We start from the raw sequence: 72,089 nt of genomic DNA on the forward strand, positions 1-72,089 counted from the left end.
TTACACACCTTGTACATAGAACTCCTAGCACAGGCAGTTCGGGAAAAAAAAAGAAATCAAAGGAATAGAAATTAAAAACACAAATCATAAAATAGGAGTTTTTGCAGATGACATTATCTGCTTTCTTCAACGACCGAGTCAATCAATTCCTGCACCAATGGAACTTATGGAGATGTATGGAAAATTCTCAGGATATAAAATAAACGTCAAAAAAACACAAATACTGACACTTAATTATTTACCACCCAAAAATATGCAGATTAAATATAAATTCAATTGGAATTGCAAGGCAATAAAATATTTGGGAGTGATGGTTACAAAAAACTTAAACACGGTTTGTGAAATAAACTACGTCACTATCGAAATCCAAAAAGATGTAGAAAGATGGAACACACTGTCTTTACACTAAAGCCCAAAAATGGACATTGTAAAGATGAACATCTTACCAAGGCTCCTTTATCTCTTCCAATCATTCCCAATAAAGATACCCCGAGCACAGTTTTTATCCTGGGACAAGAAAATATCTAGATTTATATGGGGAGGGTAAAGACCCAGAGTTAAGTACACAACTCTCCAACTCCCTAAAGATAAAGGGGGATTGGCTCTCCCCAACCTAGATTATTATTATTTATCAGCACAATTGAGGTAAATCTACTGCTGGTGTATTCCCAATTATGTAGGAAGGTGGAAAGACACGGTCATATACAATATTCCAATATAAACTATGATTGGGGATAGAGAATAATACAATAAACGGAAAAGTGGTTTAAATGCAATAACAATTTCACTGTGGAGATATGGTAGAAAATCACCAAAAAATATGATCAGAAAAGTATCAATACCTTGAAATGGATAGCATGAGACACAAATTTTAAACCTGCAATACAAGAAGTGGGATTTAACCAAAGGCTACCAAAAGGAATTACAACATGGAAAATGCTGGAAAAGGAGGGGAGATTCAAGAGTTTTGAGGAGGTGAAGGATGAATTCCATCTCGACAAGTATGACTTCTTTCTTTATCTTCAAGTGAGAGAATATTACAATAAAGACATCAGGAGAACTCCCTCCATGGGAGAGAACACAGTGATCAAATTGATAAATGAAGCATGTAAAGGAAAGTCGACGAGACTCGTATCTAAGTTGTATTATTCACTTTTAGAGAAGACCAAACACTCAACAGTGTTTAGTCTTCTCATAAAGTCAAAAAGGGAAACAGAACTGAATACAGAAATATCAAGTATGGAGTGGCAAAACATGTGGAAGAACCACCAAACAACCACTGGATCCCACCAATGGAGGGAGTTGTCATGGAAAAACCTGATTTGCTTTTTTATCACCCCTGAAGTTAAAAGTAAATAAACGAATCAGCTTCTCCCATGTTGGCGAAACTGTGAATCAGTAAATGTTAATCACAGCCATCTATTCTGGAAGTGCCCGAAAAAAAGTAACTACTGGAAAAATATAAATAAAGAAATAATAAAAATATTGGGGTACAATGTGACATTGAATGCTATTTTATTGTACCTGTGCAATTTTCCAGCTGAACAAGTACATTGTAAAGATAAATATCTGTTGAAGATTTGAACAGTGGCTTGTAAAAAAACTATAACAAGGAAACGGTACCAAGTTGACCCCCCAACTATGGAACAATGGATCCAAACTATTGAAGAGATTCATCTAATGGAGAGTCTGACCCTCAGGATGAGACTCCAGCGACCCCAGTTGGAAGTTAAATGGAGGAAATGGAATACATACAGAAATGGGAACAGCGACATTATGAACTGAGAAGAGACATGATCAAAAGGACACTTGTGACCATGTGTGATTTGAAATAATTTCCCTTTAATTATAATTTTGTTTTTTTTATGTTCTTGTTCTCTTTTTCTTTTTCAAAATGTAATAAAAATAAAGTTATAAAAAAAAGAAAAATCGGAGATCATCTTCTGGAATCCTTCATCCTCCCCCATGGACAGTGGGTCAGTGGGACAATCATGTTCAGAACGCTGTCCGTGAACTCAGTAGCTTGCGCAGTTGAACATGATGGAGCCCTCTGTACGAAGCTGTCCAAAGTACCACTCTGCGATTTACTGGAAAAAAAAGTTGTAGAATATAATTAATTTTGTTATTTATTCATTGTTTACTAGGCCTAAATTAGTGGCTAGTGCACATATTATTGTGGGATCTACAACTGATGACCCTACTCTGCAATACAATTAAAATGAATGAACTCAATACTATATAATGTCATTAAAATAATATACCTAAACAAATAAATAACAGACAACAACCAGGTCTGACAAGCTCTGGTGTGTGTGTGTGTGTGTGTGTGTGTGTGTGTGTGTGTGTGTGTGTGTGTGTGTGTGTGTGTGTGTGTGTGTGTGTGTGTGTGTGAGGGACAAGTGAGGGGTGCTTGTGTGTGTGGCACAATCATTATAATGACGTGAATGAAGCGTAAAGTAACTGTAGCATTTCATTTTCTGTGTAATTTTCTAACAACACTTCACAAATACACTTTTTCACATAATGCCTCACCATGAGGCCACTACAATTCTTTCTCCTGTTAATCAGCCAATATTCAGCTACGTGTATCTTTACCTGCCGTAATCTACACCAGCAATCACTGAATTAAATACTTTTGTGAACGTGACATTAACATTAGCCCTACCCATGTTGTTTTCTTTGCTTTTCCTGTTGCTGGTCTCCGTCGGTCTCCTCCATTTTGCATTCCGCGCTTTGCATGACGGCATCAAAAGCGAAGTGGCTTAAACGAAGCATCGAGTCAGAGAATTTTGCCTCGAGGCATTTTGGTCATCGAATTACTCGAGGAATCATTTCAGCCCTATCTCCTGCAAAACAGCATTAGGAGAGGTCATTTGCCATAACTGCTTCGGCGTGGGACATATCCACAAGTAGTGCCCTTCTCCACGCTGCCCCCAGCAAAGACCAGAGAGTTTCATTCCTGACCCATTTCCTGACACAAGCGTGGTGATTGTGTACAGTAACAGACGAGAAGAAGAGATGTGTGTTCAGATAATGATACATGGACTAAGACTTTATGCATTGTTGGATCCCAGAGCCAGACTGAACGTATTACCCCTACACCATGTCAACTCTCCCAATCCAATCCAGGCCGCCTATTCAGCCCTCCATGGACAAGGGTCTCCAGGGGTTGAGGCCTGAAGGTTTAGCTGTTCTGGGAGAAGTTGTTTTGCCTGTCCTGGTGGGGACCAAAAAGACTGAAGTAAACTTCATCATGGCTGACACTGCCCATAGCACTGAAGTCATCCTGGGACATCCCTTTCTGCGTCAGTCCAAAGCATGTTTGGACCACGGACGCCGTGAGATATCCCTTTTCGATGTAAAGGTCCCACAGTATAACTCCAACAACCAGTCTGCTGCCGCCCATGTCGCCCGGGTCGCCTGCACCACCATCCTGGAGCCGAGTTGTGAGTACCTGGTGCCAGGGTCCTCCAGCCTCCACTCCGCCACCGACTGGGATATGCTGCTGAGTCCAACCAAGAAATGTATCGAGAAATACTGCGTCCTTGTTGCTCACGTTGTCGTCACACCACAAAAGTCAGCCGGCATCCCCATCAGAGTCTTCAATCCTGGGGCTACACCTGTCACCTTGAACAGAGGAACTGTGGTCGGAGTTCTGCAGCCTGCTGAAGTGGTGGGCGCCCTGGAGCAGCTGCCTGCTGTGTCCCCCTCCAAGCCAGGGCCAGTTAACCCTGTTTCTGTTCCTTCCCACTTGGATGTGTTGTACAGTGAAAGCTGCTCCATATTGTCAGAGGGCGACTGCCACAAACCCGCCCGCCTGTTGCAGACTTAACATGATGTCTTCTCTACCGGTCCTGCTGATCTTGGCCGCACCAGCATTGTGCAGCATGACATCCAGACAATGCCAGGGCCTCCAGTGAAGCAGCCTCCTCGCAGAATGGCTGCCGACAAGCAGCTCCAGCAGAGTCTCGACACGGGTGTGGCGAAGCCAAGCAACAGCAGCTGGGCGTCGCCCATCGTTGTGGTGAGAAAGAAGGACGGATCTCCCAGGCTGTGTGTAGACAATAGATTGCTGAATGGAAGCACCATCAAGGACGCGTCTCCACTGCCGCGTATCCAGGACACTCTCGACACGGTGTCTGCTGCCAGGTGCATTAGCACACTTGACTTATCTTCAGGGTACTGGCAGGTAGAGATGACACCTGAGCTCGTAAGGCTGCAGCCTTTTGTACACGCAAGGGGCTTTTTGAGAGGAACGTAATGCTGTTTGGGCGTTGTAACGCCTCGGCCATGTTCCAAAGGCTGATGGACCGGGTGTTAGCTTGGTTGCAGTGGCAGACCTGTCTAGCGGATTCAGATGACATTGTGGTTCTGAGGAAGGACAATTCACAAATGCTCGCGCGACTGGAACAAGTTTTTAGCAGACTGCGACAGGCCCACCTCAAACTTAAGCAGTCCAAACTACTAACTGCTGTACAACACACAGAGACCTACTTGCAGTTGTAGACTTTACTTCCCACTTCAGACAGTACTTACTGGGCCGCCCTTTCACTGTCCGCACCGATCACAGCAGCCTATGCTGGCTAACTAAACTGAGAGATCCTGAGGCCAGTTAGCACATTTGTTAGAAAAGCTGGCAGAGTATGACCTTACCGTTGTCCACCGCCCAGCCAAGGTCCACCAGAATGCGGACGCGCTGTCCAGACGGTCATGCCAGGCATCCTGTCCTTGTACTATACAAAACTCAGAGCTTAGTGATCGTTACAAAGACAAGGCAGTGCGACCTTCTTGACCACTGTAACTCAGCTGGGCCTTACACTTCCACCCCAGAGCAGACAATAGTGGGGGTAAGTGTTCCTGAGCCTGAGCTTCCTGTAGTGGGAGTGGGTAACATGCCCGACAGCAGTGACCAGCGTTATCCTAGTGTTCACAGAGTGAATGAGCCACCACAGACTTTGTTTAAAGGCTGGACATTAGATCAGCTCACCACAGCTCAAAAGACTGATCCAGACATTGCGCCAGTATGGCAGTGGGTAGACAGTGGGGGTAGCCGTCCACCATGGTCCAACATAGTCCCTTACAGCCCAGCCACAAAAGCCTACTGGTCACAGTGGAAAAGACTTGCCACGATGGGTGGAGTATTAATGAGAAAGGTTTTCTGTCCCGAAGGTCAAACATTTTACCCTCAGGTCCTCCTGCCCCACACTTCACGTCAGGCTGTTATGGAGCAGATGCACAATGGTCCAGAAGGGGGCCATTTTGGGGAGGAAAGGACTCTGGCTTGGGTCAAGACTATGTACTTTTGGTATAACATGAGAGACGATGTGACATTGTGGTGCCGCACATGCACCATCTACGCCGCTAAGGCCCACTCTAAAATGACGCCACAGGCCGCTATGGACACCATGCGGGTTGAAACACCTATGGAGAGAGTCGCAGCCGATCTCATGGGGCCATTAAATGAGACTGAAAGACACAATTGCTTTATTGTTGTTTTGCAGGACTATTTTAGTAAATGGGTTGAGGCTTATCCAATTCCCAATGAGCAGGCACTGACAGTAGTTGAAAATATTGTCTGAGTGGGTGTGCCCCGTACACCTTACACAGCGACAAAGGAACCAATTTTCAGACAGCTGTTTTCCAGGGCATGTGTGAGCTGTTGGGCATTGAAAAGACGCGTACAACACCTTTCCACCAGCAGTCAGACAGTCAGGTGGAACACTTTAACGCAACTCTGCAGAGAACGCTCGCATCTACCGCAGAAAGGTGTCATTGGGACTGGGATTTAATGCTCCCCTACGCGGTCATGGCTTATCGGGCCACCAAACACAGCTCCACCGGACTTCCCCGAACATGATGTTGTTTGGCAGGGAAATCACTGAGCCTATCGACCTGGTTGCTGGACTTCCCCCAAATGACACAAGTTCTTGTTCACAACCAGACTATGTCGTAAAACTCAGAGAGCAACAGGAGCTCTTTCACCAGCTCGCACAGGGGCCCCTGGGAAAGGCCTCTGAACGAGCAAAGAGGCAGTATGACAAGAACATTTGCCAAACCCAATTCCCTATTGGTGAGACTGTGTGGCACCCGGTCAAAGGCACTAAACGAGTGAGACACAAGGTGCGCAAGTTCTCGCCATCCTACGAGAGCCCATATTTTATTGTTGGCCAGCTGGACAACTTGGTGTACCAGATACAGAAGGGACCAAGAACAAAGATTAAGGTTGTGCACCACGACAAGCTTAAACCTTTCCATGCCAGAACTCCACTTGACAACAGCTGGGTTTTCCAGAGAAGCAACACCTCAACACCACTGGAGGTGTCACCCCCTGCTTCGGATATCGATTCAGAGACAGATATTGTTCCTCTTCAGCTGTGGGACTCCGACACTGTGGACATTCCTGCAGACTCCAGGGAGGGAGCTGGGTCTTCATCCTCTGCTCTACAACCACTCGACTCTAGTCTGCCTCCTGCCAGCTTTGCACAGCCTCAGTCGGATGAGGTTGGCGCCCCACACCCTGCGTGGAGTGTGAGACGGCTTCTCTCTTCGATCTCCACCCCTCTGCCCAGGCCGCAGAGAACTCGGAGAGCACCTGATAAGTTTGGTGACTGGCTTAGTCACTAGACCCCGCAACTAGGCAGGCATACCTGAGTCAGGGTGTAGGCCGATCGCTGCCCTACTCAGAGGTTAAAAAAAAAGACAGTTCAGTTTAAGTTTGTTACAGGTCGTTTGTTATGTACATGCCAATTTGCACTATTGTTTATTGGTGCCCATTGTGTTTTATAAGTGCCTTACTGGTTAAAGGAGTAGTGACTGTTAAAATGTGGAGCTTTATGAGCTCAGTGAAGGTGAGACATTCCTTCAGACTTTTGCTATGAACTTATCCATGCCTACCTTTCCTAGGCGTCCTCCAGGCACTATACCTTGGTCATTGGGTCTTATGTGACATGCATAAGACTGTACTTATGTTGTGAGTCTTGTTTTGGTGAGGGTGGTGGGTGTAAGGACCCCGAACGTCCACCAGGTGGAGGCAGACGTCGGCGGGTCAATGTGGTGACCATGACGACCACTAGGGGCGTGCGCACAGAGGGAGAGCACAATGACTTGATGTGTCCACCAGGTGGACGTCAAGAGGGATTGCGATGACCCACGTGACCACTAGAGGCGTTTGACTCGCTCTTTCTGGGGACGCGGCGGTTGCTTAGCGACCAGATAAACAAGACGTCCGTCGAGCGCACATGCACGAGGGCGGTCTCGGAGCGAGGCGGTCTACCGAGGGCGTAATGAATGGTCGGTTCCGTTGGCCCGGTTCTGAGCGTCGGAGTTCTAAGTGGATGTCGGGACATGCAGTTAGAACTCTGGTGATGGAGGCAGATGTGGTCTTGCAACAGATAACAGTTGGTTGCTACATGCAGCTGTGTGTGTCTGTGAGCTTATCTGATCAGATAAGGGGGGCGCAGGGCTGCGGGCAGATCCATGTTAGTGGAGGAAGGGGGGGAATGAGAGAGGGGGAAGACAAGAGAAAGGGTGAACGCGCGTACACAAACATATGATATGCTGCAGCCTTCTCAGCGTCCTGAATTCAGAGGCCTGGCTTCAGCTGCAGGAGTGGACAGCGAGGCAGATGAAGGAGGAGCGGAGACGCTGGCTCGGGTCTCCAGAATCCCCCAAAAAAGGAAAAAGGAAACAGAAGTAGTCCAAACTAGGTCCCGCTCATCCAGCGGGCTGGCGTTGGTTCTGTCCTTTGGACCTACTTGGTGCTCTCTTTACCGTGCCGAGGAAAGCAGAGACGTGTGTCCCTCTCGGCGGTCGGGTTGAGAAGCAGAGAGAGTTGGTAGGAAAAGCTTTACCAAGCTTGAATTTCGGACCCCTGTGGTGTTCGGGTCGGGTTCGACCATTATCATTGGTTGTCAACCTGGGGGGTTGGAAAACGTCCGGGGGTCTCTGGCTTCTCCCCTGCTTTTTTATGGCCTGTTCATTGTCCTTGGTGATTCTCCTCTGTGGGAGAATCTTCAGCCCAACAAAAGCCTCAAACATAGAGTGAAACTTTGTGTTCAAAACCACCGCGATGAATTCCTGTGAGGTCAGTACTCTCCAGCAGAGCAGCAGCCGACGGTTCAACTACTAAAAGAGTTAGTAAAACTCTGCCCCCCCTTCTTTTATTCAGGGCAGCCCTGTCGTTTGCCACGTTGAGGCTCAAAAAACAGTGATACCTTATTGTTTGAACGTACGGCGGCCAGAGGACTCGAGGAAAGTACTTTAATCCACAATATGAATTTATGTCAGAATCCAAAGTTTTGGAGGGAGCAGGATTCACATTTCACATGATCAAATGCCTTTTCTGCATTAAGTAAGATTAATATTATATCTTGAGATTCATTTGAGGACCGGCTGTAAATTACATCCAGTAAACATCTAAAGTTGGAAAAACAATGTCCGGTGGAATGATGGAAGGTAGTACTTTCTCCAGGCGACACTTTTGCAAGAATCTTTGTGTTTAGCAGGAGATTGGACTGTCGGTGACGCTTTTCTTTTTTCACTTGTCGCATTGTTGGAGGTCATGATTGGCTCCAAAGTGACTCTTCTAAAACAGCCACTAAAAAAAAAGACAAATTTGATCAGAAAGTGTTTTGAAGAACTCCGAGTGGAACTGGTCAAGGCCGGGGGATTTTCCTGCCTTGTACTATGAATTCTGGATTTAACGTCAATAATAGAAACCAGCTCTTCCAGCCTGGTCGCTGCATCAGAGCTTAACGTGGGAACGTCAATATTTAGAAAAGATTCTCCAGTCTTATGAGATTTATAAGAGCTGTACAGTGTCTGGTAGTATTTCAGAAAGATTAGAACAATGTCTAGATCGTCAATACATTTTAAGTCCAGGGGTCTCATTTATAAAGTCACTGAAGCACAAAACAGGTCCTGAAAGATACGTACGCCACGTCGAACACAAAGTTTGTGATCTATAAAAATAAACTTAGCTGGAGAATGTTGGTACCGGTACGACAACTTAGAACCTTGAGCAGCACATTCTGGAGACGAGGAACCTGGTGGTGCTGATGGTGAGGTGGAGAATTGAACCAGATTCATCTCATAACGTTTATTATCTTCAAATATCAGACTTATTGATCCATGTAATCATAAACAGCCGAGCTGCAGAGTTCTAGATGTTTCTTTAGTGGAACGTTACTGCTGAATCAGCAGAACCATGTTCATTTGTCAAACCTTCATCTTCAAATGATCCAGAGGACAGAACTGATTGATTATCAATGATCCAGAGGGTAGAACTGATTGATTATCAATGGTGACAAAGTGAGTAACAATCACTCTAATTCCAGAGTAAACACATAAATAGTGCGGTGACAGTCGTGAGTAAAGCTGCAGTGTGGATGTTCTGCTGTTGTGTAAAAACTGGTTCCCGTCCTCTGGAGCTCACTGATTGAGTGTCTCCAGTCTCTGGGGACGTCTGTTCTTTTATTAGGATTTACAGCTATAAGGTACAAATTTAATAAACTATGTACACGGTAACAACTACAGTGAGTCTCTGGGAAAGTCTCATGCTAAAAAAACTGCAATTGAGATGATTTACCAACGAGTTACATGTAAAATAAAGAAATGATAGATTTTATATTTCTTATTCTATTATTATACAGACGTGATCGGTGATACAGTTTAGGATATTTTTACATTATGGCTGTAAATCCTGATAAAAGCTGCTCACGGTACGGTCATGCACTCTGGACGCTCTGCTGCTGCAGACGACCTCCACCCTCCTCCTCCACCCTCCTCCTCCACCTCTAATGATTGAAGATAAAACACAAAGTCCACTGAGTCTTTTCACCGTCCCCGTTCAAATATTTAATTTATACATTTAATAAACAGATAAAACTGAACTTCATCAGTCGGCTGTCTCCAACAAAATGTCTCCTTCCTCTCCGACACTCTGACACACGGTGGAGTCACTACCATGATGTCACTCTCCTCCATGATGTCACTCTCCTCCATGATGTCACTCTTCTCTATGATGTCACTGTCCTCCATGATGTCACTCTCCTCCATGATGTCACTCTCCTCCATGATGTCACTCTCCTCCATGATGTCACTCTCCCCATGATTTCATTCTCCCCCTCCCCATGATGTCACTCTCTTCCAAGATGTCACTCTCCCCCATGATGTCACTCTCTTCCATGATGTCACTCTCCCCATGATGTCACTCTCCTCCATGATGTCACTCTCCCCCATGATGTCACTCTCCTCTATGATGTCACTCTCCTCCATGATGTCACTCTCCCCATGATGTCACTCTCCTCCATGATGTCACCCTCCCCCATGATGTCACTCTCCCCTTCGCCATGATGTCACTCTCTTCCTTGATGTCACTCTCCCCATGATGTCACTCCCCCCTATGAAGTCACTCTCCTTTATGATGTCACTCTCCTCCATGATGTCACTCTCCTTCATGATGTCACTCTCCTCTATGATGTCACTCTCCTTCATGATGTCACTCTCCTTCATGATGTCACTCTCCTCTATGATGTCACTCTCCCCTATGATGTCACTCTCCTCTCTGATGTCACTCTCCTCCATGATTCAATTCAATTTGATTTGTAAAGCGCTAAATCACATCAACAAACATCTCAGAACCTCTTACAATGATAGAGAACAACAGAACCCAACTAAACCTTCCAGAGCAGCAGATGGAACAAGCAACAGTGGAAACCAGGAAGAACTCCCTCTCAGGAAGAACAGTTCATAAGAAGTCCCTCTTCAGGAAGAAAGCGTGGGGCGGACCCTAGACTCTGGAAGGGGGAGGGGCATCCGCCTTGACCGGTTGGGGGGAGAAGTACATGGGATAGGACAGAGAGAGAGAGGAATAGAAGAGGGAGAGAGAGGAATAGAAGAGAGAGAGAGAGAGGAATAGAAGAGGGAGAGAGAGAGAGTGGCAGACAGGCCAGAGAAGTACAAATACTAAGAAAAGTCTATGATGAGCGTTGGTCTGATGATGAACCAATCTCAGTCTGGAGTTTAAGGGCCGTGCCGTTGCGGTGGGGTCCCGGTGCTGTGGGGGGGTCCCGGTGCTGTGGGGGGGTCGGGTAGTAGGACCGTGGTAAGTCCACTCTGGGAGTCTTGGGTCTGATCCCCTGGATCCTGCTCCCCTCCTGTCAGGATCTGGTGGCTCCAGTAATGTTGTTACACAGAGAGAAAGAAAGAAAGACAAGAAACAGAAGCTCCAAATGTAGAGTTCCTCCCTTTAACGGGAGAGAGGAAATCCCCTCAGCAGTCTAGGCCTAGAGCAGCTCAACTTAGTGCTCCTATTTTATTCCTAATGAGAAGCTCTATCAAAGAGGAAGCTTTTTAGTCTCCTCTTAAATAAACTAATGGTGTCGGCCCTTCGGACCGAGGCTGCTAGTTGATTCCAGAGTAAAGGAGCCATATGGCTGAAACTCCTGCCTCCTCTTTTACTTTGAAGGACTTTAGGGATTACCAACAGTCCTGCATCCTCAGAGCCAAGGGCTCGTGGAGGGTGAGACACTTCTAGAAGTTTCTCCACGTAGGACGGAGCCTGGTGATGAAGAGTTTTAGATGTGATCAGAAGGATGTTGAATTCTATTCTAGATTTGATGTGAAGCCAGTGTAAGGATGCTAAGACTGGGGAGATGTGCTCTCTTCTTCCAGTTCTGGTTAGTAAACCTGCAGCAGCGTTCTGCTCTAGCTGGAACATCCTAACAGAGGAGTTTGGACATCCTGACATTAGGGAGTTACAATCATCTCATCTTGAAGTCACAAAGGCAGGAAGCATTTGTTCTGCATCTTTGAAGGACAAGAAGTTTCTCATTTTTTCAATATTCCTTAGATGGAAGAAGGCTGTCCTGGAGACATGTTTAACATGGGACATAAAGGACAGATCCTGATCAGAAATAACACCCAGGTTCCTAATATCACTGTTAGAGGTTAAGGTAATATTATCTAAGGTAATCAGACTATCTGAAAAGTAATCCCTGAGCTTTTTAGGACCTAGGATTAGAACCTCAGTCTTGGATGTGTTGAGCATTAAGAAGTTGATAGACATCCAGGACTTAACGTCCCTGAGGCAGGACTCTAGTTTAACAAGTTGGTCGGCCTGATTGGCTTTAATTGATAAATAGAGCTGAGTATCATCTGCATAACAATGAAAGTTAATGTTGTGTTTCCTAATAATATTTCCGAGTGGTAACATCTAGAGATTAAACAATATGGGTCCGAGGACGGAGCCTTGTGGTACTCCACACAGGACCCGTTCATGTATTGAAGATTTGTTATTTACATGAACAAACTGAAACCGGTCAGATAAATATGATTTAAACCAGTTTAAGGCTAAGTTTTTAATGCCGATGGCATCTTCTAATCTCCTTAAGAGTATATTATGATGGACAGTATCAAATGCAGTACTAAGGTCCAGAAGAACTAAAACAGATAGAAGAGCTCTATCTGAGGCCATTAGAAGGTCATTAGTAACTTTTAGCAGAGCAGTCTCTGTACTGTGGTTCATTCTGAAGCTGGACTGAAGGTCCTCTAACAGATTATTCTCCTGCTGATAATCCTGGAGTTGTTTAGCCACTACTTGCTCCAGAACCTTTGACAGGAAAGGAAGGTTGGAGATGGGCCTGTAGTTTGAGAGAAGGCTTGTGTCTAAGTTTGGCTTCTTAATGAGAGGTTTAATAACTGCTAGTTTAAAGGATTGTGGCACATAGCCTATTGTTAGAGACTGGTTAATAATTGCCAGTATAGAATTATTGATTAGTGGCAGTGCCTCTTTCAGAATTCTAGTAGGAATTGGGTCCAACAGGCTAGTAGTTGGTTTAGCAGAAGAAATAAGGGAGTTTAGTTGGACTAGTTGTATTTGCTGAAAGCATTCCAGATGACTGTTAGGTTTAACCAGTTCCTCTGTTATGGGGCTAACGGACGGTAGGGTTTGATGGATGTTATCCCTAAGCCTTGTCATTTTATTTTGAAAGAACTTCATGAAGTCCTCACTACATATATTGATAGGAATGGTGGGCTCAACACTATTTTGGTTCTTGGTCAGTTTGGCTACAGTACTGAAAAGAAAGCGAGGCTTGTTTTTGTTTTCCTCTATTAAGGATGAGTAGTAATTAGTTCTACTTCTACTCAGAGCTTTCTTATAAGTTTTGAAGCTATCCTTCCAGGCTATATAATCTAGGTCTGTTTTTGTTGAACGCCAAGTTCTTTCTAATCTACGGGAGCGTTGTTTAAGCTGGCGGGTTGATGAGTTAAACCATGGGGAGGACTTTTCCTGTTTTTTCAGTTTCATTTTTTGAGGAGCTATGTCGTCTAGCGTTGTTTTTAGCATATCTGTCAGACTGTTTGTTAGGTATTCAATGTCTGAGCTAGCAACAGTATACGGGTCAGGAAGATTCACTACTGATTCTATAGCAGAGGGAATTCTTTCCTTGAATTTAGTTACTATGTTATCAGAGAGAGACCTGGTTAACACGGCTTTAACCGGAGGGTTAGAACTATTTAGAACAAAGTCAAAGGTTATTAAGAAGTGATCTGACAGGAAATCATAGTGAGGAGAGATGGTCAGATGCTCTATATTCAAACCATAAGTTAGAATAAGGTCTAGGGTGTGGAGATGTTAGGACTGTTAGGTTTAACCAGTTCCTCTGTTATGGGGCTAACGGACGGTAGGGTTTGATGGATGTTATCCCTAAGCCTTGTCATTTTATTTTGAAAGAACTTCATGAAGTCCTCACTACATATATTGATAGGAATGGTGGGCTCCACGCTATTATTGTTTTCAATATGTTCATTTTGAAATAAATGAATGAATTCAAAAAAAATATATATATATTAATCGTTTTTTATTCTGCTTTATTCATCATTGATTTTGATTTTTATCACGTTCATTTGAACAACCTTTTTTTTCTTCTGTCGTGTCCGTCATATTTTTAATGATTGAATAGTTTGTTTCTGGTCATATAAACACATATAATATACAAACACTGATAAATGCTGTTAATAATAAATAGGCTGAGGCCAGTGGCTTATGTATGGCTATTTTATAAATTCTATGGAATAACCTTGAATATGTGCAACTTACAACAAAAACCCAAGACAACAAAACCAACAACAACCAAATCATAAACAAACAAAATGATCTGAAAAACAACAATACCATAGTTAATGATATTGATTTACTCTCATGATCAGCCGAAACTGTAAACCTTGATTATTCCATATGTTCTACATGTAAGTGCATCACTGACAGTATAACTTAAAGCACAGAAACACATCGAGAGTTTTTATAAGTTCTCACTTTACGTTACACAAAAATGAACTTAATAAATACAGCACAAAATGATGCTGCGTTGTTGTTGTCGTCGCTGTTGTTAATTGCAACATCCAGTAGAGGGCAGTAATGCTCCGATAATCTGAATTGTGAAAAAGTCAGACATGCAAGGATTATGTTCAATTTCTCAAAATCTCAAGTGTACATTACTGATGTTAAAGCACATTTGCTTAAGAATTTTTAGATCCATTTTGCAATCAAGATAAGATGTTTTGTTCATGAAAAGTGGTCAAATTCTGTCATATTAAATTTATCTTAAGAAACACAACTAAAACACAACTAAAACACAACTGAGACATTGAATCCTATAAAGGGTTAAGTGTATTTCTGGGGTAATTTCATCATCTTTTTTGTGTAGTCATTGTTTTATCTAAGAAATGTATACTATGGAAAAAGTACCCCAACACAGTCGAGGCTTTTATTGCCCCTTTAGTGGAAAACTGGTGGACAATTACTTAGTTATTCTTGCTGGACATACACAACAACAAGCCTTCACTTTAAGATAATTAAAGATGATTTGGCAAGTACAAATCATTTTGAATCTACCCACTACATTTTTTTTTTTTAATCCATTGCTTGAAGAGTATGTCATTAGGATTAGATGTAATAGAAGATTTCTTTTGGACTGATGTTCTATCATTGTTTTTAAGATCCTCTTGAAATAATGAAAAATGCCGAGACACACCAGCATCCATCCATCTTTTCTACACATTCATCATATTATGGAATGTTGTGAACACTTCCGGAGTTCATCGAAGAGCGAACTCAGAGAAACAAACAATTACTCACATTCACACTGTAGGCCAGCTTAGAGGCACCAATTACTGCAACAAGCATGTCTTTGGCTTGTGGCAGGCAGTACACGGAGAAAACTGTTTAGTTGTAATCAAAAATATTGCAATCACTTCAAATTAATATCAATTGGTGAGCTGTGTCTCCTGAAAAATAGCATTCTTTAACAAAATCAGGCTTTTTAAAATCAAGAACAACTACTGCACTTGGTTGTTTATATGACCGTACATGTGTGTACTGTGTTCCAGATTTGCATCGGTGCTGATTCTACACCAAGACTAAATACTGAGCTTCACCACAGAACAGCTCTGCGCCAAATAAAAATGACAGCATTAATACTGGTCTCATAAATGTCAAACCTTCCACAGCAGGATAAATGGTGCTATTAGCACGTGTTGATGGATGCACAATGACTGTGCATGATGACGTACAGTATTATAGGGAGGAATATAGTTCAGTGTTCTGAAATGTGGTCATTCTTTTTTTTTTTTTTTTATAAAATCACAAAAACAAGTTCAAGAATCTTGACAGATTTTTGTTTCTCTACGCAAAAATCGTACACCCATGATGAGGAGAAGACAGAAAAAGACTTTTTTTCCTCATTAAAAGCAGTTTCAGTTCCTGAATGGGACAACAAAGACACAAGTCTTGGTAACGACTGGGAAACCATGGAGCATCACAAATCAGAATCAATAGTGGCAGAGATAAACTGTGATGACGTCAAAGTTATTCAGGCAGTTTTAAAAAAAAATGTGTTGGCTTTCCACGAACTCGGACTTTTGGCTTCACTGGCATTTCTTTTTTTTATGGCCCCGTTTACACGACAAGTTTCATGTGACAACACCTACTCCGTTAAAAAAAGAAAAGGGAGTGTGTTTACACTGCAGCAGCACACACTGACAACGATGTAGTTAGTATGCCCTGCCACGGGAGGGAGCTGTTGCTTAATTTTGTAATGAAAGCACGCAGACGTGTGCAGCGAACAAGAAGCAATAAACTTGAAGAAAAGGGAGAGAACCTGAGATGTACTGACGACGCATCAGGGGTGAGTCTCAACTATAAAACTACTGATATGGACGATAAAACTACAATATTAAGCACCTTGTGACTCGCGTCTGAGAAAGGTGCTATAGAAATAAAGTTCTATTCTATTCTAGTCATACCACTACGGTCCGCCATGTTTGTTTACAAGTGGACTAATGAAGGGGACGGAAGCTTACGGTGAGAAACAACGAATGACGATGGAACGGGTAAGATGTTTAACTTTGCCTTCAAACCACAGTTTTTTTTTACATTATCAAGTCGATGAATTCTGTGGCTTTGTGGCATATAACATGCAATTCTATCATTTGAATTATAGTACGATGCAACGCCACAGAACTGCAAAATGTTGTCGGTTGGCTCCTCAGAAAGCAGATCCAGCAGCACCAAGCAGGGAGGACAGATCTCAGGACAGGTCATATTATTATATTCAATATAATGAAGAGTATGATGGAGACTTGCTCCATATGAGAAATGTCCTGAGATGCTAATGATTCAGCTCTACATTAATGAAACTGAGCTGAACTTTGTATAAAGGTGAGATTTGTGCCGAGAATTGAGATCCTTTTTAAAAAGTGATTTAGCGTGAGAAGCAGAGCCAGTGGTGATGAGGGGATTGATCCCGTCACTATGGAAGAAACAGGTGAGCTGTTGTAACAGTGTGTGAACAATCAAGCAGTACTTCCAGTATATGAGATGTTTCTCAACAGTACATTTCATTTCAAACAGACTCAGGAGCACTTTGACCCAGAAGAAACTTGAGGCATTCATGCTCATGAGCCCTGAGGATGAAATCCTCATGTTTTTGCAAAATGATATTGTCTTAAACAAAGTGGCAGAGACCAGTGCACTGCTCAGGGTTTATTAACGTTTTAGGGTCGGTAATGTTTCTTTGAAAAGCATATGATAGTGTTATAAGAAAGTACATTTTTTTGATTCTATATTATGAATCTAATATTTATGTTTTTGTTTCATTTTTAAGGTTTGGATATCTTTTAGCACTTATTTGAAATATAGATTCTGAAATGAGGCCCGACTGAAAGCTACTGAGCAAATGAAAAGGATAATCAGCTGAGGTTAAAACTAGCGACTAAATAATTCAGTCAGCTGGCAAATAATAACAATAATGGATGAAGATTGGGCACAAAAATAAATGTCATTAAAGCAGTAAGTGGTTTGAAATCAGGAGATAAAAATAGTGGATTGTAAAAGCAGTTAAAGGTTGAAAACTGTTCCCTAAAATACCCTTTCCCTCTTTATGTCGGACAAAAAGAATTTCTGTCTAATGAAAGTGATTAGTAGTGACGGGTAGCTAATGAAGAAAGCTGAACTCACTAATTTGCTGATTGTCGATGGGTATTGGTGGATTAGGCGGTGTGAGATTACAACTTACATTTTTGATCAATGTTTAACAGAAAAAAACCAACAACTTCAATTTATGATCAAAAGCTCCATTGAAAATAATGGATAAGTGTATATAAATATATGAGAAGAAAGAAAAACTGTTTTTGAAGAAGAGCTTGTTGCATTAAATGGGCAGTAGTCATGTTTGTCTTGCTGGACACAGCGACTGTGGCTCGGCTGGAGAAGCGGGTGACGGAAGGGCTGCTGCGGGACGCCGGGCTTGTCACCATGGAGGAAACTCTGGAGCCAGCAGGAGGACTGCTGGAGGTGGGGGAAGAGGAGAAGGTAGCAGGTGGGCGACGGAGGGCTGGACTGAGGATGTGGAGATGAGCCTGGCTCTGAGTGTGGGCCTGACCCTTTCCATAGAATACTTCCTTGATCTCCTGATGGTTCTCCTGAATGTCATCCAGGTGGTTCTTGTGGTTCTGACTGCCGCTGTGATTGTTGTTCAACAGGGACCCTGTCGGGTGAGAGTCTCCAGCCGACTCCTGGGCCGTCGGTTCTCCTGCTGGAGCTGAGCCACGTCTCGCCCGAGGGCTCAGGTTGGCCGTCTCCTCCAGGCGACGCTCCATGCGCACCTTGGAAGAGCTGACGTCGAGGTGGACCTCCCCGATGGCGTCCCACAGAGTGTTCTCGTAGCAGGTCAGAGCTGCACACACGGTCTCCCCCTCCGGAGAGGAAGTTCAGGGGTGACACAGGTCTCCCATCTCAGCCAGGGTTGTGAGGGGAAAGTTTACAGGATGGTTGTGGGGGGGTCTGGTTTAGCGTGATCCTCACACTTTGAGCTCTGTCCTGAGATAGGACCGTTTTTGAGTCCTCTTGAGCTGCTCTCGAGGTCTCAATGCCTCACTTCTGCCTGAAAACACAAATCAAACAAATTTGTCAAAGTCTTAAAAGGTTTCTGCTGAGGACTGAGGTCAGAAAGACAATCCTGAATCCAAACATGGAACAAAATTACAATCAACACAGAGATGCAGGTCTGTTTCAGTCGTACCTCAGCCTCACGCCCCGGTTCGGCTCCTCAGCACTGAACTCTGTGTGTGTGTGTGTGTGTGTGTGTGTGTGTGTGTGTGTGTGTGTGTGTGTGTGTGTGTGTGTGTGTGTGTGTTTAAACTTTAGGTTGATCACTCCTCCACCCTGGCCCGGAGGAGGGAGGAGAAAAGGGAGGGTTCCTCCTCCTTTATATCATCGGCGTGTCTTTCTCTTGGTGTCTTACAATTTAAGGAAGATGAGACGACAAAAACCAATTTGGAAGTCTATTATCAAAGCAGATCATTCCAAAAGTAACAATTTGGCTTCTCATAAAACTCACTGGAATAAAAAGAACAAAAGATTGCGCTTCATTTTCACAATGCTGAATTTCTCTTTCAGGTATCATCCTCTAATTTACCAGAAGGGACTTTTCACTGTAATGAAGAGCTGAAAATGATTTATTCAGTGCACAAGACAACAAACAAAGTGTTTTTGATTGCCCAGACTAAGTTGAGGACTGTGCACTTTTTTCTTTTTTAAACTTAATTTTTATTTACATTTTTTCAGTTTTCACAGTTACAGTGTCAGGGCAAAACAAATATACAAAATCTATCCATCTTTCATCAACCAAAGTCTCTATTGTCCAGTGGTGGCGGTGTCCTCTTCTGTCCTCCTGAAGTCAGTCCATTTTCCCCACTTTTCTTCAAAATGAGACTCCTGTAATCTTAGTTTGTGAGTGAGTCTCTCCATTACAAATATTTCTTCAACAACACGTAACCACCGCTCCCGGGTCGGCGGCTCCACTTTGTACCACAATCTGGTAATCACTTTCTTGCTTGCTGTTAGTAATATCTTAAACAGATATACGTCTTCTCTTTGTATCACATGAGTTATGTTTCCCAAATACAGCATCTTACAAGTTTTGGGGAACTGATATCCTATTACTTTTTGTAAACTCTGCCATATTTGTTCCCAATACACCTGTCATTTGTGACAGGACCAAAATATGTGTGTGTGATCTGCATCAACGTGTCCGCACAATCTCCAACATGGCTGTTGTGCCGACACCACTTTTGTCCTTATTTTTGGAGTTATGAAAAATCTAACAATATTTTTCCAGCTAAATTCCGGCCAAACCCTGGAGCTGGTGGCCGTGCACTGTGATTTACACATAACAAACCATTCCTCTTCTGTTATTTGTTCATTTAGCTCTCTTTCCCATTTTTCTTTAATATATAGAGAGGAATCGTCCCTGTTCGACACCAGGTTTTGGTATAAAGCTGAGATCACTCTACACTTTTTCCCTTCATAAGCTTTCTGGAATATCTCCACTATTCCATCATCTCTGTCAATCTTAATCTCCTTCTCGAAATAGTGTTTTAGTTGTAGATATCGATAGCGTTCATTTTCCTTTAGTCCAAATTTTTCCTTGAGTCTCTCCAAACCCTGCAGCTTCCCCCGTTCCATTATGGTGCATATTGCTGTGATTCCTTTGTTTGCCCATTGCTCAAATCCTCGATCAATCGTCCCTGGTTTAAACCTGTGGTCAAATGCAAACCAACTCGGCGTCTTTATCTCCTCCTCCAATTTATACTTTTCCACCACTACATTCCAAATTTCTACTGTAGTTTTAGTTATTATATCCAGTCTATTATCCAGTTTTCTCAACAGTCCTTTGTCTGCTATTAAGTTCCGTACCTCTGTGTCCATTGTGCCCAGTTCTATATCTTTCCATCTTGCGACAAAAGCATTGTTGCACCAAAACACCAGAGGTCGGATTTGTGCTGCATAGAAATATTCTTTCAGGTTTGGCAAAGCAAGACCTCCTTTCTCTTTAGGCAGCTGCAGGGTTTTATAAGGAATCCTAGGTTTCTTCCATCCCCATATGAACCTTGATATCCACTTATCCCATTCCATGAACTGTTTTTGTGGGATTTTCACCGGCAGAGATTGAAACAGGTACAGAAGTCTTGGTAAAATGTTAAACTTAATTATCTCTATTCTTGAGCTGAAATCCAAACAAATAGCCGACCATATGTCCAGGTCCCTCCTAATATCATGGTTCACTTTTGTGTAATTTGCTTCATATAGCTTGTCTATTCTGTTCGTAATGTTGACTCCCAGGTATTTTATTATTTTAGCATCCCATTTGAGCTTATATACATCCTTTAGTTCTTGCGATGCCGAGTAATTTATCGTCAAAATCTGTGTTTTTTTAACATTAATTTTGAATCCTGAATATCCACCATAACATTCCAATAGTCTCATTGCTTTCGGAAAACTTTTGTCAGGGTGCTTTAAGAAAAACAATATATCGTCGGCAAACAATCCTATTTTAAGTTCTACCCCTCCTAATCTCACTCCTTCTACTCCGTCCTCCTGCCTGATCATCTGGGCCAGTGGCTCCATAAACAGTGCAAAAAGAGTGTGAGAGAGACTACATCCCTGTCTAGTCCCCCTCTCTAATCTGAATTGTTTTCTCAGGCTTCCATTTATTTTGACCCTTGCTTTAGGCTGCTGATATAGTGATTTATTACAATTGACTGATTGTTCATTGAATCCAAATTTTGCCAGTACCGTATATAAAAATTCCCAATCTACACTATCAAAAGCCTTTTCGGCATCAATACTAACCAAAATTGCATTTTCCCCCTTTCTTTGGACATAATCCACAATATGCAGAACCCTTCTGATATTATCTTGTGTTTGCCTTTCTTTGATAAACCCACATTGGTCTTCATCGATCAGGTCCTGCATAAATGTCTCTAATCTTTTGGCTATAATGGAGGTGTACAGCTTATAATCCACATTTAAGAGTGATATGGGTCTGTAGTTACTGCAGCATTCTCTATCCTTGCCCTCCTTTGGGATTATGGAGATGATGGTCTCCTTCCATGAGGGAGGGATCTTATCTGACCTGAGGGTACAGTTGAATGAGTCACATAAATATTGACTTAACTCCCCCTTGAAGGTTTTATAAAATGAGGCCCCAAATCCATCTGCTCCAGGTCATTTCCCCGGTTTTGCCCGGCTAATTGCTTCTTCTATCTCTTTTAGTGTGATTTCTGAGGTCAGCATCTTATTTTGTTTTGCGCCTATAGATGACAAATCCAATCCTTCTAAGAACTCTGTCAGATGTTCTCCTCCTACAGAAGCACGCCGTGAATACAGTTTACTATAATATTCCTCAAAAGCCTTCTCTATTTCTTCCGGTTTATATAGAGTTATATTTGTGATGGGATCCCTTATTTTATGTACGTTTGTTGAGGCTTGCTGTTTCCTTATACGTCTGGCAATGTTTTTTGTGGCTCTTGCTCCTCCCTCATAGTATGTTTGTTTACAAAATCTTGACTTCCTTTCCACCTCTTCTAACAATATATCATCTATTTCTTTCCTTACTTCCTGAATCTGAGTATATACCTCTGAGTCCTTTGACTGTTTATGTTGCTGTTCCAATTCTTTTAATTTACCAATTTGCTTTTGATACGTCTCCAATCTGATTTTTTTGGCAAAAGCTGTGTATGATATCAGCTTCCCTCTCATCACGGCCTTCGGGGCATCCCATAAAATTGTCAGATCTACTTCCCCATTATCATTTTCTTCTCTGTATCTCATAATTTCTCCCTTCAATTCTGTAATCAGCCCCTTATACAATATCAAAAAACACAGCCCTGAGAACACAAAGAGGTCAAACACAGAACCAGAACTCCACAGCAAACAGGGGCCGCTCACAACACCGACCCCATCTCCCCGTTGGTAGGAGTGGGGGATAACCTTCTGGAAACAAAAAAGGGCCCCCCCTAGTGTTCGGGGGAAGACCTGATGTAGGTCTTCCCATGTCACCAGATAAGTCCAACAGTTATTAATTTAGTAACTCTCTCTGTCGATTATTGTCCAAAACACAAAAGGTTCAGTGAATAAAACACAAACAAGAGAAAAGAAACCAAACCTTTTCTCTGTTAACCAGGTAGATATCACTGCTTTATCTTTTAAACTCTTGTAGTCTTTCCTTTGCTCGGTTTCCCGCGTCCTGACTCAGATCCTCTAATGCTGCAGCGGATCCGCTCTGACCCCGTTTCTCTCCGACGCGTCGCCATTGAAGCGCCTTCTGCAGGCGCTCCTCGAGCGGCGCTCCTCGAGATGGCGCTCCTCGAGATGGCGCTCCTCGAGATGGCGCTCCTCGAGCGGCGCTCCTCGAGATGGCGCTCCTCGAGATGGCGCTCCTCGAGATGGCGCTCCTCCAGCGGCGCTCCGGTGTTTGGCGCGCCATCACGTCTTTCAGGTGTCTCCATCCCTCGCTTCCTCATGTCTTGTAGCACGTCCTCGGCGTTGTTATATGTCTTTGGTCCTTCAGGCCAGTGGACCCTCATCTTGTCCAGCGGTGTTTGGAAGCGGATCTTCTTTCCGTGGAGGATCTTTTTAATCGCTGTGTATGATTTGCGTTTCTTCATCACCTCCGTCGGATAATCGTGATCAAAAAATATGCGTCTCCCGTCGATTTCAATATTCTTTTTCCATGCTTTGGCCAGAATATCCTCTTTTGTCTCGTATTTCAGGAAATTGACCACAATAGATCTCGGAGACGTCCCAGCTGGTGGTTTTTTGCCAAAGCTTCTGTGCGCTCGTTGAATTTGTAACTCGGAACTTTCCGGTAACTCGAGTTCCTGGTGAAGGAGCGCGTCAACCAGCCCAGGCACGGATTCACCGTCCCTTTCAGCGACATTATAAATCCTCAAGTTGCAGCGTCTTCCGTGTCCCTCCACCTCGGTCAACTTTTCCTGTAGTTTCTTTTGTTGTTGTAATAACGTGAGGATTGCACATTTCGCCTCCACGCTCCACTCTTCCAACTCAATCACCCGCTCCTGCATCTCGTCAATATCCTTCCGCTGCTGTTTAATTTCTTCGGCGTTTCGTTTAATTTTTTTATTAATTTCCTCTTTGAACCCGGCGAATTCTCGTCTGACTTCTGCTTTGAAGTCATCTCCGAATTTCGTAAGGTCCTCTTTCAGCTCTTTCTTCAAGTTTCGTATTTCTGTTGTAATAACACAGAGACTCTCCATTAATAAATGAGGCTGTTCGACACTCACATTTTCTTCTGGGTCATTGGACATGGTTTTCTTCCTTGAACCTTTCTTTCCTCGTCCCCCGCTCATTTCACGTTGATCAAATATTCGTGTTTTTCAAGTTTTTTCTAAGTTTTGGGGGATAATTCACCTAATCGACTTGGGAGCTCCGCTCTATGCTGCCATCTTGGTATGCGCCCCTAGTGGCCCTCTATCCACGTCTTCTTGAGTTGGAATATTCTCTTTACTCACTGGGATAACCCTTTGTGTAAAAACCTCTTTGAGCTCGATTAAGTCATTGCCTTCTAGGCTGCTCACTTCTAAGTCTGGTACGGCATTGCAGGATACTGTCTTTTCTTCTCCCATAGTGGTGAGTAGGATGTTTACTTTTTTTCCTTGCAGGTGAAGGTCGTTCGCCAGCTTGTTAGTGCAGAAGGAAGCGTTACTCCCTGGATCCAGGAATGCATAACAAGTCAGCACCTTGTTGCCTTTCTTTGCCTTTACTTTGACAGGAACGATGGCGAGGATACTATCTGTGCCCCCGGCCCCAGTCTGAGTGCTTGTGTCCCCTGCGCCTACGAACCCGCTGACCACGGTTTGCTCTTCCTTCAGAGACTCCTCCTTCGGCTCCTCTTTTAAAGCCTCTTCCTTTGATGAGTCTTTGGGTTTCTGTTTTATATGTAGGAGTGTAGGGTGTGTTGCTGAACAAATCTGACAGCTCTTCTTTTCTTCACAGGCCTTACTCATGTGTCCTGCTGTAAAACAGCTGAAGCAAAGTCCTTTGCTCTTGAGGAACTCCAATTTTTCCTTGTGCAACATTCTTTGAATTTTCTTACATTGTTCCATCATATGGTCTCCATGACAGAAGATGCAAGGTTTCTTGAAGGCCTTGTTCACATTGGTTCCCTTCTCCTGAGTTTTCTTGTTTTCAGCAGCAGCACCTTTCTCAGCGTTCTGTGCTTTTACTTCGGTGGCCAGTGTTGTGATATTTCTCTTTCCACTTGACCTTTCTGTATTACTGTCTGTTTGGCGTTTTGTTTGTCCCGGGATTTCACCGAACACAGGGTGTGATGCCATTTCAGCCTGTGTGTTGACGAACACTACTACATCTTTGAACTTCGTCCGGCGATCTTGCTTTTTCTGAATGTCTATTGCGACACTCCTGAATCTCTCTCTCAGCCTGTAAGGAAGCTTTGCGATGATCGTGCGCATGTTCGCAGCATTTTCCATCTCATCCAAGTACTCAAGGTCTGACATTGCATTACTGCAGCTTGTGAGAAAGAGGGCGTATGATTCGAGTGCTTTGGTGTCATCTGGTTTCATGGTGGGCCAGTTTAAAGCTTTGTCAAGGAAGGCCATGGATATCTTATATTTATCACCACAGCGTTCTTTCAGAAGTCTCTTTGCTTCAGGATAGCCCTGTTCTGAGTCCATGTGAAAGCAACTGCGCACCAAGTCATTAGGCTGTCCATTTGTGTGTTGTTCTAAATAGTAAAGACGATCCTTGTTATTTTCAGTCTTACTCTCTACGCCATGTTCAAACGCTCTCATGAAGAGACGATATTCTATTGGATCTCCCCTGAAAACAGGAATATTCTGTGGTGGTAATGCAGAGAGCTTCTGTTGCTTTATTAGACTTTCGGTGATGTCATTTTGGCGTTGCATGACCGTAATTAGACTGTCATCCATTGAGTATACAGCATCTTGTGTAGCATTGCCGCCTGCATTTCTTCTTATTGTGTGGCTTTGTTGACTCCCACTGTTGGCCACGCCACTCTCACTGCAAATGACATCTTGCTTCACTGAAGTAGACGTTAAAACATCCACTCTACTTCCTTTGGTTCTGCCTGACACTTCTGAACCTTCATATTTTCTTAACACAGCCAATTGCGCATCAGCTGTGGCGAGTCCAGCTTGTAGCTCTAACTCTTCTCTTTCAGCCTTAAGCTGTAGTTCATGTTCTTCTAAAGCAACGGTTTTCTTACTAAATGTAGAGGCTTGAAATGACTTGAGAATTTGCAATGGCTTACTCCTTCGTCAACTGTCAGTTAGAAATTATATTCCACAAGCAGTGTCAGTAGCTAGCCCAGCTACACACTTCACAAAAGTCCACTCCAGAAACGTTGTTGTATTAAAGAAAAAATTTAAAAATCTCTGTTTAATTACTCAGTTCCGAAGTTATAATTCCACTCACTGACAAAGGAATGTAGCTGGCTAAAACACTTGAAATTACGAACTAACAATGACAAAAAGAAGAGGTAAGAAAACCGTTTGCTCCTGTAGCTCTCAAGCACTGTCTCCCCCTTTCCAGAAATCAACAGCACCCCTCACGCACGTATGCGGTCTTAAAGGGGCAGTACCCTCTTTCATCAACATGCACCAAATCATATAAAAACATGAATTCTAGTGTGCTTTTAACGTTTTTAACTATCATATGAACTTTCAATTTAAACTATGCATCTTTTTAACACATTTTAATCATGTTAACTGTATTCAAAACTATGAACTGTTCTTTGGCCTCTACATCGCTTTCAGGTAGCATCCTCTAATTTACCAGAAGGGACTTTTCACTGTAATGAAGAGCTGAAAATGATTTATTCAGTGCACAAGACAACAAACAAAGTGTTTTTGATTGCCCAGACTAAGTTGAGGACTGTGCACTTTTAATGGGTTTGTGTCACTTTTGCCACAGGCAGTGATATTTAGGCCTCATGTACACAACAACATTAGAGGTGAAAATGCATCACTTTAGTTTTTTCGTTTTAGAAAATGTTCTCTTCATAAAATTAATTGTTGGTGTTTTTCACAAAATGTGAAATGGGTTAAACGTTAAGAGTTTCAGAATGGTCCTTTCTTTTCATGGCTGGCTTCTGTTACACAACCTGCTGGGCCCTATTTTAATTCTACTGTATAACATGTCCAAGTCCAGTTTTGTTCTTTCAACAGCAGAAAATCAGTGCATAAAGTCTGATGGGTGGTTCAAAGGGGATGTGTTTTGATGGGAAATCTAATAAATCAGTCACATTATCATCTCCCACTCTCTGAGAATTGAATTCAATATTGTATATTATAGTTATAGTTATATATATCAATATTATAGTCAATATTGTGCAGCAGGTGTAATCCTGACAGTGCAATTTGTGGCCAAGCCACAGTGACAGTGGGAGCAGGAGCTCAGGATGATTAGAGCATCTCTGTGGGAAATTGGAATGTTTTGGGTGTGTAACAGTTCTTTTGATTAATAGCAGGGAAAGTACACAAAATCATCTTAATTATAATACTGACCAATTTCGCCCTCAAAAGCTGAAATCTCAAGTCACTATGTTTCCATTGTCGATTGTGTAAATGTTTACAGTTCTGCTCAGGACACCAAAACACTGCTCTGACTGCACTTTTATCAGCTCCTAAGGACGTCTTTAAAACAACCTTCTTTAAACTGTAAAACCACAATATTACCAGCCTTTAATTTTAAACCGTCATTGGCTGGAAATATTCTTTTAGTTCTTAGTATTGTTGACTCATTCACTCAGACTATCATATTTCAGTGGTGTATGGTGGATATAGTCCAGTTCAACCTAGAGTATTTAAAAGAAAAAAGTTCAACCTCACCATCAATAATAATTTGCAGTCTTTGATAAAGTACAGTTTTATCTGTTTATTAAATGTATAAAATAAATATTTGAACAGAGACTTGTGAAAAGTGCTCAGTGGACTTTGTGTTTTATCCCCAGTCACTGGAGTTGGAAGCGGAGACGAGGAGGTTGTCTGTCTCCAGCACCGGTGCACTCCACACCCACAGTGCAGCATTACGCACGGCGGTCTGCTGTGGTCTCCAACAAAATGTCTCCTTCCCTCTCCGACACTCTGACACACACTCTGGGATGGGGGCTGTTTTGGTGTCCAGCGGTGTGCTCGGGTGCTGGATCCCATGATGTCTCTGTCCTCTGGCCTCCACCTTCAGATTAGATTCTTCTTCTCCACCCCTACAGCCACAGATCTCTCCGTGGTTCTCACTCTATTTACAGTGGATGATTTGTTTTTTTCTTTTATTAGTGAAGCCACGACTCTGACCACCAAATAAGATCATTTTCCTGACCTCCGCCTCCACCATGACTATTTCACTCTCCGTGAAATTCCTTTTCTTCATCTTTTCAATCAAGATTTATAGTTAAATGCCGGCGATCAACAGGCTGGTTGTGATGCAAAAATATTGACGAGGCACTTTGCATTGACCATTTATGGTAGAAAGTGGGCGTGTTGACGGCGAGATGTGAATTGCGCTACCTTCCAGGTGGATTGGGATCTATAAAAGGAAAGTGCGTGCAGGTGTGCGTACGCAGTTTTACCCATCCAAATTTTTTGGGGCACATGTCATTTTCAGCTTTGGTCGCACGTACATTTTTAGTAGGAGTCCCACACAACGTTTTATAGATGAGGCCCCTGCTCTTCAGTGTCAGGTGCTGTGTCAGTGTCAGGTGCCAGCTCCGTGGCAATAGACACAGCTGCACCTAATCTGCCTGGAAACACAACACTGCTCCTTTAATAATTCTCGATTAAGGCTTGACGTGCGGAATTTAGACCCACGGAATCAGCATAAGAATGTGTGCCATTTATATTACACGCAGTTCCAGCTCCCAAAGTGCAGTGCATCGCAAACACAGTTCCACCACAGGGTATCCTGCAAGTGGAGAGTGGAGCAGAGCATACAACTATTGTTTCAAATGAAGTTTTCGCTCTGTTGAAGTCTGACACTGAAGCAAATTGGCATCTATGAGTCAAATCTGTGCAGTCTTTAAAACCAAGTCTCCAGTCCTCCTCCTCAGGTCCGACTTTTTTTCCGAACATCTCTGTCTGTGTAGTCAGAAAAATTTTTAGGTGCAAAAAAAAGACAGAATTCCACCCACTCTACACAATATTGATATTTTATTCATTTATATTATATTTACTATCATTCTGCCACCGTGCTATATCTCCTGCAATCTTTAACCGATTTGAACAGTTCAAAGAACAAAACGTGCAGCCTTTTGCCATGAGATGAATGCTGTGTTGTATGCTTTTTGTATCTTTAACCGTTTCTGAATAAATCCCAAAAAACTACGAAGAAATGTCCCTTGCAAAGCGGATGGAAGAGGCACCTCTGAAGATCAAAGTCAAAGAAACATCATCAAATTGACACCAAAGCAAGGAGAACAAAGGAAGGAGAACAAAGCAAGGAGAACAAAGCAACATCAAAGCAAGTTGGGAAGATACTGAGAGTGTAACTCATTTCGGCTCAGTTCGTGTCACTACACATTGCGTTTCAGGTGCTTTCATATTTTTGGAGGTTATTTGCTCGTGATTGACTCAGAGACACTGTTCTACACTGCCATTTTGCTTTTGCTTGGACATCAATAATCTTGTGGTCTTTCAAAGTATAAACAGGAGGAATAGCCCTAGTTGTTAATATTTTGTGGAGTCCACAGTTCCTGTTATGTTTTTTTTTCCACTGATGTCACTGAAAATGAACCCAACACAACAGCCCCAGCAGGTAGGTCCAGGTAATTTCCTTGTTTCCATTTTGTTTTGTCCTTTTTAACCCTCTTGTATTTTCTCTCTTTGACTTCCTTCCTCGCAGCCATTCTACAACCAGGCCCATCTGCCTCCGAGCAGCGGGCCACAGGGTGTCCCACCCAACCACGGTCCCCAGCCGGAGACATCCACCCAGGTCGACCAGGCAGGCCCTGGATCTCAAATCCTTCAACAGTTACCCTTCGCCATCTTACCACTGGGTGTTGCGCTGGGTGTTCCGCTGGGTGTTCCGCTACTGGGTGCTCCACCCAGCAGCAACCCGCAGGGTGTTCCAACCAGCAGCGGGCCACAGGGTGTCACACCCAGCAGAGGTCCCCAGCCGGAGACATCCACCCATGTCGACCAGGCAGGCCCTGGATCTCAAATCCCTCAACCGTTACCCTTCGCCACCTTACCACTGGTTGCTCCGCTGGGTGTTCTGCTGGGTGTTCCGCTACTGGGTGCTCCACCCAGCAGCAACCCGCAGGGTGTTCCAACCAGCAGCGGGCCACAGGGTGTCCCACCCAACCACGGCCCCCAGCCGGAGACATCCACCCACACCGACCAGGCAGGCCCTGGATCTCAAATCCCTCAACAGTTACCCTTCGCCATCTTACCACTGGGTGCTCCGCTGGGTTTTTCACTGGGTGTTCCATTGGGTGTCCCACCCAGCAACAACCCGCAGGGTGTTCCACCCAGCAGCGGGACACAGGGTGTCCCACCCAGCAGCGGTCCCCAGCCGGAGACATCCACCCACGTCGACCAGGCAGGTGCTGGATCTCAAATGGTGATGATCGCCCAGCAGTTACCCTTCGTCATCTTACAACTGGGACCCACCTACTTCATGCCGGGACAGGTAAGAGTTTTGTGGTGATTTTGCTTCTTCAAGCTTACACAAATTACATTATTTGAATATGTTTTTGAAAACGCTCCGTCTCTATGGAAATGGGGAAAACGAAATTTTCTGAAAGACTGCTACTGCACCACGGCCATCGTAAATAGTTCTATAGATATATATATATATATATATATATATATATATATATATATATATATATATATATATATATATATATATATATATAGATGTTGATGGTTTTACAGACAAAGACGTTGAAATGTTTGAGGTCCTCTTTGATCTTTCATTGCAATACAGTAGTTTCTTCAACTGTCGACTCATCATTGAGGGTCAAAGTAAGCTCATATAGATTATGAATCTTCCAAAGCATTTTTTTTTTTCAATTGTAGGGACCCGGATCCCCTTTGCAGGGTTCTAGAGATCAAGGTCCATTTACACAGCACTGTTTTCAGGTGAAAACAGAAAACGTTTGGAGCATTTTGTGTGTCCGTTTACATGACAACTCTGCTCAGAGTGAAACGGAGGAAAACTTTTCTCAAACACTGCTCCTGCGCGTGCACACCACGACCGTGGTAAACGGTTGTCTCTTGCCTCACAGCGAGAATGGTTCAAATACAGCCCACACACTTTATAAGACCTGAATCATATCTGTGTACTCACAGTGAAAAAGCTCAAGTTAAGAAGAACTATTTCACCAGATAAGGACTAATGTTAACATATTTCTCCCTTGTTTCGAAAAACATGAAGTATCAGTATTGGCATCACAGTGAAGATTTAAAATGTGGTTCCTCAGATGATATTTGTGTTAACGTGCATTTCCAACATTGTTTCCTGGCCTAGGAGCAGGTGGTGGTCCCACAAGAGCCTGAGCCCGCCCCAGCCCCGGAGCCTCAGTGCCCTGCCGCCTCTCCTCCTGCCCCAGAGGAGGCAGAGCTGACCAAGGAGGACAAGGAAGACAAGGAGGACAAGCTGGATGCAGAGAACATCCAGCCAGAATCCCCTCAGACGTCCACCACCGTCGACCCAGAGGAGACGAAGAAATACGACAGCGAGATTCTTCTGAGTCTGCCGGCCATCAGTGATGTCATCCTAGATAAGGTGCAAACACCACATACATCAGACACGGACATCATAGAAGGACTAATGTCAATATTTTTATCCCTTGTTTTGGAAAACATGAAGTATCAGTATTGGCATCACAGCGAAGATTCAAAATGTTGGTTCCTCAGATGATATTTGTGTTAACTTGCATTTCCAACATTGTTTCCTGGCCTAGGAGCAGGTGGTGGTCCCACAAGAGCCTGAGCCCCCCCTAGCCCCGGAGCCTCAGTGTCCTTCCGCCTCTCCTCCTACCCCAGAGGAGGCAGAGCTGACCAAGGAGGACAAGGAGGACAAGCTGGATGCAGAGAACATCCAGCCAGACGTTCCCCAGACGAGAAAGATCATAATCAGTTTGTCCCTCAATAACGACATTGAGCTCAACAAGGCAGAGAAGGCCTGGAAGCCCTGCAATGTAAAGGGGATAACGCACAAACATGTGGCGACGGCGGTGGTGGTGGACATGGACCCGGAGAATCTGAAGACCCAGGAAATGTTCAGACAGGTCTGCAGTATCCTTAACAAGCTGACCCCGCAGATGTTCCAAAACTTGATGAAAAGGATGACGGCGCTCACCATTGACACCGAGGAGAGATTGAACGGAGTCATCGACCTCATCTTTGAGAAGGCCATCTCAGAGCCAAGCTTCTCGGAGGCCTACGCCAACATGTGCCACGGCCTTACCGGGGTGAGGGACGCCTTAGCCATCACAGATATGGTTCATCAGATTGAAATTCAATATTTTGGATCAAATCAGTGTTGAGTTTGACACTTGGCATTAATTAATTGAGTATCTTATACGGTGTAGTTGGGCTCCAGTGATGGCCTCGAGTTAGAGCCACGTGTCTGTGCCACTGATGGAAGTGATGGGATGAGGACCTGAGGAGTTTCTTTGACCCAAATAAACTTTGCTCCCTTTTTTGTCTTTTTAGTTTCTCACATACGTTTTCTCTGCTCGTTCCAGCTTAAAGTCAAAGCCGCGGATAAGTCGGGAGCCAATGTGAATTTCCGCACGCTGCTACTGAACAGATGCCAGAAGGAGTTCCAGGAGGACAAGGATGATATTGAGATCATTGAGAAGAAGCAGAAAGAGCTGGAAGCTGCTTCAGGGGTAAAGTTCTGAGTCATAAAATGTTGAATCCTGTACGATGACATGAAAGTACAATTATTTAAACTTGTGAGTTCAGAAAACACATTTTTACTCAGGTTACAGATCCAGGTTGTGATGTTGGACTTGTAAACCTCCAGCAGCGTTTCTCATCCTCCCTCTTTCTTGTGTAATTTCCCCCGGCAGGATGAAGAGAAGCAGCTGCTCCGTAAGGCACTGACAGACGCTAAAGACAAGGCCCGGAGACGCTCGCTGGGAAACATGAAGTTCATCGGCGAGCTGTTCAAGGTCCAGATGCTCACAGAGGGCATCATGCACGACTGTGTTGTGAAGCTGCTGAAAAACCATGACGAGGAATCCCTGGAGTGCCTCTGTAGACTGCTGTCCACTGTCGGGAAAGACCTCGACAACAAGAAGGCCAAAGTACGTCACGCTTGCACAGTCACAGTCCCCATGTAGACAATACCCTGGAGGACTGGTAAACTCCATAGTGGGATGTCAACGCTGTAATGTGTATATTGCACATGTTGATATTGTGCAGCTCTAACTTGTTTTTTAGGGGTTTTTTGGATCACCATCTAGAGCAGGGGTGTTAAACATAGAGACAATAGACTAGTAAAATAGTACCACAATAATCTTAGAATTAAAACTTTGAAGTTTTTCTTTGTTGTAGTACAGAGTATACGGGATGAAAATGACGTTATTTTCACAAAACCAAACAATTCTTACCAAAAATAACTACAATATCAACATAAAGCCAATTTTATTGAAACTTTCTGGTGCAAAATACATTGAAATGTCCTGAAAACCACTCTTATAGTTGTTGCCTTATGCATGTTTTTACAAACTCACCGATTAATGAAGTGGATTATTTGGGACTATGGAGGATGGTCACGGATGTGTGCTGAGTCCAGAGCTCTAAAACTGTTATTTTCCCCTTTCACATTGGAATTCTGATCATCCTCAGTATCCAGTCTTTTTCACTTGGTAATCGGACCTTATTTGTACTGCAGGGTTTGTGCCAAACAACTGCTCCACAGTTAACCTTTTTCAGAAACACGTCTTTCATGCTTTCACAGACTTTGTACTGAGTGATTCTGACATCCTTCATGTGATATTTTCAGCCTCGTATGGACCAGTATTTCCACCACATGGAGAAGGTTATCAAGGAGAAGAAGACCTCGTCCAGGATCTTCTTCATGCTGCAAGATGTTCTGGAGCTGCGGCAGGTAAATCCACTGACAAACAGAAGCATCTTACTTTACGGGACTTTTCAAGTGTCATTGTGTAGACTTTAGGACCAAAAGGTGTTGATCTGAAAAAGCCTGCCAGTTCACAGACCGGGAAAAAAACCCCAAAGTTCTGGATGATTCCCTTTTGGTGCCGGATGCTGAAAATGGTTGACCCGGCAGTTCTTGATAATATCAGATCATTTTCTTTTGATTTGCTTGAACTGTGAGGCTGTTTGATGAATATGAGACACTGAAATCGTCAGCAAAATTTCACATATCCATTGACAATCCATATTGTTCAGATAACTGTGTTTTGGTTTTTTTATAAACTAGATTTCCTTGAAAAGCAATTTAACACCCACCCTTTCAATGTACTTTGTAATATATTGACTTACTCCGTACTACTGCATTATTTGTTTCATTTTACCAATATTAAAATACATTTTAGATTTTTTTATGAAAACAAAGAAAGTGAAAATCAAACAGGAGTACTAATATAGGAGTACAAATAGGAGTACTAATATTAATAATATCGATAAAACTTTAAATCTTAATATCCAAACATCAAAAGGCAAGGCAATTCTGCATTTTCTTGTTATCTGGATTTTATGTTTTCTTGTTGTGATCTCATTGCTCACCTTCTCCACCCCACCTCAGAACAACTGGGTTCCCCGGAGAGCCGACCAGGGTCCAAAAACAATCGACCAGATCCACAAAGAGGCTGAGCTGGAGGACCACAGGGAGCAGATGATGGTCCAGCAGGCCTTCATGTCCAACATGGAGCATGGTAGAGGACCTGGCTGGATGGGCCAGGGAGGACCTGGAGGTCGTAGGGGTCCGTACAACCAGGACCAGGGTTACTCTTCCCAGGACGAAGGACCCCTGCAACCTGGAGGTCGCAGAGGTCCGTACAACCAGGACCGGGGTTACTCTACCCAGGACAAAAGCTGGAACAGAGTGCCCATCTCCAGGAACCGACCCATCAATGCCGATCGCCCTAGCAAAACCACCAAGGTAGGAGAGGAATACAGTTTCTAACTGGGTCTATTGTTGATCACAGCATCAAATCTTAAAAATGTAAGAACCGTCTTTTGTTTTTAGGCTCCACATCTTGACTCCAATAATCAGCTGCTGGTCTCCGGAGGTAAAGGTACGTGGGGTAGCTGGGGTAAGGGCAGCAGCGGTGGCACCAGTGCCAAACCAGCAGATTCTGCTAGGCTGTTCTCCTCTCATGATTTTCTTCACAAAATCTAAATGTGATTGTGTGAAACTCATCTTGTCATAATGTTTTTTCCCCCTCAGTCTCTGATTCAGGCAGCCGTCAAGCCACCAGCACTCAGAACCGATTCTCAGCCTTGCAGCAGTCGCCGACCTCGCAGAGTTCTTGGATGCACTCAGACAGAACAGTTCCTCAGAGGTGAGCGACAGCCAACTCCCGTTGACACCAACCGAACCAACACAGTCCTTGTTTTTTAAATGATTTTCCTTTCTAACCCCGCGCTGCTGCTGTTTTGACTCCAGAAACAGCTGGAATCAGCACTGTGACCGAGGCGAGCGCGCTGAGCGACAGGTTGGCTGGGACGGAAACCGGCTCAAGGTCACCAACTCCAATTTCAGCCGGAGGAATGCGGAGCGGAACCGTGAGAGAGAGGAGCGCGGTGCGGCCAATCCCACCCACCGGGTGGCGAGAATGACCGACGACCGTGGCCGCGGAGAGTGGGCCAGGAGCAAAGAGAATGGTAGGTGAAGAGCAGAGAGAAATCTGAATTATTCATGTCTAGTTTCTTAGTATAAGTGAGTATCCACTGAAGCAAAATATCCCACACAAGATAGTATTTATTTTGATATTAACGATGGCGAGTACACAGAAAATCCAAGTTGCAATTGTAGTTCTTGTCAATCTACTCGTTCAAGTGTAGAAGAACTACTTACTACGGCTGTAGTTTGCATGCGCAGTTGCAGCATTTCAGGAAAGTTGAGTGTGTGCAAAGTGCAAAGTCACAATTAAAGACAAAGTAAAACCCACAAAACACAGAATCTAGTTCAGTCCCAATCAGTAATTTGTAACAGAAATGAGTTTGTTGCCGGCCATGTCCTTCTTTTAATTTCCACTGAACGTTTGTTTTCTTTCTGTTTGAACAGTGAAGCGGGAGACGCCATCCACGCCTCCACCTCCCCCCACACCCACTCCCACCCCGACTCCCACCACCCCCACCCCCACCAAGCCGGCCTTGTCCGAAGAGGCGTTGGTGAAGAAGTCCAAAGCCATCATCGACGAGTACCTCCACCTCAACGACATGAAGGTACACGATGGCCTCAAACCACCTCTAAACCAGCCGCTGTCTGTTGTCTGAGCCGCGTAATCACTCCCAGAACTGAGACACTGTGTACAGATGGTTGATGCTTCATGACCGTGTGTTTTGGTGTGGTTCCCTTAACAGGAGGCTCTGCAGTGCGTTCAGGAGCTGAACAGCACGGAGCTGCTCTTCGTGTTTGTACGGGAGGGGCTGGAGTTGACTCTGGAGCGCAGGGCCATCGCCCGGGAGCGCATGGGCCTGCTGCTGCACCAGCTCCTCAAGACCGGCATCCTGCCCACAGAGCAGTACTACAAAGGGTCAGTGCAGAGCCCCGGCTCCACCTCCTATTTCACACACACACACGTCTTCTCTGGAACTACTGAGAATTTGGATCACAACACTGCCGCCTGACATGTCTGTATATTTACATCTTCATTTTGAAGGCAGCTGAATTTACATTTCAGGTCTGTGTTTGTGATCTGAACATTAGCACTGCAACAGCAAAGTTCAATTACATCACTAACATTTCTAATATATTCCTATACATTTCACATTTTATTCCGGTATTGTTAATGAGTTTTTGGTTTCACAAACGTGTACTTACATGCAGAGTAATTCTACAGACTAAGGCTTCTTCTTGTTTCTGTGTTCAGGCTTCAGGTGATCCTGGAGGTGGCTGAAGACATGGCCATAGACATCCCCCAATTCTGGCTCTACCTTGCAGAGCAGACCACGCCCATGCTGCAAGAGGGGGGCATCCCAATGGGTGATCTATTCAGGTCAGGTCCTCACAGTGCAGTAAAACACACACACACACACACACATGCACACGCAGGTTTGAAGGAGACTTTTAGGTTGGTTTGGGGTTGAACTCATGTGAGCTCTTTGGTCTGCAGGGAGATTTCAAAGCCTTTAATCCCTCTGGGCAAAGCCGGAGTCCTGCTGGCCCACATCCTCAATGTACTCTGCAAAGGAATGGTGAGCGCTGCTTTTAGAAATGATAATCTGATGTTCCAAGGAGAATTGAACCTGTTCATGATGTACAGTCCCTTCAGTCATCCCTTTGTCTCGCCAAACAGAGCCATGAAAAGGCGGGGACTGTGTGGAGAGAGGCGGGCCTCCAGTGGAAAGACTTCCTCCCGGAGGACGTTGACGTCAGCACGTTTGTGAAGGAACAGGTGAGTAGAAAGTGTTTGGATGTTACTGCCGGAGTCTCGGACTCATTTCACTGCCAGCTCACTTTGACCTCATCAAATTATAGCAAAATAACTCACAGCGCCGCGTTTTTCACTTTATATTTACCCGGTTAAGTATGAGTGCATTCTTATAATGTTGACATTTATTCAACCTGAAATTTCTTTGACAAAAGTGTCATCTGAAACCTTCTTTGACACAATGAGATGGCAGCAGTTAAAATACTTTGAACAAATCTCTGGTTAAAAGTCACATCATCTCCCAAATCAAACTCATTATTTGCTACTACCAGGGCGTGAATGTTTTATCCAGTTCATTATAGCACAACAAGTTTCCTCAGGGTCCAGAAATCGATCTAAAAGTGATGGTGCTGCTGCTGCTCTGTTTGTGCAGAAGGTGGAATTCACGCTGTGCGACGAGTCGGAGAAGAGTCCAGCGAAGGAGCTGAGCGCCGCAGAGCTGAGAGAACAGCTGGAGACACTCCTCCAGGACAAGACCGACAACCTGAAGATCATCGACTGGGTGGAGGTTCGTTTCAGTGCGATTTAGATCACGAGTATTCCCGGAGTTATCCACTTTTCTAAAGCATTCGTTAGCTTGTCATGCTCTCTCATGTGCTGTTCAATGGAGTCTCTAAACTTAATTAACAGTCCGATGACGGATTTGCTCTTCAAACTCTACTGATGTTACCTTAGTCAATAGTTGGTGCCCACATTTTGATCGGTTTGAGTTGATCAGACTTTATTGAAATCAGATATATAAAATGGCTCCTGACCTCAACTGCAAACCTAAACTTTGCAGTTTTCTGTGTATAAATTCTATCACCTCTGAAGAGCCAGAGCCACTGAAAACACCACTGAATGATGAGTTCTAAACAACTAAATGCTGAATTAGGAACATTCACGGACTGTTTAGTTTAGTTTAGTTTGGTTTCAGTTTAGTTTAGTTTAGTTTAGTTTAGTTTAGTTTAGTTTAGTTTAGTTTGGACATGCAACAAAACACAAAATTAAATAACACAAAGAAACAACAAACATAACAGAGCAACTCAAGCAAAACAAAACAAAAAAACCTAACGAAGAACTGTGTGTGTGTGTGTGTGTGTGTGTGTGTGTGTGTGTGTGTGTGTGTGTGTGTGTGTGTGTGTGTGTGTGTGTGTGTGTGTGTGTGTGTGTGTGTGTGTGTGTGTGTGTGTGTGTGTGTGTGTGTGTGTGTGTGTGCGTGTGTGCAGGCCAACCTGCATGAGCAGCAGACCTCCAACATGTTCGTCAGAGTGCTGATGACCTGCGTCTGCCAGGCCGCCATCACCTGTGAGTCACCTCCCCACCAAGATGATTTTGATTTAGAAAAATTCCCTCCTACTGATCTCAGAGAACAAACTCTTCCCTGGCAGGCAAGAAGCCGTACAAGCTGGACACGTCTATGATGGTGCGAAGAGCCGGACTGCTGAGGAGATACCTGCAGGACGAGCAGAAGGAGCTGCAGGCTCTCTTCGCCCTGCAGGCCCTCATGGTGGAGCTGAAGTCGCGTGCCAGTAAGCAGAACACATTTCACTATTTCTGTCCTTTCTGTGTGAACAGACATGGTTTTCAAAATGTTGTCATGTAAAGGTGAAACTTTTATGAAAGGAAAACATGATGCATTTTCACCTTAAACTGATGTCGTCTAAACTCAGTATTAGACTGGGAATAAAGTTCATGTTGGCTTAGCCAGTGTTGCTCGCGGCTACATGTTAGAGTTTGAGGTGATTTCAAAGACTTGAATTACTGAGTGGGATCGAAGCGTCGATTTCAGCAGTTATTCAAACCCAAATTTCCCAGTCGCTGGGCCAAACAACACATTTGCATCCGTTTCATCATCACATCTGTTGCTACTGTCTCCAGACGGTTTGCTCTGACCTGAAATGAACTTTCTCGGGTGCAGTGAGGAACGATCCAATAAAATGGGTTGTTTTTTCCCCTGTAATTTAGGAAACCAAATGAATGTCATTTAAGCTATTTGACTAAAGACGAGACAGATATTAGACTCACTAATTCGACAATATTTCTGAAGAGTTTCTAAAATCATACATGACGTACTTTGAAGTTTCTTTGTTTTGTCGATATCTTTTTAAATGTTTGTATCAGTGATCGACTGAGTGATGGTAAAGTAATCTTTACTGTGATTCGCTCCACATGGGAACAGCAGCTGACTGTTTCTCGCAAATATATTCCAGATGAGTTCCATCACAACGTCACAGCAGCTGAATTCAAGCTGTGTTTCGATGTTTCCACGTTGTTGCATTACGATTAGACCGTCTCTACAACATGTAACCTCGGAGGTGTCTCTCCTGGCGTTTCAGACCTGCTGCGGATATTATTCCATTGTCTCTACGACGAGGACGTCGTCACAGAAGAGGCCTTCTTCAAGTGGGAGGCCAGCAAAGACGCCGCCGAGTATCAGGGCAAGGTCGTGGCCCTGAAGTCTGTCGCAACCTTCTTCATCCGGCTCCGCAAGTCGAAGAACAGCAGATAACAGCAGCACGCTCGATTCAGATGAAATCTGAGTCAGCAAATTCCTTCAGCATAAACAGAAAAAAATAAAAATGTCCAAAAAAAATATTCTTCAACTGGGAGAGTTTGAATTTTGGATCCAACGCTCCATCACTTTTTGTTTTTATTTAGCTTTTCCTGCAAAACTGAATACTCCTGAGAATGGATTTAAGAGCGAGGACTCCGAGCCGATGGAGACGCCGTTAATGCTGTTTCCCTCAGTATTCTCTTTTCAGACGGCTTTTTTCCCCCCATCTCACCACGGCAACACTATTCAAGACGTTCAAACGAGCGACCTGTAGAAAAAGAAAACAAACTGTTCACATCTATATTTTTATATTTTTATAACCTCAGGGGGATGATTGTGCTGGATTCAGGAAATGACCCTTGAATGAGGAGTGCAATGGTATTTGATTAGGGATAATAAAAAATAAAAATAAAAGACTTGAGCTGCGTTATGAGGACTTTTCCTCAGAAAACTAAATCCCCAAAAAGTTTTAGATTTTTTTAAAATTGACTTTCAGAGAAAACATTCGATTGAAGTACGTTATGATTGCATCTGGGATAGAAAACTTTTCTATCAGTCCCTCACGGACAGATTGTGACCAAGAGTTTCTACTACATGGACTTTTTCAGAATTATAGCTGCTAACTTAAGGTTTTAGTTTTTTTACACGAACACCTTTTGTGTTTACCCAGTTGAGTTCTGGGACAGGCTGGGTCAAACACGCCGCTCGCTTTTAAAAGGTTGCCTCAGAGTGCCTCCAGGGGAATTTTGGTACTGTACAGTGCAAGTAACTGCTCCAGTTGGTGCCCCAGCTGCCTCACATACTCACTGATAGTCCTGTTCATTGTGTGTGAACGGTACAACGGAAACGTTCCATCAGGAAACTTTGAGTAGCATATCCGAGTCATTGGGGCCCTTTCTGACGGCCCTCAGTGGGAAAGTTTCTTCATTCTTTGTGTTGGTCTTGATCTTTTCCACCACAGTGTCATTCATCATTGGTCTTTTGGCCAATTATTCTTTAATGGCTATAATCAGTAAATTGATCAGTCAAACCCTAATCATAATAATCCTTTTTTGTAAATTAATCCCGCTTTTCTTTCATATTTAAATTCTGTCATTTTGAATTTGCAGAGTGTTAATGCACGTCTCTGACGTTAGTTTATTATATTATATTCAATTCAGTTCAATTCAATTCAATTTTATTTGTAAAGCGCTAAATCACATCAACAAACATCTCAGAGCCTCTTACAATGATAGAGAACAACAGAACCCAACTAAACCTTCCAGAGCAGCAGAAGGAACAAGCAACAGTGGAAACCAGGAAAAACTCCCTCACATGGAGAGAAGTTCATAAGAAGTCCCTCTTCAGGAAGAAAGCGTGGGGCGGAGCCTAGACTCTGGAAGGGGGGGGGGGGGGGGGGGGCATCCGCCTTGACCGGTTGGGGGGAGAAGTACATGGGATAGGACAGGGAGAGAGAGGAATAGAAGAGGGAGAGAGAGGAATAGAAGAGGGAGAGAGAGAGGAATAGAAGAGGGAGAGAGAGAGGAATAGAAGAGGGAGAGAGAGGAATAGAAGAGGGAGAGAGAGAGGAATAGAAGAGGGAGAGAGAGGAATAGAAGAGGGAGAGAGAGAGGAATAGAAGAGGGAGAGAGAGAGGAATAGAAGAGAGAGAGAGAGAGTGGCAGACAGGCCAGAGAAGTACAAATACTAAGAAAAGTCTATGATGAGCGTTGGTCTGATGATGAACCAATCTCAGTCTGGAGTTTAAGGGCCGTGCCGTTGCGGTGGGGTCCCGGTGCTGTGGGGGGGTCCCGGTGCTGTGGGGGGGTCCCGGTGCTGTGGGGGGGTCCCGGTGCTGTGGGGGGGTCCCGGTGCTGTGGTGGGGTCGGGTAGTAGGACCGTGGTAAGTCCACTCTGGGAGTCTTGGGTCTGATCCCCTGGATCCTGCTCCCCTCCTGTCAGGATCTGGTGGCTCCAGTAATGTTGTTACACAGAGAGAAAGAAAGAAAGACAAGAAACAGAAGCTCCAAATGTAGAGTTCCTCCCTTTAACGGGAGAGAGGAAATCCCCTCAGCAGTCTAGGCCTAGAGCAGCTCAACTTAGTGCTCCTATTTTATTCCTAATGAGAAGCTCTATCAAAGAGGAAGGTTTTTAGTCTCCTCTTAAATAAACTAATGGTGTGGGCCCTTCGGACCGAGGCTGCTAGTTGATTCCAGAGTAAAGGAGCCATATGGCTGAAACTCCTGCCTCCTCTTTTACTTTGAAGGACTTTAGGGATTACCAACAGTCCTGCATCCTCAGAGCCAAGGGCTCGTGGAGGGTGAGACACTTCTAGAAGTTTCTCCATATAGGACGGAGCCTGGTGATGAAGAGTTTTAGATGTGATCAGAAGGATGTTGAATTCTATTCTAGATTTGATGTGAAGCCAGTGTAAGGATGCTAAGACTGGGGAGATGTGCTCTCTTCTTCCAGTTCTGGTTAGTAAACCTGCAGCAGCGTTCTGCTCTAGCTGGAAGATCCTAACAGAGGAGTTTGGACATCCTGACATTAGGGAGTTACAATCATCTCATCTTGAAGTCACAAAGGCAGGAAGCATTTGTTCTGCATCTTTGAAGGACGAGAAGTTTCTAATTTTTGCAATATTCCTTAGATGGAAGAAGGCTGTCCTGGAGACATGTTTAACATGGGACATAAAGGACAGATCCTGATCAAAAATAACACCCAGGTTCCTAATATCACTGTTAGAGGTTAAGGTAATATTATCTAAGGTAATCAGACTATCTGAAAAGTAATCCCTGAGCTTTTTAGGACCTAGGATTAGAACCTCAGTCTTGGATGTGTTGAGCATTAAGAAGTTGATAGACATCCAGGACTTAACGTCCCTGAGGCAGGACTCTAGTTTAACAAGTTGGTCGGCCTGATTGGCTTTAACTGATAAATAGAGCTGAGTATCATCTGCATAACAATGAAAGTTAATGTTGTGTTTCCTAATTATATTTCCGAGTGGTAACATCTAGAGATTAAACAATATGGGTCCGAGGACGGAGCCTTGTGGTACTCCACACAGGACCCCTTCATGCATTGAAGATTTGTTATTTACATGAACAAATTGAAAGCGGTCAGATAGATATGATTTAAACCAGTTTAAGGCTAAGTTTTTAATGCCGACGGCATCTTCTAATCTCCTTAAGAGTATATTATGATGGACAGTATCAAATGCGGCACTAAGGTCCAGAAGAACTAAAACAGATAGAAGAGCTCTATCTGAGGCCGTTAGAAGGTCATTAGTAACTTTTAGCAGAGCAGTCTCTGTACTGTGGTTCATTCTGAAGCTGGACTGAAGGTCCTCTAACAGATTATTCTCCTGCTGATAATCCTGGAGTTGTTTAGCCACTACTTGCTCCAGAACCTTTGACAGGAAAGGAAGGTTGGAGATGGGCCTGTAGTTTGAGAGAAGGCTTGTGTCTAAGTTTGGCTTCTTAATGAGAGGTTTAATAACTGCTAGTTTAAAGGATTGTGGCACATAGCCTATTGTTAGAGACTGGTTAAGTATAGAGTATAGAATTATTGATTAATGGCAGTGCCTCTTTCAGAATTCTAGTAGGAATTGGGTCCAACAGGCTAGTAGTTGGTTTAGCAGAAGAAATAAGGGAGTTTAGTTGGACTAGTTGTATTTGCTGAAAGCATTCCAGATGACTGTTAGGTTTAACCAGTTCATCTGTTATGGGGCTAACGGACGGTAGGGTTTGATGGATGTTATCCCTAAGCCTTGTAATTTTATTTTGAAAGAACTTCATGAAGTCCTCACTACATATATTGATAGGAATGGTGGGCTCAACACTATTTTGGTTCTTGGTCAGTTTGGCTACAGTACTGAAAAGAAACCGAGGCTTGTTTTTGTTTTCCTCTATTAAGGATGAGTAGTAATTAGTTCTACTTCTACTCAGAGCTTTCTTATAAGTTTTGAAGCTATCCTTCCAGGCTATATAATCTAGGTCTGTTTTTGTTGAACGCCAAGTTCTTTCTAATCTACGGGAGCGTTGTTTAAGCTGGCGGGTTGATGAGTTAAACCATGGGGAGGACTTTTCCTGTTTTTTCAGTTTCATTTTTTGAGGAGCTATGTCGTCTAGCGTTGTTTTTAGCATATCTGTCAGACTGTTTGTTAGGTATTCAATGTCTGAGCTAGCAACAGTATACGGGTCAGGAAGATCCACTACTGATTCTATAGCAGAGGGAATTCTTTCCTTGAATTTAGTTACTATGTTATCAGAGAGAGACCTGGTTAACACGGCTTTAACCGGAGGGTTAGAACTATTTAGAACAAAGTCAAAGGTTATTAAGAAGTGATCTGACAGGAAATCATAGTGAGGAGAGATGGTCAGATGCTCTATATTCAAACCATAAGTTAGAATAAGGTCTAGGGTGTGGAGATGTTTATGGGTTGGCCCGTCTACTACCTGAGAGAAACCTAGAGAGTCAAGTGTCGATCTAAAGCTGCACTGAAACTATCATTTTCTACGTCAACATGAACATTGAAGTCTCCTACCATGATAACCTTATCTTCCGTCTGCAATGACTGTTAAACTTTTGTTAATTTTGTTTATGTTGGTTGACGTCATTGCTCATTTGAGCAAAGCCAAGCTTGTTGATTACCGTTGTACCCGACAAGAATCAGTTAGAAATGTAAAGTTTGTTCAAATATCTGCAGAGAATTGTGGGATAGACCAATATTTTAAGGAAAATCTATATTTTCTGTTAATATGTGATTTACTCTTCTATTTTCTTGTTATGTTGGATTATTTCTTTTAGGTGGAGGACTCTCGGAGTCTGAACGAGCCGCCGCTGCCAGACAGACCGGCGGTCATTAGTGGTGGACAGGAAACCTCTGCAGAGACGAAGCCTGAGGCGTGCGGTGAACCTTCACCCACCGACCTCCAGCAGGAAACCTTCCCAGGACTGACGCTGACGCCGCCACCTGTTTCTACGACCAACTGGAAAAGTCCGGCTCGAGGAGTGTCCTTCTGTCCATCCTGCCTGGACACAGCGACAGTTTCGTCCCCAGGAGTGTCCTCCATGATTTCCCCCCATCCCTGAACCAACTGTACGACCCAAAGTTCCTGGAGCTGTCGCCCACCGAGCTGCTGCAGCAGCAGAGTACCGCGACATTCCTGCAGCTTCACCTGGGACCAGATCAGGTGTGGAGAAACACCTGATATCAGTTTATATTTATTCTGATCTGAAAGTTCTGTTGCATTTCACAGTATATATCAGTGGTGGAGCCCCCGGCGAGCTCAGTTGGTAGAGCATGGGACCCACAATCTCAAGGTAGAGGGATCATGTCCCACGCCGGGCACCAACTTCCTGTGTGCTCTCCACCTGCAGGAAGGTTCTTAATCAGTGCAATGTGATCTGGGTGACGGTGCTCAGACTGACACCCCCACCACCCGGAAACGGATGAACAGGAGAAGATGGATGTCAGTGGCGGAGCGTCAGGGCCTGAAGGCTTCTCTGCAGGCCTCAGAAAAAGATCTGACTCATATTTTGTTCATGAATACTTCTTAAATAATCCCAAACTGTCTGTCTGCTTCCTCTCAGAGCTTCTCTCCTGGCTGCGCTGCTTCCAGACTGAACTTCCATATTAAAGCTTTTAACCAATCACAGTTCAGCCATCACCTGTTGCCGGGTAAAGAAATCTGCCTGAGGCCTTCACTTTCAGTTCTGCAGGCGTCTGCAGTGTAAAACAAGCGTTGGTCACGCTGCTGCTTCAACCAATCACATTTTGATATTGACGACTCAGGACCTTCTAGAAGGCCTAGGGTGACGTCAGCATATTCAAGCCCTCTGATTGGCTCGTCAGAGAGTTCACTCTCCAGCTAGCTGACTGCATCTGGAGCAGCTGCATGAACAACAATATAGTTGGTTGATTTAATAGAGGTTTAGTCAACCTACAATGGCTGTGGGAGACGATAAAGAGATTTGGTTGCAGATTTATTGTCAAAACCATTTTCAAGAGGGACTTTTCCAAGAGGTCATTGAACGCACCGCAGCACTCCAATTGCACGGAGGTCCGGTACAATTTACTTGTACTCACTACAACTTCCTTGGCAGGATTCAGGATTATGTTATTTGCCATTATATTTTCAAGACCATGAAAGGTTAGGTTTGTCTCCCTCCTCAACCCCCACAAGTTTTGGGAAAAGCAGCCGCTATTCTATGCAGCTGCAGCAGAAGGAGAGACTGAACTGGGATTTTTTTTCATTCATAAAGGTATTTATTCTGGCTACACGAGTATCTATCTGTGATGCAACGGCTCTTTATACTGCATCTCTGCATGATAACTTGGTTTTTGTAACCATAAAGAAGTTATTGAGGGGTGGATGGAGTCAGACCAGCACTAGTGAAGGCTGAGGTCTGAAATGCGGCCGCCACTGGTATATATGTATATATTTATAAATACATGGACAAAATTAACAAAAGTTTAATATTCATTGCAGACAGAAAAACAACACGATATTTATTCATGTCAGAAAACCTACATTATGTTTTGGTCACTGTAATAATCATAGTTTGGCATCTCACATTGAGCTGGAAACCAGGAGGCAGGTGAAGTCGAAGCTTTGGTTTCAGATTCACCTGGCCAATCCCATCAATCCCGTCATCTCCCTCATCCAGCAGATTCTCCTCTGCTGCTGCTGGGTGTGTAAAATACTCTATATGATTTATTGTTAACAGATTTGTTTTGTTTCTCTGTTAAAAGACCCAGACTGTGTTGTATGTGATGCTTTCTAAATATAGTTGAATTGAATTGAATTGAACAGTACTGGTCCATCTGTACCCTCATGACTATTCCCACAAACATGCACTGGGGGTATCTGAGCAAGACCCTCAACCCTCCCAGCTCCCCTTGAGCACTGCTCTGTGTGGCTGCTCCCGATGGGCCAATCAGTAGGAATTTCCCCACTCGGATTAATACAGTCATATAAAGAAAATCTATATATTATATATCATACCCGACCTTTGCTGTAAATCTTGCCTTCTCTCTCTCTCTCTCTCTCTCTCTCTCTCTCTCTCTCTCTCTCTCCCGTCCGCTTTCCCACCACAGTAACTGTTTTTTCCATTTAAGAATAAAAAATAAATAAAATACAATTCCTTAGTGAAATTCATGTCATTACAACGTGAACACCTGCAGCCTAAAGACAAGTGCAGCCTGTATATGTACTTTTTCTTTTTTCTTTTTAAATTTGGTGTGAAATTCAGGTGCGCTCAATAGTCTGGAAATGATGGTACTTAAACTGCATTTTATGACAATTAAGTGACTGCCTTATTTTTAATCTACGTGATGGAAAGAGGGGACTTGCGATGGAAATACACGGATATATGCCTGTCCTGTTCTTCATGTGCGTACACTTTGTAGTATCGGAGAAATTTGGCTTCGGCTTATATTCAGTTGTGCTGAATAGTCCGGGAAATTACGGTACTGATAATCACAGGCTACATCATAGTTAAAAGGCTTTTTCTTTTTTCCAAAAAGAAGTGTAGTGCTTACAGAGCAGATCCCAGCAGTAGTAGATACCAAGAACCAGAGATCATATATTCTTCTTGTATTTTGTCAGATATAGCCAGAAAGCTTTATGAAGCACAAGCTGCCAAGCAACACACAGACCTCACAGTTAAGGATTCCGCCTTTCACATCCACCCGGACTACACCTCAGTGCTTCTCCCGACGGGCTGCTGCACTGCTCGTGTTGTGGGCTGGGAATCCTGGAAGTCCAGTGTCCCTCCTGCAAGAGGACCTCGGCCCTGGCAGAGTCATCCAGCGACGGGGAGTTCTGCCTGGAGCGGTCCGGAGGCCTGCTGTCTTTAAAGAAGGACCACGCTTACTACGACCAAGTTCAGGCGATCGTGGCTCAGTGGTAGAGTCGGTCGTCCAATAACCGGAGGGTTGGTGGTTTGAATCCCACTCTATCAAAAAGTCATTGTGTCCTACTTTACCCACATTGCCTCATATGAATGGAGGTGGTCGGAGGGGCTGTTGGTGCAAAATGGCAGCCAGGCCTCTGTAAGCAGCCCCGGGGCAGCTGTGGCTACAACGTAGCTTAGCATCCCTGGAGGGACCGTTGTGAATGAATCATGGTCTCTGTTCATTCAAAGGCTCCTGTCTTTTTTCACTGTTGAGGTAACAGTGTTCTTTAGAGTTGGCATCCTTCCAGAGTTGTTGGGTAAATGGTATACCTGTTCCAGTCATGGAGGTGTTTCTGACGGAGTGACGCCCAGCACCTCCTCCTCCTCCCACCTGGCTACTGGGAACAGCCTGAAGGTGACATCATCAGTCGGGGTTTTGTGACATTCTCTCCTTTCATGTGAAATGTTTGGGACTGAAAACCCCCTCCCAAGAAGAAAGTCTGGCTTTGTCCCAATTGTCAAAAAGTCTCGTGTGCCCCCAAGAAGCCAGTGGGTTAGGATTTTTTACATGAATCAAACATGTCTGTCGCAGGATCGTGTAAACAGCCATACGGCCCGGCGGCCTGACCGGACCTCACAGTGTCACTACAAGATCCTGAATCAAATGAAGATTTTCTTTTCTTTTGGATTTATTCAGCTAAATGTTTCTTTTTCTGTTTGTATGTTCGGAATAAAGATTCATAGACGTAAAGTGTAAAATGGTAACCCACCAGCTGCGGATCACCTCGAAACACCCACCTAATTTTCTGACTTATAAACAATATTACATGGGTTCTATGATTGATATTCCAACAGCTGTGGGATCAATTCCTCACTGGATCTCTTAAAAACATTGTGAAGTCTTGTGTCCACATCCCAGAACTGCTGGAGGAAAACCTTCGACTATGAAATATGATGCTTTAACGTTTGAAGTGTCACTGACTTCTTCTGGGAGAACAAACTCTAGGATGTCCGTGTTCTCCCAGTGTTATTGTTTAGATCTCGTTGTTCTCTGCTGTGTGTGTGTGTGTGTGTGTGTGTGTGTGTGTGTGTGTGTGTGTGTGTGTGTGTGTGTGTGTGTGTGTGTGTGTGTGTGTGTGTGTGTGTGTGTGTGTGTGTGTGTGTGTGTGTGTGTGTGTGTGTGTGTGTGTGTGTGTGCTTTCAGTACTAAAAATAACAACAGCACCAGCTAGTGGACCAACATGTATACTACATAGTTTTCAGTCTCTCTGCCGTTGCCGTGGAAACGGACATCGTTTAGAAAAGGTTGTTGAGTCAACAGAGTCTGATTCACACCTCAGTGCTGCAGTCGACACGACCGGCTGAAAATCTTCTAACAGGTTCAGTTCCCCTCCTCCTCCCTCTTCCCCTCTCCTCACCCTCCCCCTTTCCTCCTCCCTTCTTCCTCACCCCCTCCCTCTCCCTCTCTCCTCCCCCTTCTGCCATGCCTTTTCTCTCTCCCCCTCTCCTTCTTCTCCCACTCTCCTCCCCCTTCTCTCTCACCTCCTCCCCCTTCTCCCTCTCTTCCTCCCTCTCCCCTTCTCCCTGTCCCCTTCTCCTCCCCCTTCTCTCTCACCTCCTCCCCCTTCTCCCTCTCCCCCTCTCCTCCTCTCTCTCCCCTTCTCCTCCCCCTTCTCCTCCCCCTTCTCCCTCTCCTCCTCCCTCTCCCTCGTGTTCTCCCTCTGCCCCTCTCCTCCTCCCTCTCCCCTTCTCCTCCTCCCTCTCCCTCGCCTCCTCCCTTCCTTCCTCTCCTCCCTACTTTTATTGCCCACTCCTGATGTTGGACTGGGTGTCGTCATGGCGACAGGGTAAACAGATGATAACAAGGCTTGAGCCTCAGAGCTTATTTGAACAGCAGGAGTAACAGAAGGAGGAACTGAAGGAGGAACTAGAGGAGTACAGGAGAAGTAACAGAAAGTGACGGGAGGAGTAACTGAAGGAGAAACCAAAAGTTTTATAGGTGAGACTTTTACATTTATTCTTAATGCAACATTTTTATTGTTTGTGTCACACACACACACACACACACACACACACACACACACACACACACACACACACACACACACACACACACACACACACACACACACACACACACACACACACACACACACACACACACACACACACACACACACACACACACACATTTTTATAAAAGATTATCTTTGGTTAATCTTTGCAGTGTCTGATCAGCAACATTGAGCTGCCAATTTGTTTGTTTGTTTTTTAACTTTGTTTTAATGTAAAGCCTCTGATCACAGCAGCATGTAAAATCAAACGTCTCATCACAACATCTCATCACAACATCTCATCATGTAGTTTTCTGAGCCTCCATGTTTTTCTTTGACAAAAGCTTCAGATGATTCCTGGTTTAGATTTCAGTTTTTCCTTCTGTTACTGTACAGCTTTTGTGATGAGATGAGAGGTGATGAGATGTGATGAGACCTCATGCTGCGGTGTGATGAGATGTGATGAAACCTCCTGCCGTGATGAGACGAGAGGAGGTGTGATCTGATGAGATGAGAGGTGATGTGATGAGATGAGGTGAGACCTCCTGCTGTGATGAGATGAGAGGAGATGTGATGTGATGAGAGGTGATGCGATGAGAGGTGACGAGATGAGAGGTGATGAGATGAGACCTCCTGCTGTGATGAGATGAGAGGAGATGTGATGTGATGTGAGGTGACGAGATGAGAGGTGACGAGATGAGAGGTGACGAGATGAGAGGTGATGAGATGAGACCTCCTGCTGTGATGAGATGAGAGGAAATGTGATGTGATGAGAGGTGACGAGATGAGAGGTGACGAGATGAGACCTCCTGCTGTGATGAGATGAGAGGTGATGAGATGTGATGTGATGAAGTGAGAGGTGATGAGATGTGATGAGAAGAAATGTGTTGAGATGAGATGTGATGAAACGTGATGAAACGTGATGAAACGTGATGAAACGTGATGAAACGTGATGAAACGTGATGAAACGTGATGAGATGTGATGAGATGTGATGAGATGTGATGAGTCCTTCTGCTGTGAGGAGATGATACGCTGTGATGTGATGTGACCCTTGCCCTCCCTGGCAGATACCAGGTGTCATGGCGGAGAGTGTGGACGTAGACGAGCTGCAGGCGTCTTTCAGGAGGTTTGCGCTGCACGGAGACGCCAAGGCGTCGGGGAAAGAACTGAACGGGAAGAACTGGGCCAAACTGTGTAAAGACTGTTGCATCATCGATGGGAAGAACGTCAGTGGCACCGATGTGGACATCGTCTTCTCCAAACACAAGTGAGTGCAGAGCAGCAAGGAGACACACCTGGAGGTCACCTGGTCACCTGGAGGTCACCTGGAGGTCACCTGGAGGTCACCTGGAGGTCACCTGGAGGTCACCTGGTCACCTGGAGGTCACCTGGAGGTCACCTGGAGGTCACCTGGAGGTGACCTGGTCACCTCGTCTGGCCTGTGAACTTGTCAGGACACGTGTGTGTGTGTGTGTGTGTGTGTGTGTGTGTGTGTGTGTGTGTGTGTGTGTGTGTGTGTGTGTGTGTGTGTGTGTGTGTCCAGGCAGAAGACGTCTCGAGTCATGACCTATGAGGAGTTTCGAGGAGCTCTGCAGGAACTTGCTCCTAAGAGGTTCAAAGGTCAAAGCAGAGACGAAGCACAGCAGGAGATTTACAGGCTGGTGGAGGGAAGAGAACCCAGCAACAAGGGAGTGACCGTAAGACACACACACACACACACACACACACACACACACACACACACACACACACACACACACACACACACACACACACACACACACACACACACACACACACACACACACACACACAGTCAGCTCTGCTTGTCTTCCAGAAAGTGATTAAAACGGCGACGGTGGAGCGTCTGACCGACACGTCACGTTACACCGGATCTCACAAGGAGCGCTTCGATGGAAGTGGGCGGGGCCGAGGGCGCGAGGGTCGCGAGGACATCATGGAGAACACGGGCTACGTGGGGGCGTACAAAGACTCTGGAACCTATGACAACAAGACGAAGGAGAAGTAAAGAGTAGGAGGAGGAGGAAGAGGAGGAGGAGCCCCTGTTGCGAGCTGTGCGACATCACTGGGTGTGGACCAAACTTATTGTCTCTGTGTGTGTGTGTGTGTGTGTGTGTGTGTGTGTGTGTGTGTGTGTGTGTGTGTGTGTGTGTGTGTGTGTGTGTGTGTGTGTGTGTGTGTGTGTGTGTGTGTGTCAGTTTCATCTCTGATTCTCTCTCTGCAGCTTAACGACTGTTCAGATGAAACTTTTTGAGGCGCTTCTCTGAATAAAAAATAAATACTTCTGTTTGTTTGTTTGTTTGTTTGTTTGTTTGTTTGTTTGTTTCCTGCTCAGAATGAAAACAAAACTTTCTTCTGTCACTTTGTTCAAATCTTTATTCAGAATATTGAAATAAATTAAGCTGAAAGTCTGAGTTCATGGTAGAAAACAGTGGAAACACTTAGGACACACACACACACACACACACACACACACACACACACACACACACACACACACACACACACACACACACACACACACACACACACACACACACACACACACACACACACACACACACACACACACACACACAGTTTATTTTCTGACTATGCTGGTTTGAAATTAACTGGAGAGCAGGCAGACCAGGATGATTAGCAGGAGGAGGAGCAGCAACAGCAGGAAGAGGAGGGGCAGCAGCAGGAGAATGAGGAGGAGGAAGAGGAGGAGGAGGTTGGGCAGCAGCAGGAGAATGAGGAGGAGGAAGAGGAGGAGGAGGTTGGGCAGCAGCAGGAGAATGAGGAGGAGCAGCAGAAACAGCAGCGGGGAGGAGGAGGGGCAGCAGCAGGAGGAAGAGGAGGAGCAGCAGCAGGAGGAAGAGGAGGAGCAGCAGCAGCAGGAGGAGGAGAAGGAGGAGGAAGCTGGATTCTTATTGTATGGAGTGTGAAGTTGCTGATTGGTGGACACACTCCTGCTCTCTGATTGGCGGACAGGCTGCTGCTCTTTGATTGGTCGGCTCACAGCTGGGTGGGGCCTCGGCTGTGCGGCTCGCTGCTCCCTGCAGGAGGTGCCGTCACAAGGCTCCGAAGGTACACACAGGGGTTCCTCCTCCTGCTGGAGCCGGGGGCGGAGCTTGGAGGAGGAGGCGGTGGGGGGAGGGGGGGCATGAGGGGGTGCCCCTCCTCCTCCTCTTCCTGCGCTCCCATGGAGGTGCTGGGCGGTGTGAAGGGGGAGGTGTACAGGGAGGTGTAGGAGGAGGTGCCAGGCGGCGTGTAGGAGGCGGGGCGGGGTCCTCCCGGCCGGCCGAGGGCGCTGACCCGGGGGTGGAGCGGCTCTGGGGGGGCAGGGGGGGAGGAGACGCTCTCCAGGGAGGAGATGCTCTGGTTCCAGGCCTCCTGCAGGTCCACTGGGATCACCTTGGTGGCTTCCAGGGAGATGCAGGGAGGAGGACAACCCACTCCTCCTTTCCAGGGGAAGGGGCCGGCTCCTTCTGAGGGAGAGGAGGGGGAGGAGCAGGCAGGAGGAGCAGGAGGAGCAGGAGGAGCTGCAGGGACTGAGGACACACCAGCAGAGGACCTTAGAATTGCAGTTTTCACATCATAAATACAAACTGCAAAGTTTTCAGTTTCTGATCGATCATGCTTCAACCATGTTGAGTCCAAGTTATCAATCAATCAATCAATCAATCAATCAATCAATCAATCAATCAAAGTTTACTAGTATAGCCCTTTCACCAGCCCCGAGGGTGAACAAAGTGCTTCACAGTAACTTAGAAAGTAGACAGCAATAACATACACAACAAAACAAACATCTAAGAGAAATAAAATAAAATGAATTAGATAAGTTATGATGATTTTTACGTCATCAACCTCACTGAAATTACTGGACACCACAGGAGGAGTCATGTAACCTCATTAGAGGACGGAGGGCGTCTTTTTCAACTGGTGCAGCTATTATGATGTTTACGGTAATAGTAAACATAGTAAGCATTCCAACCTGCAGGCTAACAAGCAGCAACTTTAGCTGTGGACTGAAAGAAACATTGCTGGTGTAGAGTCAAGTCCTTCAGTCCCTACAGGTTTCCCCTCCAGGTTTCCCCTCCAGGTTGCTTCTCGAGGTTGCCCCTATAGGTTGCTCCTTTCAGTTGCCTCTACAGGCAAAATGGATCCAGACCTGATATTCAAACATACAAGCTGCAGTCAAAGCAAATGGTTTTCTATCAAACCGATTGGACCTGGAAGGAGGGTGCAGACCGGTCGGCTCTCTCGCACCCCTACTGTTTGACATGTGAATTGAACCGTGAACTAATCAGAGATGACCGTAATGTAGAAGGATTCACAATCAATGGAGACTAGTATAAACTGTCTCTGTATGCGGACGATGTTCTCACCGAACCTGTGACAACAACCCCATACCTAAAAAGTTTTATCTCCACATATAGACTTTCCTCAGGCTATAAAGCAAACCGACTAAACTGTGGCTATAGATATCAGGGGAAGAATCTCACAAGCAACCAAACAACCCAGCTCCAAAGTGAATTCAAATGGCCCGAAGAGGTATCAAATACTTGGGTATTCAAACACACACACACACACACACACACACACACACACACACACACACACACACACACACACACACACACACACACACACACACACACACACACACACACACACACACACACACACACACACACACACACACACACACACACACACACACACACACACACACACACAGTGTGTAGTACCTGAGTGTGGACGCTGTTTCAGAGTGTCGACTTTGTGAGCGATGAAGGTGATGCCGACATCTTCATCTTTCTCAGGGTCTGAATGTTTGTCCTCCTCTGATTCGACAGGAACCAGCACCGGATCTGAGGAGGAGGAGGAGGAGGAGGAGGAGGAGGAAGAAGAGCAGGTGAAGCAGGTGAGTTGGAGGTCAGAGGTCTGTTTCCATGGAAACAACAGGAACACAGAAAACGGCATTGGGCTTCTGCAGAGCTTAGTCACCACCTCATCTCCCATCTTGCATCAGTACCTTTGTCCTGCCAGCTGATGTTCCGTCGCGGTTTGTCTCCACCTTCCACCTCTTTGACGTCGGATCCTCGACGCTGTGACCAGAAGAAACGACATGGAAACCAGTTAAAACTGGTTTCAAAAGTGCTGTCCACTGGTTCATTCCAGTTCAAACTGGTTCATTCCAGTTCAAACTGGTTCATTCCAGTTGAAACAGTGAGTGTATTGTGTGTACAGTGTGTGTGTAGTGTGTGTGTAGTGTGTGTGTAGTGTGTGCTCTATACCTTCTTCAGGCTGCGCTCCTTCTTGTGCCGTTTGTGTCTGGTGGATTTGAACGTCTCCATGCGGCTCCTCATGTTCCTCTGAAACACTTCACGGTCCTGACGCTCCTGCTCCCCCAGAGGCATGAAGTGTCTGCTGTAGTGTGACTGGTACTACAACACACACACACACACATACACACAGACACACACACACACACACACACACACACACACACACACACACACACACACACACACACACACACACACACACACACACACACACACACACACACACACACACACACACACACACACACACACACACACACACACACACACACACACACACACACACACACACACACACACACACACAGACGTAATGTTCAGGAGCTGTCGCCCTCTGCTGGTGCTCAGCTGCCAATGACTTTGGATTGATCAGTTCGTAATAGAGTTGGAAGTAATAGATTACAAATACTCACATTACTGCACTTAAGTAGTATTTTAAGTAGTTAAGTATTATTGAAAATCCACAAAGGATGTAAAACATTAGAAATGTCAGGAAAAAAATGCAACACTTCTCTCATAAAATGCTTTTCCTGGTCTGTCTGTTGTGTTGATCCTGAAGACAGTGGTGTTGGTGGAGGTGGTGTTGGTGGAGGTGGTATTGGTGGAGGTGGTGCTGGTGCTGTTGGGGATGGTGTTAGTGGGGGTGGTATTGGTGGAGGTGGTACTGGTGTTGGTGGAGGTGGTATTGGTAGAGGTGGTGCTGGTGGAGGTGGTGCTGGTGGAGGTGGTATTGGTGGAGGTGGTGCTGGTGCTGTTGGGGATGGTGTTAGTGCGGGTGGTATTGGTGGAGGTGGTGCTGGTGTTGGTGGAGGTGGTATTGGTAGAGGTGGTGTTGGTGGAGGTGGTGCTGGTGTTGGTGGAGACGGTGCTGGTGCTGGTGGAGGTGGTGGTGTGTGACCTCGTACCCGCCGTCGGGGTTTGTACAGGTTTCCAGCCAGAACATGGTGAGTCTCTGTGTCTTCTTCCACTTTGGCACCAGGAACATTATCGATCACCTGGAGGTCCAAACACACACCGCTACCGTTCTCACGCCTGTAACACAACAACACACAGCTGGCATGACAACAGCTACACAACAACAATAACACAGTCAGCATGACAACAGCTACACAAGCAGAGCACCTCATTGGACAGGTGTGGAGGTCATGTGACTCACAGGTAGTTGGTGACGTTGGTGACTTCAGGAAACGAAGCTCTGCTCGCCATCGAAGGCAAAGACAGTCTGGCTGAGGTCAGGACATTCCCTCCCTGCACACACACACACACACACACACACACACACACACACACACACACACACACACACACACACACACACACACACACACACACACACACACACACACACACACACACACACACACACACACACACACACACACACACACACACACGGTTTGTATGCATATAGCTGATATGACAACTCTAGATGTTTGGTATGTTAGTCCAGGTATTAACATACCAGGATATCTCTGTTACCTGGATTGTGTGTGTGTGTGTGTGTGTGTGTGTGTGTGTGTGTGTGTGTGTGTGTGTGTGTGTGTGTGTGTGTGTGTGTGTGTGTGTGTGTGTGTGTGTGTGTGGTGTGTGTGTGTGTGTGTGTGTGTGTGTGTGTGTGTGTACCTGGTCGATGACACTGATGGCGTCTCTGATGTTGATCTTCTGATAAGCTTCCCACAGTTCACTCTTAACATAAACAGACTTTCTGAGGAGCAGCTTACTGAGGTAGTTCTTATCAAACTGCTCCCACCTGCACACACACACACACACACACACACACACACACACACACACACACACACACACACACACACACACACACACACACACACACACACACACACACACACACACACACACACACACACACACACACACACACACACACACACACACACACACACACACACACACACACACACACACACACACTGCATTTTATTTGTAACCAGAACCTGAAATCCCCACTCGCCCCCTGAAGCCACGTTAGACTCATTACTGCCCCTTGACCCTGAGAATAAGCAGCTGATCTCCAGCAATTCTACTCTGATCGACTCTCTCAGTGTTTGAAAGTGTCTGTAATTCCCTGTAATTGACTTGTAATAGGTGATGGTGGGATGGTGGGATGGAATGGTGGGATGGTGGGATGGAATGGTGGGATGGTGGGATGGTGGGATGGTGGGATGATGGATGATGGGATGGTGGGATGGAATGGTGGGATGGTGGGATGGTGGGATGATGGAGGATGGGATGGTGGGATGGAATGGTGGGATGGTGGGATGGTGGGATGATGGGATGGTGGGATGGTGGGATGATGGGATGATGGGATGGAATGGTGGGATGGGATGATGGGATGGTGGGATGGTGGGATGGAATGGTGGGATGGTGGGATGGGATGATGGGATGGTGGGATGGTGGGATGGTGGGATGATGGATGATGGGATGGTGGGATGGTGGATGATGGATGGTGGATGATGGGATGGTGGGATGGGATGATGGGATGATGGGATGGTGGGATGATGGATGATGGGATGGTGGGATGGTGGATGATGGATGATGGATGATGGGATGGTGGGATGGGATGGTGGGATGGTGGGATGATGGAATGGTGGGATGATGGGATGGTGGAATGATGGATGATGGGATGATGGGATGATGGGATGATGGGATGATGGGATGATGGGATGGGATGGTGGGATGGTGGGATGGTGGGATGATGGGATGGTGGAATGATGGATGATGGGATGGTGGGATGATGGATGATGGGATGATGGGATGGGATGGTGGGATGGGATGATGGGATGGTGGGATGGTGGGACGATGGAATGGTGGGATGATGGGATGGTGGAATGATGGATGATGGGATGATGGGATGATGGGATGGTGGAATGATGGATGATGGGATGATGGGATGATGGGATGGTGGGATGATGGAATGGTGGGATGATGGGATGGTGGGATGGTGGATGATGGGATGGTGGGATGGTGGGATGATGGGATGGTGGGATGATGGAATGGTGGGATGATGGGATGGTGGAATGATGGATGATGGGATGATGGGATGATGGGATGATGGGATGGGATGGTGGGATGGGATGATGGGATGGTGGGATGATGGATGATGGGATGATGGGATGGTGGGATGGTGGATGATGGGATGGTGGGATGGTGGGATGATGGGATGATGGGATGGTGGATGATGGGATGGTGGGATGGTGGGATGATGGATGGTGGGATGGTGGGATGATGGATGGTGGGATGATGGGATGATGGGATGGTGGATGATGGGATGGTGGGATGGTGGGATGGGATGATGGGATGGAATGGTGGGATGGTGGGATGATGGGATGGTGGATGATGGGATGGTGGGATGGGATGATGGGATGGAATGGTGGGATGGTGGGATGATGGGATGATGGATGGTGGGATGGTGGATGATGGGATGGTGGGATGGTGGGATGATGGGATGGTGGGATGATGGGATGGTGGGATGGTGGATGATGGGATGGTGGGATGGTGGGATGGGATGATGGGATGGAATGGTGGGATGGTGGGATGATGGGATGGTGGGATGTGGGATGGTGGAATGATGGGATGATGGGATGGTGGGATGATGGGATGATGGGATGTGGGATGGTGGAATGATGGGGTGATGGGATGGTGGGATGTGGGATGTGGGATGGTGGGATGATGGATGGTGGGATGGTGGGATGATGGATGGTGGGATGATGGATGGTGGGATGGTGGGATGGTGGAATGATGGATGATGGGATGATGGGATGATGGGATGATGGGATGATGGGATGATGGGATGGGATGGTGGGATGGTGGGATGGTGGGATGATGGGATGGTGGAATGATGGATGATGGGATGGTGGGATGATGGATGATGGGATGATGGGATGGGATGGTGGGATGGGATGATGGGATGGTGGGATGGTGGGATGATGGAATGGTGGGATGATGGGATGGTGGAATGATGGATGATGGGATGATGGGATGATGGGATGGTGGAATGATGGATGATGGGATGATGGGATGGTGGGATGATGGAATGGTGGGATGATGGGATGGTGGGATGGTGGGATGATGGGATGGTGGGATGATGGAATGGTGGGATGATGGGATGGTGGAATGATGGATGATGGGATGATGGGATGATGGGATGATGGGATGGGATGGTGGGATGGGATGATGGGATGGTGGGATGATGGATGATGGGATGATGGGATGGTGGGATGGTGGATGATGGGATGGTGGGATGGTGGGATGATGGGATGATGGGATGGTGGATGATGGGATGGTGGGATGGTGGGATGATGGATGGTGGGATGGTGGGATGATGGATGGTGGGATGATGGGATGATGGGATGGTGGGATGGTGGATGATGGGATGGTGGGATGGTGGGATGGGATGATGGGATGGAATGGTGGGATGGTGGGATGATGGGATGGTGGATGATGGGATGGTGGGATGGGATGATGGGATGGAATGGTGGGATGGTGGGATGATGGGATGATGGATGGTGGGATGGTGGATGATGGGATGGTGGGATGGTGGGATGGTGGATGATGGGATGGTGGGATGGTGGGATGGGATGATGGGATGATGGGATGGTGGGATGGTGGGATGATGGGATGGTGGGATGTGGGATGGTGGAATGATGGGATGATGGGATGGTGGGATGATGGGATGTGGGATGGTGGAATGATGGGGTGATGGGATGGTGGGATGTGGGATGTGGGATGGTGGGATGATGGATGGTGGGATGGTGGGATGATGGATGGTGGGATGATGGATGGTGGGATGGTGGGATGATGGATGGTGGGATGGTGGGATGATGGATGGTGGGATGATGGGATGATGGGATGTGGGATGGTGGGATGATGGATGGTGGGATGGTGGGATGATGGATGGTGGGATGGTGGGATGATGGATGGTGGGATGATGGGATGATGGATGGTGGGATGATGGGATGTGGGATGATGGGATGATGGGATGTGGGATGATGGGATGATGGGATGGTGGGATGATGGGATGTGGGATGTGGGATGATGGGATGATGGATGGTGGGATGATGGGATGTGGGATGATGGGATGTGGGATGGTGGGATGATGGGATGTGGGATGTGGGATGATGGGATGATGGATGGTGGGATGATGGGATGTGGGATGATGGGATGGGAGGAAAAGATTCTGGGGGAAATAAAGAGGAAGTTCTCTGAATTGTATTTTCATTGTTTCCTGGGAAACTGCTTTTAATAAGGGGAGTTAAAAAAAGTGTTCAACAACACTCCTGACAATGTGTGTGTGTGTTGTTATCACTCAGTTTGGACTCACTTGTCTCTCCAGTGGTTGTAACCCTGCAGTCCTGCAATGTCCTCTACTGCAGTCAGAATGTGGTCAAAGGCCTGAGGACACACACACACACACACACACACACACACTGAAGTGAAGAGGTTCAGTTGCAGCTAGAAAGCAGTGTTAGCAGTGTTGGAGGAGCAACAGGAGATGCAGCAGGAGCAGGAGGAGTCAGAATAGGAGGTGCAGAAGTGAAGGAAGAGTAGGAAGTGCAGCAGCAGGAGCAGCTGCAGGAGGAGCAGCAGTAGCAGGAGGAGGAGGAGGAGGAGGAGGAGGAGGAAGAGGAGGCACAGCAGTGAAAGAGGAGCAGGAGGTGCAGCAGCAAGAGCAGCTGCAGGAGGAGCAGCACTAGCAGGAGCAGGAGGAGGAAGAGGAGGTGCAGAAGTGAAGGAGGAGTAGGAAGTGCAGGAGCAGGAGGAGGAGGGGGAGGAAGAGGAGGCACTAGTGAAGGAGGAGGAGGAGGAAGAGGTGCAGCAGCAAGAGCAGCAGCAGGAGGAGCAGCAGGAGCAGGAGGAGGAGGAAGAGGAGGCACAGCAGTGAAGGAGGAGCAGGAGGTGCAGCAGCAGGAGGAGCAGCAGGAGCAGGAGGAGCAGGAAGAGGAGGTGCAGCTGTTAAGGAGGAGCAGGAGGAGGAGCAGCAGGAGGACTCACTCTCTCATGGATCTCCTCGTTGATGGTCGGCTTCCTGTTGGTGGATCGAGGGACTTTGAGCCAATTGACCAGAGGTTTGATGGTCAGACCCTGAAAGAGGACAAGAGACCTGGACCTGAGACCTGGACCTGGACCTAGACCTGAGACCTGAGACCTGGACCTAGACCTGAGACCTGAGACCTGAGACCTGAGACCTGAGACCTGGACTCCCTCTCTCTCTCTCTCTCTCTCTGAGTGTTGGAGTGTTTTTCTTTTTGAGTCATTTGAGCAGGTTACTGACTAGTTTCAGTAGTTTGTGGTGGGTGAGTGTGTTTGTTTGTCTGGGTTGGTGAGGCTGTGGTGCAGTTAGCACCGTACTAGCGGTGTTGCACCATGGTGCGGGGGGAGAGGAGGAGGTGCGGGTGGAGAGGAGGAGGTGCGGGGGGAGAGGAGGAGGTGCGGGCGGAGAGGAGGAGGTGCGGGCGGAGAGGAGGAGGTGCGGGCGGAGAGGAGGAGGTGCGGGCGGAGAGGAGGAGGTGCGGGTGGAGAAGAGATATGATATGATTTTCTTGTAAAACTGACAGAATTGAATGTTTGATAAAACAGGAACGTTTCTCTCAATTTACAAAGTGTTTTTAAAGTTCAATGTTTCAAATGATTTTATTGCTCCTGCTGCTTTTTTTCACTGGCTGTTGGTGGACCTCCTGTTGGGGGGCGGGACTGGACCTCCTGTTGGTGGACCTCCTGTTGGGGGGCGGGACTGGACCTCCTGTTGGGGGGCAGGACTGGACCTCCTGCTAGGGAGCGGGACTGGACCTCCTGTTGGGGAGCAGGACTGGACCTCCTGTTGGGGGGCAGGACTGGACCTCCTGTTGGGGAGCAGGACTGGACCTCCTGCTAGGGAGCAGGACTGGACCTCCTGCTAGGGAGCAGGACTGGACCTCCTGTTGGGGGGCCTCCTGCTGGGGAACAGGACTGGACCTCCTGCTGGGGAACAGGACTGGACCTCCTGTCGGGGAGCGGGACTGGACCTCCTGTCGGGGAGCGGGACTGGACCTCCTGCTGGGGAACAGGACTGGACCTCCTGCTGGGGAACAGGACTGGACCTCCTGGACAGTTGACACCAGGACTCCACCTCACACGGTTACCACCAGTACCGTTACACCTGAGACCCTGTTTCACACCAAGAGTCATGATCAACACAGTTGGGGGGCTTCAAAAGACTGTGGTGCTGCTGCTGATCTCATCGGACCGAGGATGGTCTTCCTGGTCCACCTGGTCCTCCTGGTCCTCCTGGTCCACCTGGTCCTCCTGGTCCTCTTGGTCCTCCTGGTTTTCCTGGTCCACCTGCTCCTCTTGGTGCTCCTGGTCCTCCATGCAGAACATTTATAAGGGAAATGGATGGAGAGACTGTCTGAGGACGAATCTGTGGAGGACGTGCAGTGTGGGGGAGGGTGCCATAGATCCAGAGGACTTTTTCCTGGATTTGATGATCTGCCGAGGTCTGGCAGACTGTTCTAGACTGGTACTGACCCGGGTGGAGGTCTGGCAGACCGTTCTGGACTGGTACTGACCCGGGTGAGTCGGGGTCATTTGGACTGTTTCCACTGGAGGGACAGACTCTGTGCTGATGGAGCATCACGGTCGGACCCAGACTGAACTGAATGGCAGGACGGATTGTTGATAGAACCCAATGGAACAGGTCAAAATATGTCAAGAGAACTGGTCTTTCAGTGCGCCTAAAATCAAATGTGTAAATGTTTTCTGTTAAAATAGTGAAGGAATATAAACTCTCTCTCTCTCTCTCTCTCTCTCTCTCTCTCTCTCTCTCTCTCTCTCTCTCACCTGGAACATGACTGTGAAGAAAACGACCACGATGGTTGTAGCTACGAAATAATCTTTGGCTTTGACTCGTTGTCCATCCAGCAGCACCACCAGAGCGAAGGCTACCGCCCCCCGCAGGCCGCCGTATGACATCACCACCTGGTCGATCCGGTCCAACGGCACCAGCCGGAACCGGTTCAGGACCCACGTCTGACCGACCACACCTACAGGAACATCAAGGTCACTTCAGAGCCTTGCTGTGTGTGTGTGTGTGTGTGTGTGTGTGTGTGTGTGTGTGTGTGTGTGTGTGTGTGTGTGTGTGTGTGTGTGTGTGTGTGTGTGTGTGTGTGTGATGCTGACCCATGGCTCTGAAGACGAAGATGAAGATGAGGGTACAGGCCACTAGCCCGGAGTCCCAGGCCCACTTGGTCTTGTCGACGGCGGAGATTCCAAGGAAGATGAAGATGACGGTTTCTGCGATGCTGGCGAGCGTCTTCATCGTGTATTTCACCGCCGTGCGCGACTTCTGAGAGATGTTGGCCTCCACATACTTATTGGCTCCCAGGCCACAGAACGTCATGCTGAGGGAACAATAAACAGATAAACATGTCAACATGTCAACAAACACACTAATAAAATCAGGAATGTTCTGGCTTTGGCTGCAGCAGCAGTGTTGCTTTTCGTGTTAATGCTGAATGTCTGGGTTAGTTAATCCAGGTTGGAGATATCCTGGTATGTTCATCCAGGTAACAGAGATATCACGGTATGTTAATCCAGAGTTGTCATAATTAATTAAGTGACCAGTGGAGGCAGCAGCAGTTTGGGGTTCAGCTCAAGGACACTTGGACATGTAGACTCCTTGTTACTATTGGTAGACCTCCTGGTTACTCCTGGTTATTACTGGTCACTACTGGTTACTACTCGTCACTCCTGGTTAATACTGGTAGACCTCCTGGTTACTACTGGTAGACCTTTTGGTTACTCCTGGTTACTACTGGTTACTACTGGTAGACCTTCTGGTGACTACTGGTAGACCTTCTGGTTACTCTTGGTTACTACTGGCAGACTCCCTGGTTACTCCTGGTTACCATTGGTTGAACGTCTGGTTCTGGAGCCAGCAGCAGTTTGGGGTTCAGCTCAAAGACATTTGGACATGTGGACAGACAGGGAATCAAACCTGCAACCTCCATGTTGAAAGATGACCTGCTCTACCAACCGAGCCACAGCCGTCCAGAGAGGATCCTTCTTCAGTCAGCGGACCAATCGGTACTATACTGGTAGACCTCCTGGTTACTCCTGGTTACTTTTGGTTACTCCTGGTAGACCTCCTGATTACACCAGGGGCCTCATCTATCAAGCTTGCTGAAGCACAAAACAGGTCCTGAAAGATACGTACGCCACGTCGAACACAAAGTTTGTGATCTATAAAAATAAACTTAGCTGGAGAACGTTGGTACCGGTACGACAACTTAGAACCTTGAGCAGCACATTCTGGAGACGAGGAACCTGGTGGTGCTGATGGTGAGGTGGAGAATTGAACCAGATTCATCTCATCCATTTATCATCTTCAAATATCAGACTTATTGATCCATGTGATCATAAACAGCCGAGCTGCAGAGTTCTAGATGTTTCTTTAGTGGAACGTTACTGCTGAATCAGCAGAACCATGTTCATATGTCAAACCTTCATCTTCAAATGATCCAGAGGACAGAACTGATTGATTATCAATGATCCAGAGGATAGAACTGATTGATTATCAATGATCCAGAGGATAGAACTGATTGATTATCAATGATCCAGAGGACAGAACTGATTGATTATCAATGATCCAGAGGACAGAACTGATTGGTTATCAATGATCCAGAGGACAGAACTGATTGATTATCAATGGTGACAAAGTGAGTAACAATCACTCTAATTCCAGAGTAAACACATAAATAGTGCGGTGACAGTCGTGAGTAAAGCTGCAGTGTGGATGTTCTGCTGTTGTGTAAAAACTGGTTCCCGTCCTCTGGAGCTCACTGATTGAGTGTCTCCAGTCTCTGGGGACGTCTGTTCTTTTATTAGGATTTACAGCTATAAGGTACAAATATACTAAACTATGTACACGGTAACAACTACAGTGAGTCTCTGGGAAAGTCTCATGCTAAAAAAACTGCAATTGAGATGATTTACCAACGAGTTACATGTAAAATAAAGAAATGATAGATTTTATATTTCTTATTCTATTATTATACAGACGTGATCGGTGATACAGTTTAGGATATTTTTACATTATGGCTGTAAATCCTGATAAAAGCCGCTCACGGTACGGTCATGCACTCTGGACGCTCTGCTGCTGCAGACGACCTCCACCCTCCTCCTCCACCCTCCTCCTCCACCCTCCTCCTCCACCTCTAATGACTGAGGGGGCGGGGGGGGGGTGACCACATTTCTTTGAGAACAATTCGCCATTGGTCACGGACTGGGCCCGAACACTTCCAACTCGCAGGATGAGCTGGAAAAGCCGTGGTAACGTACTTTCTTTGTTTCTCGTTTCTTCTTCTTCAAGGGGACCCACACAGCGTAGCTAGCCATCTACGCAAACCACTGTACGCGCACACGAGCATCCAGGAGTTATCCCGCAGCTATCAGAAGCTGAGACATTCTGAACAGCTGACCCAGCTCCTGTTGATAACTACCGGACTCTCGTATTAGCAGAACCGCACCAGAACTCTTCTCTCCTCTTTCTCTCTCTCTTTCATTAACCCTGTTCGCGCGTGCACCCCGCGCGTCCGTTGCCGTTCATCTTATCTGATCCAGATAAACACACACACACACATAGCCACATTTAGCAGTGAAACCGCTAACTTGTGCCGCTAAGCCACATCCACACAGTCACCCGGAGCTCTGGCTGCATGTTCCAGTGAGAACTCCGGCCCTCAGAACCGGATGGACGACGCCGTCCGGTTGTCACCGTAACATAACCGGCTTCCCTAAGACTGCTTCACTCCGAGACCGCCCGCGCATAATCGCGTGACGTCTTGTTTATCTGGCTGCTAAGCAACCGCCGCGTCCCCCAGAAAGAGCGAGTCAAACGCCTCTAGTGGTCGTGTGGGTCATTGCAATCCCTCTTGATGTCCACCTGGTGGACGCATCAAGTCATTGCACTCTCCCTCTGCGTCCCGCCGCACGCCCCTAGATTTATTTATGAATTAATACATTCTTGTTCATAAACGCCTGTTAGCTGAGTCTTGGTGATTATTGTGTATTTATTGTTGACAATTCACTGGTTTGTAACAGTCTGTGCTCGGATCTCACACCTTCCCTTTTATTTAAGATTGTTATATTTTACACAGAAATATTAACTAACTTAAATAAACCTTTTTACAAACAAGACTGATATTTTGGTAATTAGCTATTGCCAGTTTATCTGGTGGTGCACCGATTTATTATTAATAGATAAATAACACATTTTTTTAAATTAATAATTTTTTGTTAAGAAATAATTTTTGATAATTAACTTTTAAGTAATTACTCAAATTATTTTAGGAGTTCTTAATGAGTAAATGACAGTTTACTTTCATTGATAATCTCAAATTTTCATAAATTACTTCCAGTGTTTTATTACTTTCAGTAATCGATTACTTACAGTAATTTAACGCTAATAACCAACCATAAATCCCAACACTCTCCTCCATGATGTCACTCTCCTCCATGATGTCACTCTCCCCATGAAGTCACTCTCCCCCATGATGTCACTCTCCTCCATGATGTCACTCTCCTCCATGATGTCACTCTCCTCCATGATGTCACTCTCCCCATGAAGTCACTCTCCTCCATGATGTCACTCTCCCCCATGATGTCACTCTCCTCCATGATGTCACTCTCCTCTATGATGTCACTCTCCCCCATGATGTCACTCTCCCCCATGATGTCACTCTCCTCCATGATGTCACTCTTCTCTGTCCTCCACCTTCAGATCAGGCTCTTCTCCTCCACCTCTACAGTCACTGATCTCTCAGACTCTCACACTATTTCCAGTAGTGATGTCGAGCTGCTGATCACTTATATTTTCTTTGATTAGTGATTCCACTACTGTGACACCAAATAATATCATCTGACCTCCACCTCCTCCATCACTATTTCTCACTCCGTAAAATTCCTTTTCTTCGTCTTTTCTGTCAGGATTTAGTGTCAAATGCCGGCGATCAACAGGCTGAATGACCACTGCTGGTAGAAAGTGGGCGTGTTGAGGGCGGGGCCTGAACGGAACCTTCCAGGTGGACTAGATCTATAAAAGGAAAGTGTGTGCAGGTGTGCCTACGCACGGTTTTATAGATTACAATTTTCGTTGGCGCACGCCATTTTCTGCTTTTGGGCGCACAAACATTTTTCGTAGGAATCTTAGGAATGTTTCATAAATGAGACGTCTGGTTACTCCTGGTTACTCCTGGTTACTCCTGGCCACTCCTGGTCACCAGTGGGCACAACAGCAGACTTACGAGAGGATGGCAGACAGCGAGAAGAGCTCGGCAGTCAGGTAGGCCAGGTAAACCAGCAGGAAGACGAAGAGCGGCTCGATGATACGAACTCTCTTGGTGAAGCGAGTGATGAAGCTCAAGATGACGGCAAAGACCACGCCCACCAGAGTCCCTCCGATACTGACGATGAGGAAGGAGGCTGAGGTGGAGAGGACAGGAGGTGAGGTGGAACAGGAGGAGGAGGAGGAGGAGGAGCAGGAGGTGAGGAGGAAGAAGAAGAGGAGGAGGAGGAGGGGGTGACTCACCGACTCCTTTGAAGTAATCTACCGTCTGGACGTTTTCAACTCCAACCTCCACGAAGGAAATGTAGACTTTATAAAGAACCTGGAGGTCAGAGGAGGTTGTGAGCTGAGTGATATTTTATAATAATAATAATAATAACTTTATTTATATATAAAGCACTTTTAAGAACAACTGTTGCACAAAGTGCTTTATAGTAAAAACACAAACAAAAAATCAGGCAAGACAGGAGACAAGCAATCATTAAACAGACGGAAATTATTGGCAGGTGTGATCAGCGGGTGAGTTCAGCGGGTGTGTTCAGCGGGTGAGATCAGTGGGTGTGTTCAGCGGGTGTGTTCAGCGGGTGAGATCAGCGGGTGTGTTCAGTTGGTGAGTTCAGCGGGTGAGTTCAGCGGGTGTGATTAGTGGGTGTGTTCAGCGGGTGTGTTCAGCGGGTGTGTTCAGCGGGTGAGTTCAGCGGGTGAGTTCAGCGGGTGTGATCAGTGGGTGTGTTCAGCGGGTGTGTTCAGCGGGTGAGATCAGTGGGTGTGTTCAGCGGGTGTGTTCAGCGGGTGAGATCAGCGGGTGTGTTCAGTTGGTGAGTTCAGCGGGTGTGTTCAGCGGGTGTGTTCAGCGGGTGTGTTCAGTGGGTGAGTTCAGTGGGTGAGATCAGTGGGTGAGATCAGCGGGTGAGATCAGCGGGTGAGTTCAGCGGGTGTGTTCAGCAGATGAGAGTGATACTCAGGGTCCCGTGGTAACAGCAGCAGAGGATTGTGAGAAATTGCTGATGTTGTGTTCGGGTGCAGGCTGGGAAAAAGCAACATTCTAACACCTTGTGGGATTATCTGCAGGGATTGCACACCGTTAATCTGATTACCCTGAGCTATGAGGTGCTGTTACCGTGGCAATCAGTACTCAACGCAAACTTTCCTGCTGACGATGAACTTTCTAAAAGTTACTGACCACAGACTGGTGTGTGTTTGTGTGTGTGTGTGTGTGTGTGTGTGTGTGTGTGTGTGTGTGTGTGTGTGTGTTACCACAGTGACGGCGTCGTTCAGCAGCGACTCTCCAAACACGATGATAAAAAGCATCTCGTTGACGTGAACTTCCTCGAAGACGGCGAGCACCGCCACGGGGTCGACGGCCGAGATCAAAGCGCCGAACAACAGGAAGTCCATCAGGTCAGCCTGGACAGAGACATCTGGGGACACACACACACACACACACACACACACACACACACACACACACACACACACACACACACACACACACACACACACACACACACACACTTATTATTCAACTAACCTCTGATCTTCAGTCTCTGGCCTTCAGTCACTGACCTCTGATCTTTAGACTCTGACCTCTGACCTTCAGTCACTGACGTCTGACCTTCAGTCACTGACCTCTGACCTTCAGTCACTGACCTCTGACCTTTAGACTCTGACCTCTGACCTTCAGTCTCTGACCTCTGACCCTCTGTCACTGACATTTGACCATTGGTCTCTTAAGCTCAGTCTCTGACTTTCCGTTTCTGACCTCTGAATCCAGTCACTGACCTATGACCCCCAGCAGCTTGGCAGCGTAGAGGCAGAACCCGGTGCAGAAGGCGTTCCACAGGGTTCCCACCACGGCGTAGGTCAGGATGGATCCCAGGTTGTCGAAGAAGAGACGAGCCGGCATGAAGTAGCCGGCGTCGCCCACGATGGTCGGCAGCAGGAAGAGGAAGAAGAGGGCGGGTTCAAGCTGGTACAGCTGCTTCTCATTGGCTAGCAGGACCACGCCTCCCAGAACCAGGCCCAATAGGATTAACATGCAGCTCTCCGGAACCACAGAGGTGAACCGCTGGGAGAAATGGAACACTGAGGAGGAGGAGGAGGAGGAGGAGGAGGAGAAACAGGAAGCTCAGAACCATTGACTCTCTTCAAAGTAGTTTTTTCTTTTTTATATATTTTCCGTTGTTTTGTGAAATAATTAATCTCAGATATATTAAAAAACTAAAGAAAAGTTTTGGTCCTTAACAAAAAGGAGGCTCAGAGAATAAAGCCTTGTTTCCACTGTACAGAATGTGACGGTAAAGCAAAGAAAACCACGACTGTCGCAGTCCCACCAGAGTTTGTTAGAATGTAGGCGGGGCTGTGAGCGACGCAGGTATGTGACATCATTCTGCAACAGTGGTCGAGGAAACAATATGGAAGTAGCCGCTGCAGCTCCGCGGCGCAAAAATACAGAGTTGACAAAACAACCAGTGCACAGCGGAGAATAGAAACAACAAGAGACATTTAAATATTGTGGGCGTGTCCAGAGTGACATAGATCACTGACCAATCAGCAGGCAGCTGCAATTTGCTCCTCCTCATCGTACCTGTTCCGTAGTGCTGGGTACCCTGACGGAAGGGTGACTAAAAATAGTAACCCGTTGGTATGATTCTTTCGGTACCATCCACAACTTCTGCAGTGGGGACGCACGGAAACCTGAACCATTCCATACCATGCCTTACTGAACTGTACCATTTCATACCGTACTGAACCGTTATGAACCATACCATACTGTTGCGTACTGTACCGTACCGAACCGTACTGAGCCGTACCATACCGTACTGAACCATCACAGCACATTCTGTCCAGTAGCAACGAGACTCACAGACTGAGGGCACGAAAAACAGACCTGTTGAATATCGTCACGAAGCACGTACACTCAGAACAGAGCAGTAGTGTGTGTGTGTGTGTGTGTGTGTGTGTGTGTGTGTGTGTGTGTGTGTGTGTGTGTGTGTGTGTGTGTGTGTGTGTGTGTGTGTATGTGTGTGTGGTGTTTTTTAACTGCATTAACAGGCAGCATGTGCAACACATGGTAGTCTTGCAGCAATGACTCACCAGCAGCTCACTGTGTGTGTGCATCTCACACACACACACACACACACACACACACACACACACACACACACACACACACACACACACACACACACACACACACACACACACACACACACACACACACACACACTCTTACAGATCTTTGCTCCACTCGCCACCAGCAGCCACATGGAGATGATGAAGGGGGTCTGGACGTAGCTCCACTCCCATTGAACCACCCGGAACCCGCCGCCGTGATGCTCGTCCTGAGACCCAGACCCTGACTCGGACCCGGACCCGGCCGGCTCATCCCGGTCCGCGGAACGGGCCAAGGCGACCCCCGGAGGAGGCTGCGGGAGGAGGAGCAGCGGCGGGGCGGAGGAGGCGGGGACCGGCGGGGAGACGCCGAACCCCGTACCCGGTGCAGCGGCTCCTGGTTCGGTCCGGTACGGACCGACCCGGTCCGCGACGGCCGCGGTGAGGAGCAGCAGTAACGGGAGGAAAGGCATCATGTCCCGGAGCTCAGCGAGAGGACATCCCGCTTTATACACACACACACACACACACACACACACACACACACACACACACACACACACACACACACACACACACACACACACGGAGGGAGGAGACATGTGACCTGCTTTAAAGGGACGGACACACTGCAGGTGAAGAAAACACTCCCAGCAGTCCTTGAACGCAGCACAGGTGATCACAACTGTCACGCATCAGGAACAGCTGATTACTGCTGACGTCATAGCTCAGTTTTGCAGGTTTTTTTTAATGACAACAGAAATAAAAATCTGAAGCTTCTCCTGGAGTCTGTGTGTGTGTGTGTGTGTGTCAGTGTGTGTGTGTGTCTTATTTCATTGAAGTTATGAACATTTCTCTGAACGGTACTTTCAATCTTCTGGACCATTGGAGGAAGAACAGCCAGAGGAGGAGGAGGAGGAGGAGGAAGAGGAGGAGGAGACTTCCCCTCTGCTGAGGAATCAAACTCAAGTCCAGAGAAACCTTTATAATAAATGCTACAGAGGAAAGCTTGAAAATCTTTATTCATGAAGCAACAACAAACACACTGTCTGTCCCGAGGAGGTGCAGGAGGAGGAGCAGGAGGAGGTGCAGGAGGAGGAGCAGGAGGAGGTGCAGGAGGAGGTCCAGGAGGAGGTGCAGGAGGAGGTGCAGGAGGAGGTCCAGGAGGAGGTCCAGGAGGAGGTCCAGGAGGAGGTCCAGGAGGAGGTCCAGGAGGAGTAGGACTTCCTCCACTCAGACTTTGTCGTCCATTTGACTGTTGAGACCGAGAGCCTGAACCACATCCAGACTGAGACCACGTTTCAGAGTCCTCCTCACTGGAACACACACACACACACACACACACACACACACACACACACACACACACACACACACACACACACACACACACACACACACACACACACACACACACACACACACACACACACACACACACACACACACACACACACACACACACACACACACACACACACACACACACAGAGATTATAGAGCTTTCTCTTGAGTTATCTCAATTTGATCTTTGATCCAAATTCACTTCCAGGAGCTTCACTGCTGCGTAATCTGGTAATCTCATAGTAATCCAGTAGTAATCTGTTAATAATCTGTAATAATCCGTAAAAGTCTGTAATAAATGTCAATAATCTATAATAACCTGTAATAATCTCTGATAGTCCGTATTATCTGTAATAACCTTTAATAATCTGTAATAACCTTTAATAATCTGTAATGACCTGTAATTATCTTTAATGATCTGTATTAACCTTTAATAAAATATAATAACTTTTAACAATCTTCAATAATCTATAATAACCAGTAAT

The 72,089-nt window shown here is 46.0% G+C and overlaps 4 protein-coding genes across 9 annotated transcripts in view; 2 read left to right on the plus strand and 2 right to left on the minus strand.

Annotated features, from left to right (window-relative positions):
* Positions 1-22,773: 22,773 nt before the first annotated feature.
* On the plus strand, positions 22,774-39,468 carry LOC308106736 (eukaryotic translation initiation factor 4 gamma 1-like; the record flags this gene model as incomplete). The annotated part of the gene is given in 22 exon segments (XM_080458645.1): positions 22,774-22,841; positions 29,237-29,737; positions 29,842-30,025; positions 30,869-31,106; positions 31,359-31,456; positions 31,458-31,814; positions 32,091-32,237; positions 32,421-32,657; positions 33,359-33,463; positions 34,124-34,480; positions 34,568-34,679; positions 34,769-34,883; positions 34,988-35,205; positions 35,609-35,769; positions 35,908-36,080; positions 36,417-36,542; positions 36,660-36,741; positions 36,843-36,941; positions 37,351-37,485; positions 38,186-38,264; positions 38,348-38,488; positions 39,296-39,468. Coding segments are annotated over 22 exon segments (3,906 nt in total).
* Positions 39,469-49,282: 9,814 nt separating this feature from the next.
* On the plus strand, positions 49,283-51,883 carry tppp3 (tubulin polymerization-promoting protein family member 3). Of its 2 annotated transcripts, none has more exons than XM_080492998.1 (4): positions 49,283-49,393; positions 50,517-50,716; positions 50,993-51,146; positions 51,287-51,883. In XM_080492998.1, the coding sequence occupies exons 2-4, from the start codon at positions 50,529-50,531 to the stop codon at positions 51,476-51,478; spliced, it is 534 nt and encodes a 177-aa protein (XP_080349124.1). In that variant the 5' UTR covers positions 49,283-49,393; positions 50,517-50,528; the 3' UTR covers positions 51,479-51,883. The 2 variants fall into 2 exon arrangements, with proteins under 2 accessions (XP_080349124.1, XP_080349125.1); XM_080492999.1 differs by lacking the exon at positions 49,283-49,393 and adding an exon at positions 49,845-49,983 and having other exon boundaries at positions 51,287-51,755.
* Positions 51,884-52,470: 587 nt separating this feature from the next.
* slc9a5 (solute carrier family 9 member A5) lies at positions 52,471-70,487 on the minus strand (the record flags this gene model as incomplete). Its single annotated transcript, XM_080492918.1, has 16 exons — positions 70,382-70,487; positions 68,929-69,231; positions 68,404-68,567; positions 67,390-67,468; positions 67,106-67,283; positions 62,982-63,202; positions 62,643-62,845; positions 60,819-60,908; positions 60,148-60,218; positions 56,430-56,556; positions 55,963-56,054; positions 55,712-55,838; positions 54,756-54,905; positions 54,494-54,566; positions 54,207-54,329; positions 52,471-52,997 (listed from the first exon to the last, which is right to left on the minus strand). Exons 1-16 carry the CDS (start codon positions 70,413-70,415, stop codon positions 52,471-52,473), a joined length of 2,562 nt encoding a protein of 853 aa, XP_080349044.1. The 5' UTR covers positions 70,416-70,487.
* Positions 70,488-71,264: 777 nt separating this feature from the next.
* fhod1 (formin homology 2 domain containing 1) overlaps positions 71,265-72,089 on the minus strand; it is a 35,529-nt gene continuing 34,704 nt past the window's right edge. For all 5 annotated transcript variants that reach the window (XM_080492788.1, XM_080492789.1, XM_080492786.1 and 2 more), the window contains one exon: positions 71,265-71,576. In XM_080492788.1, the coding sequence (XP_080348914.1) occupies positions 71,494-71,576 (83 nt within the window). In that variant the 3' untranslated portion in view covers positions 71,265-71,493. The remainder of the gene's footprint in view (positions 71,577-72,089) is intronic.

Source organism: Lipophrys pholis (genome assembly GCF_963383615.2).
Source record: "Lipophrys pholis genome assembly, chromosome: 2".
NCBI lineage: Eukaryota > Metazoa > Chordata > Actinopteri > Blenniiformes > Blenniidae > Lipophrys > Lipophrys pholis.

Coding starts and splice junctions, on each gene's coding strand:
- tppp3 (XM_080492998.1), top strand. CDS start 50,529: ATGGCGGAGAGTGTGGACGTAGACGAGCTGCAGGCGTCTTTCAGGAGG. Junction 50,717..50,992: donor ATCGTCTTCTCCAAACACAA/GTGAGTGCAGAG, acceptor GTGTGTGTCCAG/GCAGAAGACGTCTCGAGTCA. Junction 51,147..51,286: donor CCAGCAACAAGGGAGTGACC/GTAAGACACACA, acceptor CTTGTCTTCCAG/AAAGTGATTAAAACGGCGAC.